Below are 72,089 nucleotides of genomic sequence, written 5' to 3'. Positions count from 1 at the left end.
TTGTCTGTCTGACATCAATATTATAATTTGGGCTTCATACTACTTTTATTGAATGCTAAGGGGCCAACATATCCCAACTTACAACTTGCGCTGAGGTGTCTAATGTATGTCATCTTATTCGTTAATCAATTAAAATATCTCAACGTTGAAAAGATTGAAGAATTTTATGTTTCTTCTCATCGTCACGGATCATATAATGAATCTCATTATGTCTTTTATTCAGCGTCCAACGAAATTAAAGGGTCTACAGACCAGCAAAATAGCTACAACTGATACATAACATTAAAAATGTGAACATAAATCAGCACCATATATAATGAAAAGCTTAATTCAAGGATTACTAGTAGTCAAACCCATATTTAATTACAGGCACAAGAGTAAGGTCGCCATCATCTGTAACGTGCAGATATTTGTTTTCTCCGTTTTGAGATATTGTTGAATAGCGCCTTCTATAGAACTGTTCTACTAGTTTTCTTTCCTCCAGAAAACGACCTAAAATAATTGAAAAAATATGTTTACCATTCCGATTTCAAGTAATATATATATAAACATGATTTAAAATGAATGGTGGTTTAGTTCTATTTTATTTAAGTTTCGTCAATTTGAATTCTTTACAGTTGGTGCAGATTTTAAATTTCGAGCGTTTTAGGGCAAAACCATTGACATTTGATATAATTACAAAGACAAAGGAGAGACAATGCTATTAGGGTACTAAGTAAAAAACCATAACTCAAAAGAAAAACAGACAACACCATGACAAAAAGAAAACAAAAACGAAGAAAAAATAACAATAACAAGACACTAAACATTAAACTAAATACGTCACACTTCAACTCGAACGTCACCAAAAAAGATGGAAGTTAACAGAAGTGTTCCTTTCCTACTATTGGCGTTGTCACAATGAAAAGGACGAGATTTGTGTGAAGACAAGTTGAAAAATTCTTGTTGATATGTGACACAGATATTCCACAACGGCAAATCGAGTAATGAAATATTAAACCTCATATATTTTCGACTGACGATCGTGAACTGATATTTTCGTCAGATTTAAAAAAAGCGAATTTTTATTCTAAAATTATTACATTGTTGACATTCACTGCAAATATACGAATTGAATGCATACGCATAAAAGTAGACGAGGGTAATTTATTTATGAAAAGCAATCCAGCAATTCAAGTAAACAAAGGACATGTAGAGAACATCAATTGTAAATATGATATATCAAGCTCAAAATCGTCTCTAGTATACAAAAAATTGTAAATAAATTATACACAAAATATCAAAGTTCTGCTATGCTCACTAAAATGTCAAAATAACGAAAACAACGAGGTAACCACTGACAAGGTTCCTGACCTGGGGATAGGCATATTTATATATGACGGAGTTCAACAAGTTTTTACCATTTCAATCTTGACCAGAGACTAATTTAAGACCCATAAAAAAGTAAAATAACAAAAACTCGAAAATTCAAATTGGAAAGTCCCTAACAAATCAAACGCTCAAACAGATCAAACGAATTGAAAACACCTGATGACTTGGTATGTCCTTATGTAGAAAATGGTGGATCAAACCTGGTTTTATAGCTAGTTAAAAATTTCACTTGTATGACAATCGCGTAAAATTCCATTATATTGACAATAATGTGTGAGCAAAACATACAGAGTATTATAGGTAAAAATGTCAAAAATAGGGGTACAGCAGTCAACATTGTGTTATTATCTTAATCACTATAAAAACAAACAGCTATATCAACACAGAAAAGGACATGCAATAAATCAAGTGTAAAATGAGCCTTTACCTAAAAAATAACGATATAATACATTGATAAAATACAAGTTCATACAAAACAATATTTATCCATAACAAATATTACTACATTTAAAAGCAGTCAGGTTATTTAATAAATCGTTTTATTCGTCCTAGACAATATTAGTGTCTTTCATGCCGGAACGTTTTTATGCCACACATGTAGGCGTTCCTTTAGACCATATATGTATGCGTACAATTTCACCATATGTGTATACTTGTACAGTTAGTTAATACATATATAGCGCAAATGGTACAAACAACATGATTCAGTACAAAAATTACTACAGTTACTGGCGCAAACATTTGATATCTACATGGTTTTGTTTACCTACTGTTTAGAAATTTGCACGGCCCTTTGTTTGGTACCTCGGATTCGAGTTGTTTAAAAACGATTCTGTCACTCTGTTTTCCAAAGGCCTGCATAAATTTGTGTGTTAATTGTTTATTCAAAACAACCATGCGCTTCCAAATCTTAGTCGAATCTGGTTCCACAGAATTTGAAGAGTGATTATGTAAACGTACCACAAAAGTTCCTGAAATTGTATATAAAAAGAAAGATACATTTAACGAGTCTACATAAGCATCGCTCGATCTTATGGTTTACCCTTAATATATCCTCCTTTCCGTATGCTTCATTTTTAAATGCCTTATACAATTTAGGTATTGTATATCATTAACTAATTTTGCAAAAAGGAACTTTCTTTAAACAGTTTTGATATTTACGTGTACATAAGACATAGCTAGAAGTAATTGTCATCGAACATGTTGAATACGCTTGAGAACTGACATTTTGATAGTCAAAATTGACCGACAACATAAAACCAAAAAAAAGGTCTTTAAAAAACAACGTAAACCACCAGAATCGCCTAATCATGGGTCATGGGTATGCGAGAGAGATGCAACCACCGTATCAAACATGTACAATTAGGTAATTTAGTACCTGAAATTTTCCAGCACAGTTTATCATTCATATTTTGACGACACGGCACGTGTTTTCTCTTTTGCTTTGCACTTCAGTCGGTTGTTTTATGCAAAAAATGTTACTGAGTGTAAATTCACATGGCGGGGGATGCCTACATAGAAGGAAAAGCTAACCTATCTACACACCCGGTATCGCCAATGTCAGTTCATGCATGCAATTTCCTCATTTTTTATCTTCAAAATGAAGTTTTGAGATTTGAACGTCGGTAAACTACTGTTCACTCTGATTAATACATAAATGTCGCATTCGTGCATGAAACAAATTACGACGTTGTCAATATCTGTTGATGAAACATGTAGTAATTAAGCATTCAAATATTCAAAAAGTGAATAAGTACAAAAGTCAAATACAAACAAATAGTATATGCATTGGTATTGTTCATTTCTATTGATAATTTTAAATGAATGTCTATTTTCTGTTGAAACTTACCTTCAAATTTATATAAAGAAAACTTCACATCTGTAACAGAGTTCGACGAGGGTCTCATGTAAATCTAATTATAAATATATAAATGGTATTCAATAATATTAAAAGATGCAGATTTTATTCGAAGTATTACTCTTAAACAATAATGGCGATAAAGAATTTTGAGAATCCCAAACTTCAAACAGAGTTAGAAGGACAGCACAAGTGAAATGACACAAACGCATACTTATTTTTATTTATAATTGTTTTTGTATGATTTTCTATGTGTATTAGTATGCGAAGCGAGTCTTGTATATCGAGAAGATTATATATGCTTTTTAAATTTATTTATTTATATTGTTATTTCACATTTTAAATGTTTCGGGAAAGAACTAAGCATATTTACAACACAAGTACAAATAATTGTTTGAACGCTAACCATTATGATACCTCAAAACTCAAATATTCAATCCGTTACAGATTTATAACATACACACATATACAATTTTATGTAACGTGTATATAATAAGTAAAAAACAATAGACATACCAGCGTTGCATTTTCATTTAAAGGTATTTTTTCTAAGAGCCCCAATACTTCAGTATGAGACATCAATGTAACATCTTCATCGTTTATATCAAGAAGTTGATCAGAATTTCTGCAAAAGAAATCATTTATTTCGACGGTGAGTTTTCCAAGATAATTGTAACAGCTTCTACGAGCATCAGTTACGATAAGTGTTAAGGTCTACTAAACTTGTAATATGATGTGAACGTTTTAATTTTAAAACTCAAGTCTACTGCAATGTAATTACATTTAAAGACTCTAAATAGTCGCAGTATAAAGTATTCAAAACTTTTCTATATTGGTGGTGATTTAGATTTGATCTTGATTCAATTGACAAAGAATGAGGACTTAAAACGAGGATTTATAACAATGTTGACCTATTGTCTAATTCCCAGTAGTAACAAACACATTTTCCCATCAAATGGCAGTTTTGAGTATTTCCACTGATTTGTTTCGCGCTTGCATGTTTAGTAACAAAAAATCTGCTTCAGCAAGGTTATACAAAAGAGCGATTCAAACCGACATCACAAAAGTTTGCGGTCATTAACACGAATGTGTTGACTTAAAAGAGGGACGAAAGATACCAGAGGGACAGTCAAACTCATAGATCGAAAACAAACTGACAACGCCATGGCCAAAAATAAAAAGACAAACAGACAAATAATAGTACAGATGACACAACATAGAAAACTAAAGACTAAGCAACACGAACCCCACTAAAAACCGGGGGTGATCTCAGGTGCTCCGGAAGGGCAAGCAGATCCTGCTCCACATGTGGCACCCGTCGTGTTGCTTTTGTTATTACAAATCCGGTAAATAGTCTAATTCGGTAGGTCACATTCGTGAAAAGGGAAGGGTATTGTAGTTACGACATAAGGAACATATACGATATCATCTGTGGAACGGTTATTCCATAACGGTCAACCAACTCGTGATGGCGTCCGTAAAATTTACGAAGGGATGATTTCAACTTCACCATTTGGAACTCTTGGTTTAATAGCTTCCTTGTGAGCAGCAATCCTCTATCAAGGAAATCATAATAGGAAATACAAGCCCGGGAATATCGTATCAATTTGGAGATATAAACTCTGTACGCAGGCGCTGCTGGAATGTTGCTACATAGAAAAATGGAAAGTTTACAATTGGGAAGCTGAAATCATCTCTTTTGTCGTAAAGTTTTGTTTTCAACCGACTTTCATTGTCAATTTCTAGATGTAAGTCAAGATATGAGGCAGACTTAACTATATCTGTAGTATCCTTTATCTCTAGTTCGATGGGATAGATTCGTTCAACATAGTCACCAAATTTTGTATTATTGAGTGAGAGAACATCATTTATATAGCGGAACGTAAAGTTAAAGGATATTGCTAACTTCTTATCTTTTTTTCTAAGAAGTTCCTGTATGAAGTCAGCCTCATAATGATAAACGATGTGTCTCAGTATCTGATACATTGTACATTGCTTTCATGATCCGTAAATTTACTGTTTGAGTTTTTTTCCTATCATGATATTTTGTGAGTGATAATTCGCAGTGAACTAATGCATAGTTGATACGAAACTGGATCTACGTCCCTCCCAATCTTAAAAACAGAATGTGTGTTACCTGTGTTCCATGTCGGTATGTTTCTATTTTATTGTACACCTACCGTCTATTGTCGTTTGATTTGTCTTCTTCATTTACTGTAGTCGGAGCTTGTAGTTATGATAACGTTTTAATACCTTTGGCACGGAATATGTTAGCTGCTATTTTGTAAAAGATTGGTTGTTTGATTTACCTTTTGCAGAATTAACATGCCGTTTACCATAATTGAATTATATGTAGATAGAATACCTTAGTTTCAGTGTCGAGGAGGCTTTGTTTGATGAATCAGTTATGAATTTGTGTTGGAAGCCTTGATTTGCAATGTATCTTGTTTCTATGTTTCCCTGCAGCCATTGAACTGTCTTTACTTCGGATTTTTCTATTCCTGAACCTGAAATTTCTGGGTTGATTTCCTAAATGTATATTATACTAGTAAATATTTACTGATATCGACCTCATATATCTGTAAAAATGGGGCAGTTGTGAAGAGCCGCGCAAATTAACTACGAATTGAGATATATTGTATATTATCCAGTTATCCAATGAATGAGCTTTCGCAATTTCAACTCAAGAACAACAAGATCTGCTGGATATTTCCTGATACATTGTGAAATAATAAATAGTTGGCTTAACTAAGATCTGCACATCATTAATATAGAAGATCAAATAGCTAAACATAGGTGTCAAGGTGTAAGTATAATTCTCCTTGTCCTTATTTGGTTTTATAGTCCTCATTTGCGAAGGAATGGATTTTATTCTAAATGAAAATAGCACTTGATAAATATTGTGCTTCGAATGTGCATTTCTGGATTAACCTTTATTAGGAACTCTGAAACCCCAAATTAAAAAAAAAAACAGAGATGATAAATTCTTAAAGACGTCAGGACGTGTATGAACAAATGAGACCGACAAAAATAACCAAATTCGTATAAAAATCAACATGAGTTATATCTCATCCTAGGTAGCGATTGTTTGTTCAAATCAGGAGAAAATTTATCACTTACGGACGATAAAACAGAAAATAAAAAAATACGTCATGTTCACCGAGGTGAATTCGATAACTTACTACGGCATGTTCTTTGGGAAAGGGTAACGTCAAAGTTTATAATCAGACTATGTTTTGAACATATTAAATGTTCTTAGATTTTTAATCTAAATTTATATTTTCAAATCTAATTTACTATACATCAACGTCAGTAAACTACTGTTATCTCGTATGTGCCCCATGAATGAAAAGAGACTATGAACTGGTTATCTGTTGATATAAAAATAAACATATCTACATTCATCCATCGCTTAAACATTCTAAAATCATATTAGAATTTCTATCTTCAAACTCTGATATCCTTTCATAGATATAAGAACATGTGGTATGAGTTCCAATGAGACAACTCTCCATCCAAGTCACAATTTGTAAAAGTAAACCATTAGTCGACAAAAAGGTAAAAACGTCTTACCTAATATACGGATACAACTTGTATAAATAATAACTTTGTCATATAAATCAGTTGCAAGAGTGAACGTTTATTTTGTTTTAACTATGTTGGATTTCAAGTAATACCTTGAATGGACTTTGAGTTGTTTTGCTCTTTAAACTCGAAGTATGTTCTTCTTTATGATCAGTATCATGCATACAGTTTTTCCTTTCACTCTCTGTAGAACTAGATGTGCCCGTGTATTTACCTGAATTAAAAAGATACATATAAATACTATTATCTTTTTAACTTATTTACTTCACTGACCGAATGAACGTAATATTGTCGAGGTAAAGAGACAGTTGATCATTTACCGATCAAAACGAAGAAACAAATCGTTCGTGCAAAATGTTTCTGCTTTTACCATCACCAGGAATGTTTAGTCAACAAAATTACAATAGCCAAGGATGCATAATTCCTTGAATACGTATGGAGCTATTTGACTTGAAGAGGTTCAAAGAAAAGCAAATTTCATTATGATCATGAGCTAGTTGGAACCTTATTTTTGTATTAATTTATGATTTATCAATGAAAATTTAAGAAATGTCAGTTGTATATCAGTATGTCAGTACCTAAATACTGAGCTAATGGAAAATTTGAAAGCAAGGATGTATAACACTTATAAAATAAAGAGTCATTTTACCAAAAAGGACATCAAAATAGCCATATCCATCCAAGGTCAACTGTCTAAGATTTTCATTTCTAAGCAATTTTCATATTATATGCAGTTAGCATTTAAAGGTAAAGACAATTTTGTTGAAAGGTTTTTTAACTATATTTTTTATATATTTTATTGACTATAGATCCGTTTCCTGTGTTATCTAAGGTATCAAAGAAAGATAGCAATAAGAAGAAAGCTGATATGTTCAAGTTGTAAATCTAGTCAATATATAGACTTTTTGATGATTATTTGATTTGATCTGAGAAAGAAATGCTTTGAAGTCAAAGTGTAAATATTTTTACTTATCTAACTCTCCGTACTGTTGTTTTTAGATTTAATTACAAAATGGAATAACATTAAGGATACCAATTTTACTACACCAGATGCCCTTTTCGACAACCAATGTATCAAAAGTATGCTTGAATCCAAGCTTTTTGAAAATCCAAACCTAATTCAAACTTTGAAGAGCTTGTATTACTTTATATTACAAAAAGAAACAGCAAAAACACAGAGAAAATTCAGAGCCAAGCCAGAAGGAGATATAATATACGTGTACTTGAAATACTTTCTAAAATTTTATGCCAAAAAGTTTCAATAAAAGAATATTTGTTATACCGGTACTTGTGCACTTGCTACTGGACTGGTGATACCATAGAGAATAACAATTTACTAGCAGGAGTATCTGCCTAGTGGTAGTAATAACAATAACACTACCAAATTTACTGCACCAGATGCACTTTTTGACAGCCAATGTCTCTTTAATAATCCTAGAATATTTCACTAAAATTTAATACAAACGTTTAAGAGCTGATAAAACCAAACAATTACCCAAAGTATAACCAAACCAATACACGATGTCAAAGTATACAGTCCTTGGTTTGAAATGATTTCTAAGAATCGAGATGAGGGTTTCCCATGCTGCAATACTAAATACTATAATATAATATTTGATATTTTCATTTGTCATACGTTTTCAACCGTCCAATATAAGGCATTTTACCTTAGTTACACAGTCAAAGTATTCTGAACCACTCTGTTCCTTAGTAACAAAAAAGAAAGAAGCAGAATATACGAAGTGGACATTCACAAGCAATAAGTCGGAGAAAAACTGACAATGCCATGACAAAACACAAAAAGTCAACAAAACACCCCACAGAAAACTAATGACTGATCATTACGAGCTCCACCAAAAACTTTGGATAATCTAAGATACTCCGGTCCATAAGGATGAGTAGATATTGCACCATTAGTCACACCCATCAAGTTACTAATGTTAAGGCCAAATGAAGTGAGAAGTCTCATTCGGTGATGTCACGATCGAGGAAAACACGAAGTGTTTTTTGTTAAGACATTTAGATGATATCCGTGATCATCTTTGAAGCAGATATTCCATAACGGTCAACCACCTCAAGATGGCGTCAGTAAAATTTTCGAAGGGAAGTCTTCAACTTTACCACCTAGATCCCTCGGTTCAATAGCTTCTCTGTAAGCAGATACAATGTACCCTCTCTCAAGAGTTCCGACTAAATAGAGATTTTCTAACTTAAAAATTCAGTATTTAATGTCTTTTTATTATTGATTAATATATACAAATTGTACATGTTACTTTTCTAGAACTTTGATCAATTGAGCGGCATCGTCAAATTAGCTTACTCATTGACTTTATATAAAAAGAGCATTCTTTGGTGCATTTATTTTTAATTTTGATAATGTTTTAATTCTTCCAGTGGCCTCGGTTCTCATCTGCATTTTGACAATAGATTATTTCTTTCAATATTTGTCTATGTCGAAGAAAAGTTTACTGTTTAAGTGGGTTTTTTTAATTTACTGTCCAAAAATAAAGAATTAGTCAATTAAATTTAAGGTAAAAGAACTAAAAATTGGAAAACATTAAACACAATATAATGACTGTTTTGTTTGTCTGTTTTCTGATTTTTCGACATTTTAGTATTACCCTTTACGATGTTACTGTTCTTACCTCTTTCTAAAAAAGAATCCTTCTCTTCATCAATTTGATCGCCCATTTCTTAAAGTAATTCTTTTTTCTTCCTCAGTACAACCGTTTAAGGAAGTTATAATGTTAATAATGAACTTAAATCGTTTTTAAATAGAATAAAACAAGTCCTGTATCCTTATAATTCATATATGAACAAGTACTTGACATCTTTCATTAAAAGTATCCATGTTACGGGTAAGAATCAATGACGGAATACAATAGATATACAAAGAAGTATCACGTCCTCTCTCTATAATATTTACTTATCCTCTTGTACGTGCTTGTGATTCAAGCTTAAATTACACCCACTGCTCTTGGAAATTTAATTTCACTTGAAGTCATGACAAAGAACTTTCTTTAAAATATCATACGGTGATCTGGTGATTATTGTATAATTCCTGACAAAACAAAAGTCGTTGTTTGTTTATTCTTTTTTTTTCAATGAATACAAGTTAAAAATAGATGTTAGGATATCAGCTCGTGAACAGTCATCAAAATTTAAGCTTTTATTTTTCAACAATTAAATTCCCCCATTCCCATTATTGGTGTTAACATATCACTATTGTTATGTAAAGCACACGCATATTCACGTAATGCGAACTTTATTAAAAGGAATATGCTCATTGTGCTCTCGTCAAGCTTGGTTACGAGGAAGAACGACTGAAATCATAAGTTTTAAGGTCATCATCATTAATTAGTTCACTGAGACGACGTTTATGAGTTGCAACTCACAAGTGAGATGTTTCCGTTGTCTAAGATCTTTCTATACCAGGTCGACAAATCTTGACAAGGTCGTTTACACTAATAAAGCAAATCAATTTAAAAAAAAATAGTCTTATTTTGAAGGTTTAAAGTGTTCATACCAAGTCCAATTATATGGACCATGTGTTGTTCGTTTGCTTGTATATCTTCATTGGATTTTTCGTAGAAGTCGCTTGATTGTGCTGTTTGTTGAATTGTCCAAGAGTCTTCGTAAATACTGTTATTATTATTTTTCCTTATTTTCTGTGAATATACGAATCTACGAATCGATTGCATCGTTTTTTCCTTATTTTCTGTGAATATACGAATCTACGAACCGAATGTATCGTTTGTAAGTTTATCACACTCAAGTTATATTTAATTCATCAATTACATATTCCTTGTCACAATATGTCATCACCGGTCCTAAAGAGTTCTAAGAGCACAAGTCGGATAAACCGAAATATGTTGACGTTAATCAATGTATAGTGAGAACCTTATCATGTTTAGTATCTCTTCAATTTAATTCAGTAGTTGTTTAAGTGTGTCATCTATGATCCTTTTGCCAGTAGAAGCTGAAGGTATGAAAGATGTCGATTTTGAATATTTTGATATAGTACTAACGTCTTACAACGACAAATTTACTGCTGGCTATGTCAGCTAGTACATACACGGAACACTTACTGAGAGGTGATTTGATAACTATATTTTTGTTTCGGTTAATTTTGAATAATGCTTTAGTAGAACGAAATTTTTAAAACATTACTTTCGAAATTGATTTTTCAAATCATTTGTTTTTCATGGGTGATGGAGTTTGCTCGTTTAGCTTTCATGCATTTGATAAAGTTAGTTTTTTTTGTCGCCATTTTCGATAAACTAGTGTATTTTTACAAAATTTTGTTTATCAATGAAAATAATTTCATTTGCAGGCAATAGAAACTGAAAATAACTTTATATATTTCCAAACCTTCACATAAGATCATTATGTAATATCGGTAGAAATTAACGCCCTTTTAAGGTTTTGTTTTATTAGATTTTATATTTTTTTATTGCTATGTCATCTTGACAGAAGAATCCTAATAAATTAATTGTTTCACGACTTTCTCCGAAATTTATGGTATTCCGCATATTAAATACTAGGTTATTTTCATTTTGCATTCCGGAAACAATCCTGTCAATCGTCTTTTACATTTTACTTTATTGTGTGTACGGTTTTGCTTACAGATAGTTTTTATACTTTAAAATGTAGTCGTTATCATGCACTCTTTTAACAAATTCAATACAAATCATAGGTTACGGTTCTTGTTTTTATGCTACAATATGTGCAATATTCTCAAACCTCATTCAGATTATGTACATAAAACTAATTATATGAGGATAATGAAACCAACAGTAAGAGATTTAATCTACAGATAGCAACTTCCATGTTTTGTTTTTCCAAAATCGTTCGAATTATATGAACAGAAATAACTATGCACAATGCAATCAAATACCAAATACTCTCTGGAATATTCATTGAAATGCATTTACTGTTTTAGGAGATGTTACATTAAAAAGTAACCCCCCCCCCCAAAAAAAAAAGAAGAAAAAAACGGAAAGTTAGGACACAACAAGTTCTGTAGGTGAAGACGTAAATATTCCACGTTTTGAGATGCCATTTGTGAAAATACTAGTTCTACTTTATACTTTCGATATAGAAAGCCTAATTTTTGCACATTTTAATCCATATTTTAAGCTGTGCTTTTGAATCCCTCTTGAACGATCATATGAAATATGTTATTGTAAATGCTTAATTTCATAATCTATTTAAAATGTATGAATGAAACTTTCTCCACCTTTAATTTAAGTCAACGAGTTAAAAGTACTTGCCATAATTTTATTGTTTCCATCTTAATGCGACAGAGAGGCAGTTTCCGAATGTTGTTATAGGTTAAATAAGTATCAAAGTGCATTCGTTTTATGTGTTTGAGCTTTTGATTTTGCCATTTGCTAAAGGACTTTCCGTTATATAATAATGTAATAAAATTGAGAATGGAAATTGGGAATGTGTCAAAAAGACAGCAACTCGACCAAAGAGCAGAAAACAGCCGAAGGCCACCAATGGGTCTTCAACTAGGAGATAAAATCCCGCACTCAGAGGCGGGTTTCAGCTGGCCCCTTAACAAAAATGTGTACTAGTTCAATGAAAATGGACTCCAAAACATATAAATGAACTAAAATTAAAAAAACATACAAGACTAACAAAGGCCAGAGGCTAATTATCATTGACATAGTCATAGTCTTAAATCAACTGTTTATAAACTTTTTTTCGAAATACTAAGGATTTTCTACCCCAGGAGTAGATTACCTAAGCTGTATAAGCTTGCAAATGAAAATAAATGAGACATTTGGAATAAACGTCAATGAAACAATAACTCAACAATACAACTGAGCAAATAGACGATAAATGCACGAATTATACAATTGACTTTTCAAATATATTTAAATGTTCATAAAAATCTTTTTTTTATATATAAAAACAGTATGAATGTTCAAGTTTCAAATCCAAAATTTTCCTTTGCTGTCAATAAATATTTTGTCAGTACGTAGATAATTATGGTTTTGAAATTTAAATTCTTTAAAAAATAATGTTCAATTTATAACCGGAGTTAAAGGATTCACTTCTTGAAATTTTGTCTAGGGATGATAAAGTTCTACGTATGCCAGAAAGAAGTGCGATCAATCGAAACTTAAAATATCATGCTTAATACAGTTTTGAAGAGGAAAATTTATCAAATATGATAAGTTCTTTAATCAAGAGTGAAAATACAATTGCACTTCACAAATGTAATAGGACCGTGCATAACTGGCGGGCTGTGGTATAAATGCTTTAATCATAGAATAAATATACTACTTTATCTGCCAAAATCGGTACCAGTAGACTATACGAAACTCAACATTGTATTTTGTATAAAATTTTAAGTAGAATTTTAAACATCAGTTAACTCCTCAATGAGTGCCAATGTTATCCGAGATCAATGACTCTATGTAACCTATTTCGTCTTAAAAGAATATTTACTTCATCCACTATAACAATCACTCAATCAATATTGCATTACCTGGTGTTGGATTGAGGCTTACGTTATTTTGTTTCTTCGGCTAAAATCTTATTCAGTTCTACAAAGTGAAAAAGTCTTCAAAGGGACAATATAAGAATTAGAAAAAAGAACAAGAATAATCATATGATATAGATTTAGTTTCATTCATTGTATGATCATACACGCAATGTATTTTGGAACTTAAGCGTAATAGTATTCAAGTCACGCCTATAAGCTCCTTTTCGAAGAAAAATCATATATTTTTTTATGCTCCTTTCAAAACACTTCTGTTCCTTTCAAGCATGAACACTTTCAACCCTGTCTGTCTGTCTGTCTGTCTCATAAGCTGACCATCTATCGGTCGGTGTAATTCAATAGAAATAATGCTTATTCTGTGTAGTTAAGTTGAAATTCATGACAAATAATATTACCAAAAACAACTTGTACTTGTAGCATCTCATTAAATATAACTGATGTATTTAGATATATGAGGCTATCTTAGCGAGGAAGAAGGCGGACACAAAATTTAGCCCCTGCTTCGGAGAGCCGCATCGGCCTATGCAATTTTCTTAGCGAGGTAGAAGGCGGACAAAATTTTTTTTAGTTCGCATATAACAGTATGATGATAACATCTATGATTTTACTTTTAAATACAAAGTTAAATAATGACGCAATGTTAGACGAAAGTTTCGAATTATGTTTCCTTTTTACATTTAGTTATATCAAATTGAAAGGCATCAAGTATTTTGTCAATTTGATGATACTTTACATTCTCAAATTTACCAATGGATCCAACTAGTGCCATGCATCGATCTGGTGATATCTCGCTTAGAACGAACAATGCGTAGTATTTTGTTGGAAGCAATTTGAAATTTGATGCTTTTCTAAAGTCCTGAAAAAAGATATGTATATCTATATATGTTGTGTACAAGTTATCATTTTGTACAAACTATAATTAGTACAAAAAAATTGTACAAATTATAATTTGCATTTTGACTTTGTACAAATTGTGATTTGTCACAAAAAGTGCTTGTATAAATTACAATTTGTACAAAATTTGACAAAAAATCACTTACAACTTGTACACTGATTTATAGTATGGATTTTGTTATAAACAAGCATCGATACACACAATAGCATTTTTATTCAATGACCACACAATAAACCTTATTTACAAAATACAAAAATACCTAGATGAAGAAAGGAAATGTAATTGATACATGAATGCCAGTTAATTCTGATAGTACAATAGAAATTGGCCCCAGTGACAATTCTGATAGAATAATAGAAATAGGCCCCAGTGACAATTCTGATAGTATAATTTAGAGATAACTGTATTGTATTTGAAGCTTTGCGGACGTCCATCGGTAGTTTTACTGTCGCAAATTTAGTTTACCTGGCGACGCGTAGCGACAATGCAAAATAAACAAATTATTCAATTTTAGTCATTATTTCAGTGTAAAATTTTCATTAAAAGAAAATTCCACGAAATGATGTTATCTTCTATGGCGCCATAACTATGTGACGTCATAGGTATGCTTCCGGCATCAAACGTAAACACCGGGCGTTTTCTGGCTTCTTGTTTGCTTCAGAATGTAATAAAATTTGATAAAAAGAAGATTTCTAGGTGCAAAATGTGAGTTTTTTTGCTTATTATTGGAGAAATTACATGTCAATACATTCCAGAATTCAAAATGTCGGCGTCCTTAGTTATAGACAGGGAGATAGAAAATTCTACGCTTATTGTCATCCAATCAGAAACATTGATACAAAATAATTGCATTAGAATAGAAATTGGCCCCAGTGACATCAGGATGAAACTGACGTTGAAACACCATTCATAGCGTGCGCTGTCTGGCCTATTTGGCCATGGCGTTGTTTGTTTATTTTCGATTTATGAGGTTGAGTGTCCCTTTATTATTTTTCGCCTCTTTTTGCATAACATATTTTTACTGAAGACTGATTCTGTTAATCTAGAGTCCTTTCAGTGGTTTTATGACAAATTATTTTAATCACAATTACATATTTATACCATGACTGTCTTATTGAAATTAAACGTTAAAATCTTTCAAATCATAGAACAACGTCTTGATAATATTTAACAGCTCATATATATTGTCAATTGATATATATTCAAGTCGATTGAATTAACATGAGCTGTAATTAACTTAGCATGCCTTAACATGGGCCACTGTTAACCTAACATGGGACACTGTTAACCTTACAAGGGCCATTGTCAAATTTACATGGCCCATTGATAATTTAAGATGACTTCACATGAGTTCGCTGCTCAATTGTAAAATGTTTTATTGAATCGATGATGAATTAAATGACATTTCATAATGTAAATATATCAATATCATTAACAAATGTTCAAATTAAGGATCCATTAGAAAGGTTATGAACAGACCTATTAATTAGTGTTAGTTACCTAAGAATTTGTATAAAATAGGTTAATACATTTAGTGATTTTCATCAACAACTTACTGAAGTAGATTTTTTGTTAAAGTTCGACACTATTTGGGATGTAATCATAGTGAAAACAAGTCAGATGCGCCAAGGCAATATGATATAAATGGCAAAGGCTAAGATGTTGACGAAGGAAAAAGGAATTAATACGGTTTGGTTGAAAATCCAAGTTTTCGATTTGTCTACAGGTGTCAGTGTTAAGATACAGATATTGAGAAAACGCTTCTACTGTATCCTGAATTTTCAGCTCATAGCGATCATGTATATTACAAGTAAATAGCCACGAATGAAAGGTATATATGCGTCTATGAATGTGAATCGAAGGGTTTTTTGATAAATATTTCGTTTTGTCATTCTACAGATATTGAAACTGTCAGTTCACAATAAGGAAAAGTGGAGCAGATTATAGAAACAGAGGCTTTCACTTTAACCTAAATGCCAGTCATATAATGTACTTGCATAATGAGTGTGCCAACACAATTAAACAATATCGCTCACATTTTCAAAATGAAGAAGGCGGCAACTAACAACATCTCCGACTTGACTTTCCATGGTTGTCAGGAAAACATAAGTACCACTTCAGTTATTTTTTTTCTATTTTAAACTTGTTTTAGCGCAAGTGAATTATCAACATCTACGTAAACCACATTTTTCGAAACGAGAGGCGAACGATACCAAAGGTACATTCAATCTAATATGTCGAAAAAGAGAAAAAGACAAACAACAGTACACAAAACGCAAAGTAGAAACCTTAAGACTGAGCAACACGAACCCCACCAAAATCCGGGGGTGATTTCATGTGCTCCGGAAGGGAAAACAGAACCTGCTCCACATGTGGCACCCATCGTGTTGCTCATGTTTCGAAGATTATGGAACAATTTATATCATTTTTCATATTTTCAACATTTGTTCATACAATTCAATTTTCATGTCGGAATGATAAATATATATTAACCTATGTAATATAGCATATATAATTACGTTAACAAGATCTAAGTCGCCTTTACCAGTCACTTGAAGATATTTTTCTCCAAATGAAGAATACTGTCTGATGAAAAAAAACGAAGATCTCTTTTCTTATTTCAAATTATCTACCTTCTGTGTTCCGTAAAGAGACCTATACATTGATTAAAATGCAGTTTTCGTCATTCCGATTACTGAATAAAACAGGAAGACGACTACGAAAGTATGATGGTTTTATTTTCATTTCATATATCCGATAAATTAAAAGATGTCTACGATTAAAAAATAGACTTACCAATCGACTAAATTGTGTAATGATTTATAACATGTTTCCAGACATTTCAAAATTTGTAACTCGAAGGGAATCGCCATTATAGTAAGAATAGCTGTTGACCTGTTCAAAACATAACTGAGTTGGCCTATCAACTGTTTCGATTCGAACGCCATTTATGAATCTTATGTAGACTAAGCGCGCGTTCTGTGCACCTTATAACAAGACATCTAGTTTGAACGAGTTTGTTTAACCACAATTTAGTATGGGATTGTTTTGATCAATCTGAAGCTTTCCGTATAATATTTGCAAACTTGTTTTTATGTCTCGTTTTTCCTTTTATTCATTGTGTAATCATTTTTACTTGTGATTCTTACTACCCCTGATTCTCCCCCGTTTGTGAACAGTTTACAGGAGGTTTACGTTTAAAAGATTTCTTACTATCGTATTTAACAGTGATGTCGTTCGGTAAATCCCTGTACTATGTCAAGAATATGACAGCTATTTGCTATTCGTTCCGTTGGTGGATATAGTCGAGCATTAAAATTTTTGTCAGGTTTAAAGGAATTCTCATTTTTTAAGTTACCTTGGAGTTCGTATTTTTATTAATACTTTTGCAATTGTTGAAACATTTAGTATTTACCAAATATTTTCGTCAAAATAAATCAACAGTTTTTGTACTTCAGTTATAAAGTTCACATAAATTGTGAACAAAAAATTAAGATGAAGATAGCTTGATTATTTCAAGCCATATGACATGTTTATAGGTAAGTGACATATAACATTTACAATCAAGAAGCACTACACCACTTGCATATCAATCGATTGAAATCTACAAAGTTGGCTTTCAGTTCTAATAGAAAAAGGGACAGTTAACCATTGGCGCTATAGTTTATACATTTATCAAATATGAAAGTAAAGAGATTTGGTAAAATAAGACATCTATTCATCAGAGACTAAATGACGTGAATGTAAGCAAATATAGGTCATCGTAACCTTCAACAATGATCAATATCCATACTGGCTAGAAATCTACAAAAGGTCTTAACATGATAAAATATTTATCATTGAATTAAACGAGAAAACCACATGCCTGATTTTTGGTAAAACAAGCGAGAAACAGACATGACAGACATTAAGGGAATGGTCATTATTTATCAGCTGAGGGGGTCGGTTCAAATTTTTCACATTAAAAGGTTTTGTTGGCAAACCCCTCCCCCCCATTATTCTTATGAACCACATAATGACCCCCCTGAGAACATAGTTTCAAAAGTTTAACCCCCCCACGAAACAAAAGTCTCTATCGATTAACAGTTGGGAGAAGATGATGACTGCAAGCTACAATGTAAAAAGTTGCAGGTATTGACTTGAAAAATAGCTATGAGAAGTATGTGGACATTGACACTATCCGTAACAGAATACGGCATAAAGGGGTTTTCCTTGATTGCAGTACTCATTTTGTTTGACTTTGAACTGATATTTCATAATACATTCTACACTATAGTTCTGTTATTTTATATAACATGTATAAGTAGCTTGAACTAATTAATTTGATAAAGATAATTTACTTTGTCTGGTTAGCAGTCATTAGTAAGTGATATTCTGTAAATATTATATTGCCTTGATGTTTCATCATGACCTTCCATATTCTTTATTTTGAAGCTGATGCAACTGATTTTAGAAAACATTTTTCAGTTGTATTCTTCTTTGTGAAAACCCTGAGTATACAATCGAGTTTTTCTTCTTGTTTTTTTTCTTTCGAATATTAATAGCTGACCCATGCAAGAAGAAAAATGGACAAAATAAGCATTTAAATGAAAACAAATATATATTGCATTTTTACTTGAACCTTTAGGAACAGAATGAAGTCATACCTTAAAACAGATTGTCCCTGATTTTGAAACTGCTAATTCTTAAAAAGTTAAGCTTTTAAAGGCACAATTAGCCAAATTTGTTTATAAACATGAGCATGTGCTATGATAAATGAATAAAATGACGTAAAAAGAAAAAAAAACCCAGAAAATTCTTTGTTCCAATTTATTTGAATGCAACCTATAATTCTACAATATTATATATAACCTTTCAATAATGAACTTCTCTCTATTATGAATAAATGTAAATTTACTGTCTGACACAGAATTATTTGTGAATGAAAAAACATTAAAAAAAAAGAGAAAACATGGCTCAATTCTTTTAATGTCTTTATTGAAGTTTTGTAAATGTTTTTTGGATTTTAATTTTCTCATCATATAGTTTTTTTTTTTTTTTTCAATTCCACTCTTGGAAGTGCAACTGAAAATAACACATTACAAATATTACTAATTGTATGGTTCTAGTCCTTCTTAGATCAAATATGTTCACAAATGTACATGATTTATTTGAGATAAAGAAATATATATGTAGGTTAATAAGTATATGAACATTCAATATTTTATTTCAATGTAAAAATGTTTTACGAAATCCGATGTGTATTGTTTTGTGTGTGTGAATACCATGCTGCCCAACAAGGGCCCTTGATTTGAACATTTAACATTCTTTTTATTATTTGATATCTTTGAAATAATTTCATAAAATAATTATACATATTTACAAATGATTTTAGAACGTACACACCTTTTACAGTCTTATATCTATCCTAAGAAATCGTATCAAAATGATTTGAACACTTCAGAAAGTTCTAATACACATGTTCAGAAACTTTTAAAACTCATTATTTCCTGTGGTCAAAACTAGAGACAAATGTTTTATACAGTTGTTAATCTTGAGATAAGTCGGATTGTAAACTTTCACATCCTACTTGTCCTATGGATAATCATGGAACTATTATATTGAATATAATAGTTCCATGGGACAATGAACCATAATAGATGACTGTGATAAGGAGTGATCAGATTCACTATTCTTGAGAAATTAGGCATCCTTCTAGTGCTCACTGTACATGATCAAAGATTTGATAATGACAGAAATTATTAAAAAGATTGCACACTCACTTCAATATCGTCAACAATTTATATGCTTGTCAGAATTAAAAACTTTCATTGTGTGACCCCCCCCCCCCCAGTGAAATACAATGTTTGATGGCACCCCCCCCCCCAGCTGTGTGATATTTTTGGTTCCCCCCCCCCCCTAAAATGAACCGACCCCCTCAGCTGATAAATAATGACTGTTCCCTAACCATCGACAACAACAGGCTCCTGACTTCGGACAGGTAAAGAAATAATGTGTCGGGATTAACATATTTTTTTAGTGTTCAACACTCATCCTAACTTGGGACAGTAATGATACAGCACAAGTTAAAACTCAGTTGAAAAAGATTGGTATGAAGCATATAAATTATAATAAGACATATGAGACAAAGTACGGGTATCTAAGAATACTCACGTTTATTGAATGCTTGTTCAAAGCAACAAATTACCATTAATTAATAAACACTATGATTTTCTTAATCGAAGTTTCAACTTTTGAAACTTTGAATCTCTCTTATAAAAGTAAAAACCACCTACATTGTCCCTAATCTATGTTTGTGATCAATTAGATATTAATATATACAATTTATGAACAGAAATTATAACACACACAAAGGTTAGAAGCGAATGGTGATAGGTAAAACATTTGCAAAAGTAAGTCTACCATCATGTTTGGTTCAAGTAGAGGTAATGTATCTATAAGAATCCGTACCAAGTCAGGAATATGACAGTTTTTTCTATTTGTTTGCTGTGTTTGAGCTTTTGATTTTGCCATTTGATAAGGAACTTTCCATTTTCCTTTCTAGCTCTGTATTTATATTATTTTACTTTTTTGGTAAACACTTATATTTCTAACGAGTCTTCTCTCGAGATACAATCATATCATATCGATTCATTTGCATACATTATGTCTTTCGTTTGAAACTTAATCATGCCGACACAATTGTTCGTACATCACTCTAACCAAATATTTAAATGGAAGTAAACCTTCTGTGCCAAAATAAAATTGAGAATGGAGTTCATTTTGAAACTAGTGTGGGCGTTTGCATTACTATGAATATAAATTATATATGTAAAAGGTTTCGTTGTTCATGTTTTTATAACTTCTAATGGGGACAGTCTAATTTAATCTATAATTAAGTAACGATATATCGAATTATATGTCAAGTATTTCTTTTAAAGAGTGATGGAAGGTATAAGAATAGATTATTTCACATATAGCTTAACAGTAGTTTAAAATGGATTTCAACTTGAAGTTATGTGAAAAGGTCTAATGAACTAGTGAAATGAATTTCATTTAGCTATTTTTCCACTTTTCCACTTATTGCATATTGGTCTGTATATATGTGTGGGTTTTCTGTGCGAAACAGGATTATGTGACCACATTTGATACGAAAAGGAGTCCATGTTGTCTGTGTTCCATGTTCGGATGCTTTTCTTATTATCTGTAAACTTGTATTGCTTTTGAATAAATTTCTGATTGTCTGTAGCTTGTCTTGGTGGTTTTGAATGGTTTTGTTACCTCTACTCTAGATTCTCTGAGTTTCTACTTCCTTTCTACATACATGTGCTTGGTAAAATATCTCCTATAGTAATTTAAAAAAAAAGAGGTGGCGTTGGCAAATGGATTTCCGATTCACTTCATGTGACAGAATATCAACATGTGCAAGTACAGTTATACCTTATTTTTAGCGTTGAAAGGGTGCTCTTGAATATGTGTTGGAAGCCTTGATCATAGATGAACCATGTTTTAATGGTTCCTAAATTGCACTGACTTTCTGATTGCTTTTCTCTGGAACCATTTTTTTCTGTGTCACATTCCTACATTTATAATTTATAATGCATTAATTATCGAGTGCAAAACAAATCTATCTAAGCGTTGGATGGAAATAAAAACAAACTGAAAACATATCTTAAATTACATAGAGAATATGAAGATTATGAAATACGTCTATACTCTTAAGACAAAAATATAAAGAATGCAATTTATATACTCAAATAAAGAGAGGATCACATAATCATACACAATTATCTACAAACTTAAAGTTGCTGTAAATGAATTTATCATATACTTAGTAGTAAATACTTGCGAATTGTAGGTGTTATACGATCAATGGCAATCGTACTGTATCAGCCATCCGTGATGATATCGATTTCAGTCACAGTTACAAAGGCTTTATCACACCCTTAATCTGTATGACGTCATGTCATCGACATCAGTCATCGTTGCAAAAGCTTTATCAAACCCCTAATCTGTATGACGTCACGTCACATGAAAAACAAACATCTACTTGAGATTATAATAAAGTGTATGTGATATGGCTTTTTCAATATCACACACCGTATCAACCCTCGACGAATATAATCCCTCGAGCAGAGCTCTTGGGATTATATAGGTGTCTCGGGTTGATACGGTGTGTGATATTGAAAAAAATATTTTACCAAAGAGTAAAGAAGACTTGAAAAGCTGTGTTTTAGGCTCGTTGGTTTTTTCGTGTTCTAAAAAATCCTTTCTGTAAAACATTTATGAAAATATGAAATTGTTCTTAAAGTATCCTTCAGTACGGGCTAATATATCCTTCCAGGTAACGATAGTTCGTTCCAATGAAGAGACAAACAAATAGTTCACCAGTCATAACACCGAAACAAAGATAGAAGCTCAAATCGTACTTAAACATAAGCGAATGTGGCAGCTATTCCTGGTAAGTGTCTCATATATGAAATGATACAAATTACTCATTATGTTTAGACCAATGGATATATATTAAAACCTTAAGACATTATTGCTATTTAAATGTCTCATCGCATAATTTGAATTAATCATTTGAGCCGACAACAAAACGAGGAAGATATTAGTTGCATGCAAATGTGTTCTCCTTTGGCTATACAGTCCGGTAGTCATGGTAATGTAGAATAAGTATAGAGAGGAAAACCTATTGGCATTATTCAATTTGAATAATTTAATTCATAATTAGAGATTTGAGTTATTTTGAACTTTACCCTCTTTGCATACTATTTATGTTGATCGTTATCATCTGTAGTTTCTGGAGAAATGGAGATGCCGTCTTGTATCCCTACATTAAAAAGATACATTATACCGTCATACTTTCTTTATTCAGTGACTGACGGAATAAATGTAATAGTACCGAAAAAGTAGCCGTACATAAAAATAGAGGATTGCTGCTCACAAGGAAGCTATTTAACCAAGAGTTCCAAATGGTGAAGTTGAAATCATTCCTTCGTAAATTTTACGGACGCCATCACCAGTTAGTTGACCGTTATGGAATAACCGTTTCACAGATGATATCGGATATGTTCCTTATGTCGTAACTACAATACCCTTCCCTTTTCACGAATGTGACCTACCGAATTAGACTATTTACCTGATTTGTAATAACACAAGCAACACGACGGGTGCCACATGTGGAGCAGGATCTGCTTACCCTTCCGGGGCACCTGAGATCACCCCCAGTTTTTTGTGAGGGTCGTATTGTTTAGTCTTTAGTTTTCTATGTTGTGTCATCTGTACTATTATTTGTCTGTTTGTCTTTTTATTTTTGGCCATGGCGTTGTCAGTTTGTTTTTGATCTGTGAGTTTGACTGTCCCTCTGGTAACTTTCGTCCCTCTTTTAACAAATTTCGAAATGACTTTTATATTAAATTATTTACTTTGGTTATACGCCCATCGCTGGAACAATGAAGTGAAATTCTAGCTCCCAAATAGGTGGCAGTTTTTACATCAAATGTGTCAGGTATAATATATATCAAATTTGTGGTGGGGTTCGTGTTGCTCAGTCTTTAGTTTTCTCTGTTGTGTTTTGTGTACTGTTGTTTATATAAATAAGATGTGGTATGAGTGCCAATGAGACAACTCTCCATCCAAGTCACAATGTATAAAAAGTTAACAATGATAGGTCAACGCACGGCCTTCAACACGGAGCCTTGGCTCGCACCGAAATGCAAACTATGAAGGGCCCTAAATGACTAATGTAAAACAATTTAAACAGGAAAACCAACGGTCTAATCTATATAAAAAATAAACGAGGAACGAGAAACACCTATGAACCACACCAAAAAACGACAACCACTGAACAACAGGCTCCTAACTTAGGTAAGTTGCATACAAATGCAGCGGGTTTAAAGGTTTTAACAGGCGCCAACCTTCACCCTAACCTTAGACAGAAGTGTAACATTACAACATAAAAAGACACACTATAAAATATCAATTGAAATGGCTTAACTCGATCAAAAAGACATTTAAACAAAAACAAGTAAACATACACTGATTCAAAAAAATTTGATCTATGACACAATATAAATACAATACTTAAACGTAGATGCCTATATAACAAAGACGTTACAGGTAGTAATAAAGAAGATGTGTCAATATGACAACTCTTACCTGGGACAAAATGGCGTTAAATAAAACAACGTACACAGGTAAATTTCAATATAATATTTGTTGTTAGGAGTACAGAAGTAAACATGTTTTACAAAATTAATAAATTTGTGGTTCAGAGTACGAATACAGAAGTGAAAATTTATCGTCATGTTAAATACTTTTGAAAAGTGGTACATATTGTAAATAGTGCGACGAGATATAACACAAAATAAGTAAACATTGAATACAGAAATGTATTACAAATTGTGTCAACAGGTCAAATTAACACGAAAGTACGATTTGAGAGTATTCGCAGTTACTGAAAGCAAGTTAAAAGCCAAAAGCAATTAACAAAAAAAAAAATCATGCATCAGCGACTAAATTCAATTAAAACACATCCCAGGGATTTAGTTTTTAATGTAATGTAAAGAATCGTCAAAGAAGACATGACTAGTGCAATGCCAAAATGAAAGTATCGACAGGCAGTAGGATAGTTAGGTTTTAACCTTCTAATAAATATGTATCATGTTATATATAGATAAAGCAATCTCTAAATAGAAAATTAACGTGGACGTGTATTTATACATCCCAAAAACCATTCGAAAAGAATACAAATTTAGTTATGTTTTAATTTGTTGATGACAAAATCGATGTAAGTGCCAATGTAAACTTTTCAAAGATCTTATTACAACATTAATAAGATAACCTTTACTAATAAGTTTGTTTAAAGGGTCGATGAGTTTACACGGATCACATAGTGATTTCCTCGATTTTAGTACAATATTAACGTAAAATTTAGGAGGTGAAATACCGTTTTTAATAAGTTTTCTAAAGGTACCGCCAAATTTATTAAAATCAAATCTCTGTATCTATGAAAGAATTTAGTAAATGTTTTAAGTAATTTATGATTACAAAATCCTATGTTGTGTTTTGTGTACTGTTATATATAGATTCAAGGTTATGAATGTCATTAAGCTGCAAATTGACATGGTCCGATTTATTATACACTGTCAACTCACTCGGTTTCGCTTCTTTTGGAGTTCATGCAATTTCCTCAGTATGTGTTTGTAACCTTGATTTATCTTTTCTTTATAGATTTACATCGGTAAACTACTGTCGTCATTATGCACTACGCAATTTTCAATCATTTGCTTAATTAAGGCCCAGCCTATCATCGACAATAAATTATAGTTCATGTATATTTGGAACATAAGCAAAAAGTATATCTATCACATTTGTTAAAAATGTATGTATTCTAAGGTTTATTGTGAATTTGCCGCTGGCAAATCAGGTATGTTTGAGAGCTATATTTATTGTGTCTTCTTATAGACCGCCTACATTAACCTTTCCACAAGAAGTACTATGTGTATTTATACATGTTGCTTTGCACAAACAAGTCGGATAGGAAAGATCTATGCAGTCAATTCTTTTAAAAGAGTTGTATATCTTTATTCCTAGTTAGGAAATAAAATTAAAGTACGAGTCTTTAAATTAATGCTATATCTATCTAATTTTGACAATAGTTCTGGTTATGAGCAGTGTAAAAGTGTTATTGCAGGGCTTTGAGATCAGTTCAATACTCATCAATTATACAATAGTGTAAAAACAACTATAGTGGCCTACAAGAATAACATTTCTTTTGACCTCGGAATGAGAAAATATAAAATTGTTGAACCCTTTGCATTTATAGTAAACAGATTGGTGGCAGATTGGTACAGTCTTTGATTGCAGGATGTTTTATATTGCGATGTACACAAATACATTGTTTTATTTGACACGACATTGAACACTCGCAGTCAAGTTGACTGTGAAACCCAATAAAAAAGAAGATTCATATTCCAAACTAATTGTCCAACTCCTAGAGACAAAATGCGCATGTATACAAATGTTGATACAAACCTTGTGGAAAGTGTATACGTTGATTTTAGTTTGTTCGCAAGTTGTTATGAATTCTTATTGCGTGACCCCCTCTTTTACAATATTATTTGGTGTTATTAATGAACGAAATGTGCATCGGATGCAGTAAATTTGGTATCATTATAGTTAATACCAAAATTATGTACTGCACCTACAAAGTCGAAACTGTGTTAAATCAAAACGATAAATCATGCTAATTCCAAGTGCTTTGTACAGGCAGATATTTATATAGGTCATCTCCTTTTACCAAAGTAAATTTGGTAACTAAAAAATGGGCTGTTGTGTAATAGTGTATTATGAATTCTTGTTTACCTTTTTTGACGTAATTTATTGTGTCCTCGTAAGAACTATCTGTTTCTTTGAGTAACGTCATCATGTTTTCCTTCATTTCCTTCATTTCTTTTCTACATGCATCGTCTTTTTCTAACAATATTTGTTTTATTTCGTTCATATCTTTACGCTGTGCACTAAATTGATCTTTCATCGATTTCAAGTCTTCTTTCACTTTCTTCATTTTGTTTCCATCTTGAATTTCTTCAAAAATAAAATCCTCTCTAACTTGGAATATTATTAGTTCTACGGTGTATCCATATAATGCACCCAGCTACTGATAGTAGCAAAAATTACTTTATTATTCTCCATTACCGACATATTTTAAAACATATTATTTCTAAAATAGTAACATTCAAGGGTCACTGGTTTGAATTTTGTTTGCTCATGAAAGTTTACTTTCGATATATATACACAGCGGTATGAAAAAGAATGTAACACAATAAATAAGTTGCATTGCATTGTTAAACGTAGGATTCAAAAACCGGAGAATATTCTCAACAATTGAAATTCACTTTGTTTACTCCTTCGTAAATTTTGAAATCACCCTTTCGTAAACCTTTACGGTCGCCATCAAGTGTTGGTTAACTGTTGGTTTACTGTTGGTTTACCGTTACTGTTTCACAGACGACGACGAACATGTTCTAATTGTCGTAACTGCAATGCCGTCGCCTTTTCCCCGAATGTGACGTACCGAATTAGACTTATCATGGGGTTTGTACTAACATGAGCAACACTTCGTTTGTCACATGTGTGAAGGAGGATCTTCATACCTTTCTATAACACCTGTAGCACATCTTTTAATTTGGAATGGGAAATACTTGTGTAAGGTAGACAAGTCAAATGTTTTAATACCATTGCAAGAGAAAATATACTTAGATAATATGTATTCTAACAGATCTTTGGAATTCATAAGTATCCACATCTGATTCACCCCGCCCCTAGAGTAACAATAACTTTGAAACCCAGCTTTAATTGCTCATAAACTTGATGTTAGATACTTTAAGAAGAGGTTTCGTGGAACTCACGAAAGACCCAGCAATATAACTTTGTTTGTAAGGACACTTATGTAATTTAGGTATCCAATACAGTGAAGGAAGATCGAGTTCTTCAGTTTTGGTTGAAATTCTAAAACAACATAGAACAGACCTATGATCATTCAGGGAAGAATCGTGGGAGTATTGGTTGAGTTTCCAGTAATTTGTTAATAGCTAATTCCTTTATCAATCAGTTTATGTAATGTGATTTACATTTGTATCAACGACCTTACAGCTTAAACCCAAAGGAAGATTGAAGTTTAATTTTCGCCGTAATTTAAACAGTAGCAAGAAACGGCAGTGAAACAAACTGTTTATTTGGACATCCTTCAATATCCTTTAACTCTACGTTCCGCTATATAGATGATGTTCTCTCACTAAATAATACAAAATTTGGTGACTATGTTGAACAAATCTATCCCATCGAACTAGAGATAAAGGATACTACAGATACAGTTAAGTCTGCCTCATATCTTGACTTACATCTAGAAATTGACAATGAGGGTCGGTTGAAAACAAAACTTTACGACAAAAGAGATGATTTCAGCTTCCCAATTGTGAACTTTCCATTTCTATGTAGCAACATTCCAGCAGCGCCTGCATACGGAGTATATATCTCCCAATTGATACGATATTCCCGGGCTTGTGTTTCCTATCATGATTTTCTTGATAGAGGATTGCTGCTCACAAGGAAGCTATTAAACCAAGAGTTCCAAAAGGTGAAGTTGAAGTCATCCCTTCGTATATTTTATGGACGCCATCACGAGTTGGTTGACCGTTATGGAATAACCGTTTCACAGATGATATCGGATATGTTCCTTATGTCGTAACTACAATACCCTTCCCTTTTCACGAATGTGACTTACCGAATTAGACTATTTACCGGATTTGTAATAACATAAGCAACTCGACGGGTGCCACATGTGGAGCAGGATCTGCTTACCCTTCCGGAGCACCTGAGATCACCCCCAGTTTTTGGTGGGGTTCGTGTTGCTTAGTCTTTAGTTTTCTATGTTGTGTCATCTGTACTATTATTTGTCTGTTTGTCTTTTTATTTTTGGCCATGACGTTGTCAGTTTGTTTTCGATCTATGAGTTTGACTGTCCCTCTGGTATCTTTCGTCCCTCTTTTATATGGGAAGCATATTTTATACACATTTAATAAACTATTTTCAGATTTTAACATGTATACATTTGACTGTATTTGCTAACATGTACACATTTAAGAGTTAATGATCAACAGTCTTAAACAATATAGTTATAACAAATGTAAGAACGAATTCTTTACACAATGTCAAATAATCACACAATTGTTAGACGGACGTTTCGAATTACATTGTTTTCCACATGTAAATAGTTGAAATCTAAATTCATCCCCAATTTTGTCAATTGGTTTGATGTCTACATCCACAAATGTACCCTTGTGTCCTTCCAGCTTCATAAATCGATCTGTTGACATCTCATTCATAACAAGAAATGCATAATACCGAGCTGGAATCAATTCGAAATCTGATGATTTGTTAAACTCCTGAAAACAACCATATACATAAATACATTTTTTCAATAGATAAATGACGATCAATTTTTTTCAACTATTTAGAATATTTTGTTATTTTATGTTTTTAACATATTTAGGACTAAACTTGCTTTCGGTGGAGGTTTTAACAAGACCGTATGCTTAGTAGAGTATTTTTTCATTGTACAAGCAGTACAAGTTGAGTATTAGATAAAGTACAAAGGTAACAAAGAAACAGGCCGGTAACAACCGTTGCCGGATAGTTTTTCTGCACGAGTAGTCAGGTGAAGGTCCGAGGCGATAGCCGAGGACCTTGACCTGACTACGAGTGCAGAAAAACTATACGGCAGTTTGTTTCCGGCCTGTTTTTTTATACTTTTGTTTTGTATCTGACTTGTACGGCGTTTCAAGAAAGAAGTAGTACAAGTTGCATTTAGAAGAGGTAGCAAAATTAAACAGATTAGAAACTTAAATGGCCATATACCAGTTCGTGTAAGTTACAGTTTAAAAAAACTTTTTTTTCACTTCCCTTCAGCCGAGAGTTTTTTCTCAAGAAATTGAAGAATGTAATAATTTTATAAAAAGAATTATGCTTTGTAAAATGCAACTTCGCAAGTAAGTAATGTATGAAATAGATTTCAGAGGTAAGCAAGCTAATTGATTTTTATTTAGGGGAAAACGGAAAAGGGGTGGGGGGGGGGGGGGGGGTAAAATAAATTTAAAATAAACAGGCTTGATCCTTTTTTGTTGAATACATGCAGTGTGCCATTTCATTCCCCCATTCCCCCATAAAAAATAATAAAAAACGGACGTTTGCTCCAAAATATATGAATTCAATATATATATATATGAATTCAATAACAATGTAAATGTATAATAATAATGAATTTCCTCTTTCATTAGTGAATTGAATGTTATGAAAAAATGAATTGTCTTGTTATTAGATATATATATGCATATATTTTGGATTTTTTTTTTAAATCATGCTTATATGTTTTTATATGTCTCTAATAGTTTTGGTCAGGATTAAACACGTGTCACAATATGATCCATTCGCAGCTTACCGTACAAAATTGGTGACATAAGTTGAATGATTTTCTTCAAGATTTGCTGCCTATTTGAACATGTATTACACGGACACTTTTTATTTATAGGATCAATCGTGCATTGGTGAGTTGAAAGGGATTTTATCTTTTGATTAGATTTGATTATTTTTTTTATATGTTTCCTGTCTTTTTTATTGAAATATAAACGTCGGTACCAGCATTTCCTTACTTTCAGCATTGTCCAAGAATACTATCCATGTCCATATATTGAAGAAAAAATAAAATACATTTACGGACTGACCATTTAGCTTCAAAAGGGGGGAAAGTTTTTGCCTGAGTAAGAAAATGATCTAGTCTTTCAACGCTATCACCCAAATATTTTTTTCGAAATAAGCACTATTATATACGATATTCGGAAAATCAGGAATCAGATCATTATTTTGTCATCTGATTGACCACAATATATTTTTCTCATAATATTGGGGATCAGAATACTTTTTAAGGAAAAAACCGTAACTCCCCTTTTGAAATTAAATGGTCAACCACCTAGCATACTGATATGAATAGTAATTAATATACTGGAATTGTTTGAAAAAAATTGTTATTGGTGCCAACTTAAATATTTCAATAAAAGAGACAGGAAATATGTCGGTGAAACAAAAAGTTAAAATCTAATTAAAATTTAAAGTGCCTATGAACTCACTGGTCATGCACGAGTGATTCTATTCATAAAAAGTGTCCGTGTATTATCTAAAAAGTGTCCGTGTATTATCTAAAAAGTGTCCGTGTAACACCCGTTAATGTATTGTTTTTCTATAGCTCTGCTTGGGGCAAAGTCTTACAAAAAAAACCACACTGACATGTAATCGAAAACAGCCCAAATATCATGAACTTCAAAAGGGTAATGAAAAGTTATCGTATCATTGCCATCATCACAATTGTATCATAGGGTTTCCTGAAGAGTGGTATTCTGTTTAGCACTTAGATACATTCCTTTACTAGGGATTGGCGAATGATTTGACACAACGATCTCAAATTTGACCACGACCTAACCACGACAACAAGATGCTGTAGGTAAAATAGCAATTTTAAGTAAAATAAGCAATTTCTATGACATCATATTGATATCACAACTTAAATGTTTGCATTCAATCATATATTCATATCGTCTTATTTGTTAATCAATACAATTTAATCAATATTGAAAGGTTTGGCGGGTTTTGAATTTTTATTTGGCGTTCAATTTTTAAAGAATGCCTTCTATCATGGCTTATCCTTTACATGAATGGATAGAGACAGGTTAGACAAATGACGACAAAAGATGCGTAAAATAACTCAAAAGGAAAAGAACTTAGGATTTATAAAAAAGAATTCTAATATGAGGTCAAATTAAACTCATATACAATTACATCAACAAGATCAAGGGTGCCATCATCTGGTACGTGCAGATATTTCTTTTCTCCGTTTTTAAATATTGTCGAATAGCGCCTTATGTAAAAAGCAAACATTCCTTTACTTTCAATTCTTCTATCTTCCAGAAAACGACCTATAAAACAATTGAACGTTTGTTAAACAACAAATATTCATACACAATGAATCTTAACGGTGGTGTAGTTCTTTATTTCACTAGTTTCGTCCTTGGGAAATAGTTTTGGTATGTGCCTTATTTTAGATTTGATATGAATGTGTTAACCCGAATAATTCAGTCGTTATATTTCGCTGCTCTACGATGGCTACATTAACGCCTGAATGCCTGATCGGTTATAAATCAACCAAAAACATAAAATACATACGTATTAATTTTCATACATTGACATAACCGTGAACAACTGATCTTTTTTTTTCAGAATACTCTGTTATCATTGTTTTTTAAATTTTAAATTGAAAGTACTTTACTATGACGGCATGTACATAACAACATTACATTAATTAGATAAAATTCAAAAGTGTAGCAAGATGTATTTTTCATTTTGACAGTCTATGAAAAAGTTCTGAGGCCAAATTGTACAACGTGAGCATTGTCTTTAAAATTATTGATGTAAATTCAATTTTCATTGTCCTTTAAATTATCAATTTTTGGTTGGTGTGCACCATAGGGTGTCATTCAAAAAATTGTCTCCCTCTGAGACATTGGACAGAGTAAATTAACTACCTCGTATAGGCCGTGAAGTATAAAAATTAAAATGACAATTCATATTGTCCTGATTTTGGCCCGTCAGGCATATATTTATTAAGCGTGGAAAACAATTTTTTTAGATCCCCAATCTATCTCATCATTTTGATCCCGATCAGTGAACTTAAATAAGAAACATTGAAAGAACGAAACAAAAGAAAAAAGAAAAAAAAAGTGCATAAATAACGGCATTATTGATTAAACAGCTTAAATAACAGTATTAGACCGAATCATACTGAACGCTCGCAGTTACTGAAAAGTAGTAAAGAGTATAGATGTTCATAAACTGCTTAAGAGAAACCGTGCCGTTCTACACTCATATATTAAATGTTGCACATCATAGATAACTTAATACAAAGTGCATTAAGGTGGATAGGGGGTCTTAATTAAAATCCATAGAATCTTTTAATAATTTGTCAAAATGTAGTTTTTATCATGCTTTTTTCCAAAATAAAATAAAAAGTATGGGTCACCGGACTTTTTTTCACGCTAGCTACAGGTTGTGTAAAATTGTCAGATTTTGTATAAATTATGCATGGAAAATCCAATTTTGTGTGATAAAAAGAAAATTACACCATAGAATTTTAAGATAAAATTTGAGAAGATAGCTCTTATACCATGCTTTCAGATAAGAAAAAGAAAACATGGGGTCACCGGACTTCTTTTCTTGCTACATATTAAAATAGGTAAATTCACAACACTTTCTATTATAAAAATTACTTTATCTGAGTTATCTCCCCTACTATCTGAGTTATCTCCCCTTATGTGGCAATTACATACTACTCTCAAAATTTCACATTTCATTAAGATCTTGACCAATTGTCATCTGCTACTTCAAAATCCAAGATGGAGGAAGACACCCCAGCCACCTTAAATATGATCTTATGCAATGCCCATAATATAAAATTATGGCGAAATTCAGCACAAAAAAGCCCTAAAAAGGAACGTTAAGTTTGCTTCATATTTTTAAATTGTGAGTTGATTTTCAACCCAAAAATGCCATACGCAGTTAGTAAGCAGCTTAACCTTCATTAGCATATATAGCAGAACCGACAGTAGTAAAAGACATTTATTTCTTGTGAAGTTTATAAATAATATTACCGTAAAAAGTTGAACGCGTCAAAGAAAGTAAAACAAACTAAAGAAAACGAGGTCACCAAATTTATCTTTAATTTTGCTATGAAAATTACCATGTGACATTCTATTATTAAGATCAAACTAAATCCAGCTGACACTTAGAGGCAATAATGGAATACAAAATTTCGTTAGTATACTGTAAACCAACTTAATTTATTGCGCTATTTATTTAGAAAAGCGAATATGTAAAACGTAAATATTTTCTAATATCAGTACAGCAAAAATCGAGAATCGCAATCTAGAAAGGACTAAACACAAAACATGTATCCGCGAAATTATGTTGGTTTGCAGTATTTAGAAATATCTTGGTTGTCTACACGCTATTACGTGTTTACCTCTTATTGTTATGAAAATATTTATAACCTGTGTTCAGAAGTGGCAGGAATTTACAGATGTTCGAATCTCTTAAATCCAGATGCATCAAAAAGATGCAAATCAAGGTAAAAAAAAGAACAAACACATACTAGGGAATCGCAAAAGTTCCAAAAGTGACGAAACAATTTCGCTAAAAGACTCGCAATGCAAATACACACTCAGTTTAAGACACTCGAAAATAGGACAAAATCGGTAAAATATACAGATCAAACAATTAATCTGTATCTAAAGATCTCAAACCGCAAAAACCATATCCGTGGTGAGTTGAGACACATACACATCGTATAGGTTAAGTAATTCGTGGCCAACTTTCTTCATAACTCCTGTGAGCCGTTTTTTTGGCAGGAGCACATCCTGTTAGGGATGTATAAGTGTAAACATGCACGAGCATGTCATTTGAATTGAGATATGTATACGCCATACGAAGGGAAAAGGGTAGACTACTGCTAAGAAATTGGAAGTTAACAATTGGAAATGAGAAAATTTGAAATCATCACGTTTATCATATACTGTAGTCTGAAGTCGTCCATCTGTATCAATATCGAGGCGTTGGTCTTAATATGACACATGCCTTCCAGGTTCGGTAGAATTATTATTATCTTACCTCCTATACATTTCTAGGAATATGATTGGTTAAAAGCAACCGCGTGGAGACCGTGTATATTCCATATAAGTTAGTAGGCGGGGCTTATTTCAATATACGGTTAGTAGTGGTGTTACGTCCCTTTATAAAAACAACACTTTGTTGAGGAAAAATCTTAATGGTCTCAACAGAGGAAGAAATTGATGATGAACGATGGAAATAAATTTATCAAACACATTTAAAGCTTACAACTTGTTATTGTTGCCATTTGTTTTTGTATAGACCAATGGAAGTAGGTTGTTAAATCTAACGGTATTGAAATCTTGATCTCTTAGAAAGGCCACTAGTCTAAATACCAATGTTAAGATAGTCGGTAAGATACATTCGTTACATAGTGTGCTAGTGACCTAATACGATATATATGGGGTCAGTAAATTCCATATGAGGATTCGAGCTTCGCTCATATATATCGTATTAGGTCACTAGCACACTATTCAGTATATCAGTTTAAACACAAGTCGGCCTGTAGGGGTGCACAATAAGTAAAATAAAACATCTAAAATATAAGCCGAATAAGTAAACATTTATGATTTATTAGGAATATTGCTGAACGATATAAATAAGCTCATCATAGATATCAGGATTACAATTTTGGACACCAGACGCGCGTTTCGTCTGGAAAAGACCAATCAGTGACGCTCGAATAAAAACGTGGAAGTGCATTGAGAACCAAAAATTCCAAAAAGTTTTGCCAAATACAGCTAAAGTAATCTTTTTCAAGTTTCTCTTGAAATGAATTAAATAAACTGAACAAATATGTTGTCGATTAAAAAGTCATTTCTATGATATCTTCTTCTGTGTATTTGGACCAATGTGATCCTTAACAAAGTTTTTTTTTTTTGATGACCTAAAGCACATAATTTGTATCTACGATTGGTGTAGAAAAATGATTGTTTTACGAAAGAATGTAGTCGATCTTTCAATTGAGCATGGGAAAAGGGATGTAGAGTGTAGAAAAATCAAAGGTGTTGATATTATTGCAAACTGATACAGATTGTGATTAAATGTTTTATAGTAGATCTTTAGCATTGTTAAGAATCCACGTCCGATTGACACAACTGGTGACATAAACCTCATCACAATCATTTCTAAGGCTATAATATGATCATCATCGGTACAGATTATCTCGAAATATATATATATATATATATATATAGGCAGTCTGCAGGGTTTAAGAAAATCTGTTGTTCGACCTGCTAGTCAAATGGGTTTTGTTAAAATATACCTTTTCACTTTTTTGGTTCAATAGGGTTTAAGAACATTTGTTGTTCGACCTGTTAGTCAAATGCGTTTTGTTAAAATATACTTTTCCACTCTTTTGGTCTTTTGGAAAATGTTGTTTGTGCTGTATTTAGACCCCTCTAACAAGAAATTTGTTTTGCATGCACACGTATAAAAATTGCGGTTTTTATCCAACGCAATCATAGGTTTGAACGTTGTTTTCAATTTAGACGTTTATATATTTTTTCGTTTGGGCTTGTATTATATTTTCCTTCGGGTTTATATGATCCGTTCATCCTATTTCGACTCTTTAAAATTCAAGAGTATATCCTAAATTGAGGTAAAGTAGATGGCCTTCCAAACACCGTTTCGATCCCTAACATCACTGAAGAGACATCAATTGTCGAAATCCGGATATGGTGTACAAATTTTTGCATCTCATGTTTGTGGTATACTATCTTTTCCACAAGTTTATTGTTTTCTGTTTGGTATTAAATTGATATTAAGATCCATTTCGTTAGATCTGGTGATCAATTTATTTTGCAATCGCCAATGGCAGTCAGCAGAGTTTAAGAACATCAGTTGTTCGACCTGTTAGTCAAATGCGTTTTGTTAAAATAGACTTTTTCACTTTTTTGGTCTTTTGGAAATTGTTGTTTGTGCTGTATTTAGACCCCCGACCAAGAAATTTGGTTTACATACACACGTATAAAAATTGCGGTTTTTATCCAATGGAATCATAGGTTTGAACGTTGTTTTCAATTTAGACGTTTATATATTTTTTCGTTTGGGCTTGTATTTTATATTCCTTTGGGTTTGTATGATCCGTTCATCATATTTCGACTCTTTAAAATTCAAGAGTCTATCCTAAATTGAGGTAAGTTATATGGCCTTCCAAATACCGTTTCGATCCCTAACATCACTGAAGAGACATTAATTGTCGAAATCCGGATATGGTGTACAAATTTTTGCACCTCATGTTTGTGGTATACTATCTTTTCCACAAGTTTATTGTTTTCTGTTTGGTATTAAATTAATATTAAGATCCATTTTGTTAGACCTGGTGATCAATTTATTTGGCAATCGCCAATGGCAGTCAGCAGAGTTTAAGAACATCAGTTGTTCGACCTGTTAGTCAAATGCGTTTTGTTAAAATAGACTTTTTCACTTTTTTTGGTCTTTTGGAAATTGTTGTTTGTGCTGTATTTAGACCCTCTACAAAGAAATTTTTTTACATCCACACGTATAACAATTGCGGTTACGTTGTTTTCAATTTAGACGTTTATATATTTTTTCGCTTGGGCTTGTATTATATTTTCCTTCGGGTTTATATGATCCGTTCATCCTATTTCGACTCTTTAAAATTCAAGAGTATATCCTAAATTGAGGTAAAGTATATGGCCTTCCAAACACCGTTTCGATCCCTAACATCACTGAAGAGACATTCATTGTCGAAATCCGGATATGGTGTACAAATTTTTGCATCTCATGTTTGTGGTATACTATCTTTTCCACAAGTTTATTGTTTTCTGTTTGGTATTAAATTGATATTAAGATCCATTTCGTTAGATCTGGTGATCAATTTATTTTGCAATCGCCAATGGCAGTCAGCAGAGTTTAAGAACATCAGTTGTTCGACCTGTTAGTCAAATGCGTTTTGTTAAAATAGACTTTTTCACTTTTTTGGTCTTTTGGAAATTGTTGTTTGTGCTGTATTTAGACCCCCGACCAAGAAATTTGGTTTACATACACACGTATAAAAATTGCGGTTTTTATCCAATGGAATCATAGGTTTGAACGTTGTTTTCAATTTAGACGTTTATATATTTTTTCGTTTGGGCTTGTATTTTATATTCCTTTGGGTTTGTATGATCCGTTCATCATATTTCGACTCTTTAAAATTCAAGAGTCTATCCTAAATTGAGGTAAATTATATGGCCTTCCAAATACCGTTTCGATCCCTAACATCACTGAAGAGACATTAATTGTCAAAATCCGGATATGATGTACAAATTTTTGCACCTCATGTTTGTGGTATACTATCTTTTCCACAAGTTTATTGATTTCTGTTTGGTATTAAATTAATATTAAGATCCATTTTGTTAGACCTGGTGATCAATTTATTTAGCAATCGCCAATGGCAGTCAGCAGAGTTTAAGAACATCAGTTGTTCGACCTGTTAGTCAAATGCGTTTTGTTAAAATAGACTTTTTCACTTTTTTTGGTCTTTTGGAAATTGTTGTTTGTGCTGTATTTAGACCCTCTACAAAGATTATTTTTTTACATGCACACGTATAACAATTGCGGGTTTTATCCAACGCAATCATAGGTTTGAACGTTGTTTTCAATTTAGACGTTTATATATTTTTTCGTTTGGGCTTGTATTATATTTTCCTTCGGGTTTATATGATCCGTTCATCCTATTTCGACTCTTTAAAATTCAAGAGTATATCCTAAATTGAGGTAAATTATATGGCCTTCCAAATACCGTTTCGATCCCTAACATCACTGAAGAGACATTAATTGTCGAAATCCGGATATGGTGTACAAATTTTTGCACCTCATATTTGTGGTATACTATCTTTTCCACAAGTTTATTGTTTTCTGTTTGGTATTAAATTTAAATATTAAGATCCATTTTGTTAGATCTGGTGATCAATTTATTTTGCAATCACCAATGGCAGTCAGCAGAGTTTAAGAACATCAGTTGTTCGACCTGTTAGTCAAATGCGTTTTGTTAAAATAGACTTTTTCACTTTTTTTGGTCTTTTGGAAATTGTTGTTTGTGCTGTATTTAGACCATATATATATATATATATATATATATACATTAGTAAAACACTAATTGCTCAAATCATTTGTTTGCATGTGTAATTAATGTATTTTAAGAAATATAATACTGACAAATGAATTGTAACGACTGCAATAAAAATAAATACATCCACATTTATCGCAATACTATTGAAATAAGGCAGTTGGGTATGTATAAGTGTTAATGACTTTCCATAAACCAAAGGACAAAGATGCAAACAGTTACAGGTCATTTAACAATGAGCAAATCCCATATCGAAAGATGTTTTTTTTTAAATCACTCTGATAACTTAATACTATATAAATATATTGTAATGAGATTACAGGGAAGGGTAATCATCGTAACAGTAACCGAAGGTAAACAGACCATTCAAGGAACTTTGCTTTTCGAAGAAGTCCAAGAGTTATTTTACATTTCAGAAGTACCTCTATCAATATTTTGTTTAATGAAATAAATGCTTTTCACATAAAACCAAATGACTCTAATATTTCCCATCGAAAAGTTTCTAATTTTCAAATGGCTAAATACGAAAAAATGTATTAAGGTGTATCCTGTAATCAAACAGAATTTATATTCAACAGTTTTTTTCGAGGTGTTCTTTATTTTATAAGTACATTTATTAATCTAAGTACGTATGTATATTAATAGATAAATTGGACAAAAAGCAAACCATTAACTAAACGTACAAATATGTTTAGTTGGGATTTTGTGATTTATTTATATTTATGAACTATAATGGTTCTGTTCGTCAAACTATCTACGTGTGGTTTTCATGTTATTCGTATACTTTCTGTTAAGCAATATAAGTATGCGCATATAGTAAAATAGTACGACGCACATGCATTTGTACTATGTTTGTGTATAAAGTCTGAAATGTATATATAAATATATATATATTCATAAAATAAATACTAAAAATAGTAAACAAGTTAACAGAACTGGAACTGTTAACTTGTTTACTTATTTTACTATTTATTTTATGAATATATATATCTGCACATGTGAAAATTATCTTTTTACGCCTATATATATATATATATATATATATATATATACAACCAAGTCTAAATTGAAAACAACGTTCAAACCTATGATTGCGTTGGATAAAAACCGCAATTTTTATACGTGTGCATGCAAAACAAATTTCTTGTTAGAGGGGTCTAAATACAGCACAAACAACATTTTCCAAAAGACCAAAAAAGTGAAAAAGTATATTTTAACAAAACGCATTTGACTAACAGGTCGAACAACAAATGTTCTTAAACCCTGCTGACTGCCATTGACGATTGCCAAATAAACGGATCACCGATGTAATAAATGGATCTTAATTTTAAATTTAATACTAAACAGAAAACAATAAATTTGCGGAAAAGATGATATACCGCAAACAAAGGGTGCAAAGGTTTTTGTACACCATATCCGGATTTCGACAAATAATGTCTCTTCAGTGATGTTAGGAATCGAACCGGTATTTGGAAAGCCCAACAATTTACCTCAATTTAGGATAGACTCTTGAATTTTGAGGAGTCAAAATAGGATGAACTGATTATATAAACCCTGAGGCAAATATAATACAAGCCCAAACGAAAAAATATAAACAAGTCTAAATTGAAAACAACGTTCAAACCTATGATTGCGTTGGATAAAAACCGCAATTTTTATACGTGTGCATGCAAAACAAATTTCTTGTTAGAGGGGTCTTAATACAGCACAAACAACATTTTCCAAAAGACCAAAAACGTGAAAAAGTATATCTTAACAAAACGCATTTGACTAACAGGTCGAAAAACTAATGTTCTTAAACCCTGCTGACTGCCATTGGCGATTGCCAAATAAACGGATCACCGATGTAATAAATGGATCTTTATTTGAAATTTAATACTAAACAGAAAACAATAAACTTGCGGAAAAGATGATATACCGCAAACAAAAGGTGCAAAGGTTTATGTACACCATATCCGGATTTCGACAAATAATGTCTCTTCAGTGATGTTAGGAATCGAAACGGTATTTAGAAAGCCCAACAATTTACCTCATTTAAGGATAGACTCTTGAATTTTGAGGAGTCAAAATAGGATGAACGGATCATATAAACCCTAAGGCAAATATAATACAAGCCCAAACGAAAAAATATAAACAAGTCTAAATTGAAAACAACGTTCAAACCTATGATTGCGTTGGATAAAAACCGCAATTTTTATACGTGTGCATTCAAAACAAATTTCTTGTTAGAGGGGTCTAAATACAGCACAAACAACATTTTCCAAAAGACCAAAAAAGTGAAAAAGTATATTTTACAAAACGCATTTGACTAACAGGTCGAACAACAAATGTTCTTAAACCCTGCTGACTGCCATTGGCGATTGCCAAATAAACGGATCACCGATGTAATAAATGGATTTATATTTGAAATTTAATACTAAACAGAAAACAATAAACTTGCAGAAAAGATGATATACCACAAACAAAAGGTGCAAAGGTTTTTGTACACCATATCCGGATTTCGACAAATAATGTCTCTTCAGTGATGTTAGGAATCGAAACGGTATTTGGAAAGCCCAACAATTTACCTCAATTTAGGATAGACTCTTGAATTTTGAGGAGTCAAAATAGGATGAACTGATTATATAAACCCTAAGGCAAATATAATACAAGCCCAAACGAAAAAATATAAACAAGTCTAAATTGAAAACAACGTTCAAACCTATGATTGCGTTGGATAAAAATATGTTTTTTTTTAAATTTAAAATTAATTCATTTTAAAAAATAAAAGAAACATGAATATAGTTTCAAATTAATAATACACACACACATACACAAACAAGATAACTGCATAATTTTGTTATACTTACATTCAACAAAATCGCATGCCTTTTTACCCGGTTCAGGTGATGATAGTTCCTTAATAACAATTCTATTACTCTGAATTTCTAAGTGTTGCATAAACATATGTGTTCCTGTTTTATTGAAAACAACAACGCGGAACAAATTTCTGCTCCAATCTGGTCCCACTGGTATTGTAGACGCATCAATGAAACGTGCCCGAATTATTTCTGAAATTAGTGGAAACAAAAAAAAGCATTCAATAAATCTAGATAATCACTGCTGAATTATATGGTTTACAATTTATTATCATGTTTGATTTTGTGTTTGATTTTGTTTTCACACTGTTTCGATTTGAACGCCACTGATGAGTCTTATTGAGACATGGTTCCAGCATTGCGAATTAAATTATAAGCCAGGTATCTTTGATGAGTTTTGTTTAAACACTATTATTATTCTGTTTGATGTCATGTCATAGACTAACCGAGTCGTAGTAATCACAAGTCAGAGTCGAGTTATGTGCGCACAAAAAAGATGCGAAAGACACAAGAGGTACATTCAAATTTATCAGTCGAAAATAAACTGACAACGCCATGGCTAAAAAAGAAAATGACCAACAGACAAACAATAGTACACAAAACACAACATAGAAAACTAAAGACTGAGCAACACGAACCCCGTCAAAAACTGGGGGTGATCTCAGGTGCTCCAGAAGGGTGAGAAGATCCTGCTCCACATGTGGCACCCGTCGTGTTGCCCATGTTATTACAAACCCGGTAATAAGTCTTATTCGGTAGGTCATATTCGGGAAAAGGGGGACGGGATTGTGGTTACGACAATTGGAACATATCCGCTAACAACTGTGAAACGGATATTCCATTACGGTCAAACAACTCGTGATGGCGTCCGTAAAACTTACGAAGGGATGATTTAAACTTCACCACTGTGAACTCTTGGTTTAATAGCTTCCTCGTGAGCAGCAATCCTCTATCAAGGAAATCATGATTGGAAGTACAAGCCCTGGAATATCGTATCAACTGAGAGATATATACTCCGTATGCAGGCAATGCTGGAATGTTGCTACATAGAAATGGAAAGTTCACAAAGTAACGTGCTTCTGGAATTGTAGATTAATTTAGACCTTATCTGACTGTTTTATGCAACATTAACGTATGTATGCTCGAAATAAAAATTGACATTTCATATATGTCAATTATGCATTTAGTTCATCAATAATTAAGCATTAAGACAAAACGACAAAAGCAAAATAAATATTAATACTGCACATCCTATTTTTTTTATAATGATTTTTAAGGTAGTTGGGTTATTTTTTCGTTTGAATTATTTCACAATTTGTCCTGTTGTGGCCTTTTATCGTGTTTTAACTGATTGTACTGTTTGTGTATGTGTTTTAATCATTGTTGATTTAAACAGTGAGCTAAAGTTGTTTAGGTGTACGTTTTGTGGATTCATATACAAACATACCACATCACCTTATTTCATATTTGTAATTTTATTTCTTTTGATTATTTGTAAAGGATCGTTTGTTGATACTTACCTCCAGATAAATATAAGCAAAACTTTACAACTGTGACACAGTTTGTAGAGGGTCTCCAGTAAGTCTAACAATACATATATATATATAGTTATATTCATTAATATTCAGTTGTACTTTTTTGTTTTACAAAAACTGTTTTTCTTAAGAACAATCATGCTTTTCGGGGATTTCTTACTAAAGTACTAATAATACTAAGCAAAGGCAAACAAAAAGCGAAATGACGATCAGCGTAGGGCTATTTTGTTTGTTATACAAAGGTATGTTTGTGTATCAGTATTATAAAAGAATCGCCCTTGTTTTGAGTTCATTAATTTTTTTGTTATTTATTTTCATGGTTTTCTCATTTTAAAACGTAATAGAACTTTTAACACTGACAATAGTTACATAATATATATCATATACAAAGATGCTAAGTGAGAAGCGACACGTAAAATAATTGTAAAAATAAAAGTACCATTGTTGTATTGGTTTTTAAAGGTATTTTTTCTAAGAGTTCCACGACGTCTTTATTGGGCAGTACTGTAACATCGTCATCGTTTATAGCAAGAAGTTGATCCCCATTTCTGCAATAAAAACAAACTATTTAGAAAAAGAATATACAAACTATTTGTTTTCTACGAGTTTTGACATTAGACATAAAAATGAATTTTAAGCGTTGTCTTGCTAAGCATACCGGTATTTCATTCGGTAAACAAAGTATCGAAAGTGGGCGGTAGGTATGAGAGATGTCCGAAAAGTGCTTATCACTGTGAATGAGGTTCTATGTTTAGAAGCATTGGATCAAAATATCAAGTTCATCAAATTTATAGGTATTAGATGTCTTCCCGATTCGAAAAGTTCTTACAAGTTACAGCTCATCAAGATCAAGCTGCTGATCACATATATTTTCGTCATTAAGTGGGAACCTTAGCAAAGCAAAGTTTGAAGAACATATTTTTTTGACAAATATAAACACACGAGAGACAGATTATTCTGTCTATTGGTTTAAATGGCTCAGTAGTTTTGGGAAGAAGACACACGAAACTTATATCCAAAACACAATAGAAAAATTTAATAAAGGAGAAATCACACTTGCACAACTTATCGACCAACAAATGGCATATGATTCTATCTGGCAAGAGGGACTATTAGTGATATTATATCACTTAGGTATTGGAGGAAAAACATGGGCCTGGATTAAAGATTTCTTAAATAACAGAATAGCAAGGTGCATCTTTGAAAACTATGTAGGCGAAGAATTAGAAACAAGTATAGGGCTGACTCAAGGATCAGCCCTCATTATTCAACATCTTAATCAACGACTAACTGGGGGATATCCTAAGAGACTACACTAAATTCGCCGACGATGGAACATTCTGGCAAACTGCTAAACCAGATCAGATATCAGAATTTAAGGATAGAATGAAGAATGACATCACGCAGGCAGTAGAATGGGCACAAAAATGTAGACATCAACATGGACAAAACCGAAATAAGTATCTTTTAAAAAAGCATAAATTCTATACATAGAGATATACCTACAAAATGTGGCAGAAAAGCATTAGATGCCGGAGCAAAGCTGATAGACCTAAGGTTGAAACAAACAACCATAAAAGAGATAACAAAGATTAAATCCAAATCCAAACAAAACCAATCAAACAACAACTTCTGAGGTATAAAGAAATGCAATCTATGACAAACATCCCACACCAAGGGACAAAGCCTGAAGCCAAGCAGTAGACATGGACAAACAAACAGAGATTAACATAAAATAAAATGCATCGCTGAGTGCAGCTGGATACGACCGCAGAAGTCCAACCACGAACAGTTGGGGCAAAAATGGACACAATATTCGCGCTTGATACAGGTCTGAATTTTGATTGTAATTAAATATTTGACACATAATAGGTATCTGACACCGAATAACTGTAGTCAAAGAACTTAGAATTGGTTATATGATTTGAATTTATATTCAATTGTTTGCTTTTGTACAATACACTATGCTGTTGCGAATTGACCCCTCCCCCCCCCCCCCCTTTTTTTGGCTTTTGTGAAATACACTATGCTGTTGCGTATTGATCCCCCCGAAAAAAATGCTGTTGCGTATTGACCCCCCCCCCCCACCCCCCCAAAAAAAAAATTTTTTTTACCCCTTTTTGTGCAAAAAAAAATAATATTTGAAGAAATTTTCTTTTTAATTTCTGAAATCTGAAATGAAAAGAAAAAAAAATTGCCCTCCACAATTTCCAAAAAAAAATTCTTTCCCTCAAAATATGGTCATAATCTCAAGTCAAATTTCCACTGGAGTTTGCAACCATAATTACCAATTTAAATACATCATAAAAGTCTTAAAATAGAAAATGACATACATAATCATTGCTAAAATTAATATTCCTTTAATAGTAACTTCTAAGAATAAATTGACAGCTAATCATCTCAAGACAATACAAAATTTCTTTATACATAATTTAAAGCAGTGTAAGGGAGGTAATCCAAACATACACAACATTGTACTTCAAATGTGTTTGGATTACCTCCCTTACACTGCTTTTAAATTGTCCATTAACCAGGAAACCTTTGTTTCCCCGCTTTTTTGCACAGGCACTTGTCTCAGAAAAAAATTTCCTATATACCTTAATATAATACATAGGCACTTGTCTCAGAAAAAAAAATCCTATATACCTTAATATAAATAATTAAGGTATACAGGGGGAAAAAATTCTGAGACAAGTGCCTGTGCTTTTTTGCCCCTAATTCCTAAACGGTTTGAGCCATAACCCCCCCCCCCCCCCCAAAGTCAATCCTAACCATCCATTGTGGTATGGAAACTTGTGGTATAATTTCAGAGAGATTCATACACCGTTCCACAAGTTATAGTCTAGAAACTCGAAAAATGCTTATTTAGGCCCTTTTTTGGCCCCTTATTCCTAAACTGTTAGAACAATAACCCCCAACATCAATCCCAACCTTTTTTTGTGGTTATAAACCTTGTGTTTAAATTTCATAGATTTCTATTTACTTATACTAAAGTTATTGTCCGGAAACCAAATGTCTTCGGACGACCACGACGACAACGACGACGACGACGTGATACCAATATACGACCGCAAATTTTTTTGCGGTCGTATAAAAATCAACCCCATAGAACCTGAGTTTACATACAGACTAGACGAAATTCAAATGACCCAAACAATAGATATAAGAAGATGTGGTATGAGTGCCAATGAGACAACTCTCCATCCAAGTCACAATTTGTAAAAGTAAACCATTATAGGTCAGACTTTTATACTGGAGTGGATGAGACGACTCAAAAACAAAGACAAGAGAGTAACAAGAACTTGACAAGAAATTTTCAAGCAACTCATTGGAGATTGCACGCAAGAACGAGCAGTATCGTTCACAGATGGATCATGCTTACGGAATCCATGACCTTGTGGAGCATGAGTAGTTAACTACGCCGAGCACATTTAACTTTTGGTACGACAACATAGGCCTGTGGCACAAGAAGGTCCGTTCTACTGACAGAACTTGTAGCATTTCTCATGGTTTTTAAGTACTGCATTACTAAACACTTGTACAACGCCATACAGATTACCAAAATTTTCATTGACAGTCAAAGTGCTGTGGAACTTCTAACAATGAACTGGGCCCGAAATAGCTACACTGTCGTAAATAAGAAAAAGGTCTAGAAGTAAAAGTCTCGTGGACACCAGGACATGCCATTATAACCGGTAATAACGACGCTGACATCTTTGCAAAGATGGCAGCAAAAGAAGCAAAACAACTACGACCAGAGAATAACGTCATAACATTACAGGACGCCAAACAAGCAGCTTGTAAAAGAACAGCAAGAAAATGGCAGAGAAGATGGGAAATATACGAGAGAGGAAGGGACTTATACGAAAAGGTATGAACTATGAAACACTCAATTCTGTATGATTTCCCAACTTAGAGACATTTCAGCATATTCGCCGAGAACTGGCTACACTGAACTAAACTACTACAAGAAAAGAAAAGACCAAACCAACGCCGTCATGCAACTTTGGAGCACCCGAAACACCTCACCAATTTCTTTTGGAGTGTCCTTGCTATGAGAACGTACGAAAAAATATTATCCATCAAATATCCAAAGAGGTAGGGATTCGGAACCTGAACTAATCAACCATATTAACCAGACTAGAAGGCGAGAACATCGAAGAGACTAAAGCCAAACTACTAACAGTGGCAATTTATGTCGACAGAACTGAGAAATTTGATACTGTAGTTCCTCATCCCAATCTTAACCAGCGCATACCCTTTAAAATGAAAACAGAGATAATAATTGAACATAATGCACGAAGGAGTAAACCTGCACATTCGAGACAATTTGTGCTAATAGGCCTTAAGATTGAGGATTGACAACCTTCATAAGAAAGATTGTTGACCATTTTCTAGACGTTCTATATATATATAGTATTATATCTAGTTCACAAGATTATATATATCATTTCTAATAATTGAGCAGTTGTAAGGAGCCGCATAAATTTGCTTTGAACTAAATTCAGAACATAAATATATGTATACTCTTGTTGTTTGTAAAGCTGCCTTGGATGTTTTTACTTTTCTCGTTCATGTTCTGTTGTGGAGACTTTGGACTTTTTAACACATTTGCTTTCCCAAATAGCTCCTCGCGACATATCGATTCTGTGTTGATGCGACAGTAAATAATCAAACAATCAATTAATCATTTTATTATGGAACAAATTGGTAGTTTTTTAAAATCCGATGGAAAATTACCTTTTATATTTAAAATTGCATTATGTTTAGGTACACTACCTTATTTTCAGTGTTAAAGAAGCTGTCTTTGTCGAGTCAAACATAAATATGTGTTGAAATCCATGATTGTCAATGTACCGTGTTTCTATGTTTCCATGCAACCACTGAACTGTATTTACTTCTGTTTGTTCTACTCCAGAATCTGCAATTTCTGTATTACGTTCCTAAATATATGATATATACAATTTGTAACGTGACTTTATATCTTTTTAAAATAATTAAGCAGTTGTTAAGAACCGCCAAAATCTGTTTTTTGAATTTAATTCAGAACATACATTTATAATAAGGTTAATATTGTGATGAACTAAGTGTAATGAATGAAATAGATATTATCAAATAAATGGAAAATTAAAATAATGGAGTATAAGTTTCTACACAAAAATATTAATCCGCAGTAAACCGATGTAGTACCTTCAGTATGTACGTCATGGAATACCATAGTACATCCGGTTGATGTTTTTAAAATCTCCACGAGCAGTGGCATAGACCCAGCGGTTGTAATTAATTTCATCATAAATAGCAGTATTACAATTTTGTACATGATCTTGCAATTACCTAAAATATTTTGTTGCATGTTTTGTATATTCAAAGTGATTTACGAGAAATTTAAATATTAATAAACCACTCATATCTGTAATATGTCACACGCATAACAAACTAAAATTATTTATTATGCTTTTACAGAGAAATAAACAGTCACCAACATATTCAGTTTAAGATAAAACATTTAATAATTATTTCAAAGTCTTCATTCTGTAAATTTTGATTTTCCCTAATGTCGACAAAAACGAAACTGACTGAAGTGTATCTGTGGTATTATTTATATTTAGTTGATAGGAATAAATCGAGTCAACTTATTAACTTAGATGAAAAGGTAAGAAAAGTCTTACGTAACAGACGAATACGATATGTACAAGTAAGTTCATATCTATCCTGTCTTTGGTGAAATCAGAGACATATATATTATGTCTCTGGTGAAATTAACAAGCTGAAATAATATGTATGTTGACAGTTTTCATTTAAATGTTTACCTCAAATGGACTTTCAGTTGTTTTGTTCTTTAAACTCGATGCATGCTCCTCGTCTTGATCTTTATCTTCTCTTGAATTATATGTGCCGGTTTGTTTGTCTGAATTTTAAAAAAAAAGAAGCATATACTTCAATGTTGTTCTTTTTATATATATTCACAGTGACTGATGACCGAATGACAGCAAGCAAGTACATGTATAGTGTGTAGTAAATAGTCATATTTGAAGTTATCTATATATCATGTGAATTTGCGTCTAAAATAAAATAAACATAAACATAAAAAGGTAAAAAAAAATATTTTAAGAGTTATCTAAAGTGAATATTATTCCTATAAATGCATTAGATGAAAGATGCGAAATTAAAAACATATATTGGTTCTTATATATACATACTTAACACACCCACGACATCGCGGATCTGTGACTTAATTAAAGTACCTACGGCTTATGGGTAGCTTGGACTTTAATTCACTTGCACTAATAGGTGTTAATAGTATTCAATTACGGTTTTTACATTTCTGTATATTTTTAGGACAATAATATTTTATGATGAAATGTATATAGACAATAACTGTTTAGTGTCTTTAAATATCAGCTGTATTTGTACGAGGCTAAGAAAAACAGGTGTAATGCGAGCTTCAGCGAGCTATTACTCCTGTTTCGAGCCGAGTACAAATACAGCTGATATTTAAAGACACTAAACAGTTATTGTCTTTATCCTGCAATTAATTTTGTACATTTTTTTTCCATCCCAATTGTTGAATTTATTTTTGAAAGAAATCGACATGGCTTAACCCCAGACCGCAATGAGGACCCCAAATTGAACTGTGACGTAAACAGTAATTTGACATTACCTTTCGCTCGCAACAGAATCAAGATACCAGGAGACTATATACGTCTAGTATACGTATATCGCTTCGTGTTATCTGTACACCTGCATTAGTATAGTAGAAAGGTCGATTGCAGGATAAATACCTTTTTTGTTGTAGTATTTTAATTCTTTTTATTTTATTGTTGAATTAGCAGTATTATAATTAAGGGAACTTAATACCATGTGGCAGGGGTGCTCCGATAACGGAGGATTTTACAAAGGGAAGAAGAAGACCTAATCTATTGGTATTGGTATCGGATTCGACCCGGAACTTGTTACATTTTGGAAATATTAATTATGTGGAAAAGAAAAGGGCCTGAAATGGTGTAATTTTTAATCAACACCATTGTCCTATATTAGTTATATATAAAGTTGAATTCTTTGATTCGTTGTTTTTACGTCATGCCAGCTAACAAATTGGACCTCGTTATTTTAGTAGTATAGATTAATGAACCTCTGTTCTATCAACGAAATGGTTCGTTAGAATGGTTTGAATGTTTTCACTTCTTTACCTATTCTATTTCTAGTGTTTGTCTTTTTGTTGATTTTAAGCAATTGAAAATAAAATACTTCATATAGAACTAGACGTCTGGTTATTTTTAGAAGCACATGTATGTAGAATATTTAACGTTAATTTAAAAAAAGAGAAACTTCAGAGGAAATGAAATCATATGGGAAACATATTTTTTGAAAAAAATATATCATATGAAAAGTAAAATAACTAAAATACGGGCCAAACTCCAAGGAATATTCAAAACAGAAAGTCCCTTATCAAATGACAATATCAAAAGCTCAAACACATCAAACGAATAGAAAACAACTGTCATATTCCTGACTTGGTACAGGCAGTTCCTTATGTAGAAAATGGTGGATTAAACCTGGTTTTATAGCTAGCTAAATCTCACACTTGTATGAGAGTCGCATAGAATTCCATTATATTGATAACAATGTGTGAGCAAAAACAACCAGACATAAAAGGTAAAATTGTAAAAAATTGGGTACAGCAGTCAACATTGTGTGATAATCTAAATTACTATAAAAACATCTATATCAACGTCAGTACCGAGATTCTATACTTCAAGACCATCGTGTATTATTTGTGAAGTTGATACGGAATATTGATCAACAAGGTCTTGGTATCTTCAGATGAACTTTTTTTTAGAAAATTGACATGACCCTGGTTCATCAACTTTCTACTCAGACACTGGTGACGTTTTATAAAGTCTGAGTAGCAGCTACAAGCTATTGAATACAGAATTAGTTGGGAACTATATATTCACTATGAAGGTGAAATTGGTATATTGCTGTTAAGGTGGGGAGAACTTTATAATTTTATAATTAAAATCGTCTCGTTTGTCAGAGATTTTGGTACTGAGACGACCGCTTATGACAAATTCGAGGTATAAGTCTAAAAATGAGGCTGAGGAAGCTATGTCTATTATTTCTTTAATTCTAGTTCTGGAGGATATATTAATGGAAAACAATCAGAAAAGTTTGGATTTTGTATGGATAGAACATCATCAATATATCTGAATGTAAAATTAAATGATCTGGCTTCTTTAAATTCTTGTTTTTGACAAGTGTCTGAAGGAACACCGACTCACATGAAAATAAGAAGAGGGTATAAAGGGTTGAAAAATCAATGGTTTTGATAGAATTAGTTTTAGGGAAAGACCGAGATTTAGGATTACCAAGAAGTTCTTTACATTTTTTTTAGAATCCTCATATGGTTAATTCCACTACGCGAGTAAACAGTTTCACAGTATTTCTGAAGACCTTCTTTCACTGCGGACGGATTTTTTGTCAATCTAATGTTATATTCATTGAAGCCATGAAGGACTTATGATTCGCCAATATATCATCCGTGTCAAATATGTTTTTGTATTTGGGATTACCTGAGTGTTCATTTATTCCTAATTCTTTTACAAGACACTTGTAGTTGAACGATTTACAAACACAAACAATATCATTTGAAGCTTTGTCTTCAGGAACATATTTATCGTGAAGAGATGATAAACATTTCACAGATTCTTTTTCTTTGAATTCGGACTTTGGTCGATCATTTACACAGTTTTTCAATTTTCGGTTCGACGTTTTATCAGAGACCTGATTGCTTTAACCCATTCCGACAAAGTGTCCAGTTCAACTTCATCTCGTTTAGCCCATGTTCTGGCGTGGTCCCCAATGGAATCCATAATTGTTTTGAAGTTATGATTCTAATTGATGTGTTTGGGTTCTCTAAACTTAGAGTAATGAGATATCACCTTTCGGAGATGTTCATGTTAAATTATGTTTTGAATCACAGTAATAACAAGACCAGAGGGGCTGTAAATATAAGACGAGTTGGTGCAATGGTTTTGGTGTTACTGTAGGATACAATAGGAACAGACTGATTCTGAAAATAAAATGGAATTCTAGATGTTACCTCTTTATGATGAAGATCTTACTGGTTTAAAAAGACGGAAAAGAGCTACATCACAAATTATACTGACCAAGCTGTTTATTGGAGAAAATATATTTATATATCCCTTAAGCTTGCCAATGGCATAATCTGAAAGAGTTAAACGAATCAAGAGGAATTTGATGAGTGAAATGAAGCAATTAATTCCGATTTATTCAACAAAAAAAAACAACAACAACAACAACAACAAACGTCAACAATAAGACACTATAAAATTGCAGTAATCCCAGACATTTTCAAAGAGTTATGCAAAGGGTATACGTATAAGTAGACAGAACATACCATGGCGACAGTTTTAGTAAACCGACAACATAATGGCTAAAAATTAAAAAGAAAACATGAAATGACAGACAATTGTAACATATCATTACACAGAAAACTAGAGATTGAGTTACACCAACCCCACTACAAACTTTGAATGAACACATGTGGTTCGACAGGTATGTTGTAAAGGTTTCACATGTTAAACAGTTATGTTTGTTGATGTGGTTCATACGTGTTTCTCGTTTCTCGTTTTTTATATAGATTAGACCGTTGGTTTTTCTGTTTGAATGGTTTTACACTAGTCATTTTTGGGGCCCTTTATAGCTTGCTGTTCGGTGTGAGCCAAGGCTCCTTGTTGAAGGCCGTACTTTGACCTATGGAGAGTTGTCTCATTGGCACTCATACCACATCTTCTTTTATCTATGTAAGTCCGATTATACAAACATCTAATCATTCGGTAATTTCATACTCAAGAAAAAAAAAGGATTGGAGTTACGAGTTAAGTGAAACACATTCGTGGTCATCTGTGACAAAAATACTTCATAACAATCAACTAAATCATGATGGATGACTTAGATTTACCATTTGAAACTCTTGATTCAATATCTTTCATGTAAACAGTTACCCTCTATCAAGGCAGTCTTGTTATGAAACTGATTGATATATATATATATTCCACATGCACACCCTGGATGAATTTTGCTACATATAAAATGGAGAGTTCACAAATGAAAAATAAAAAACATGTCTTTTGTCGTTAAGTTTTGTTCTTAAAAGAGCCTCATTGTCAATTTTATATGTTGGTCAGAATTAAGGCTGATTTCACAGTATTATTCTGTGTTATCATTTATGTTCTTCAATAAGAATAGATGCAGTTTACTTAGTAACCAAGTAATGTTGAAGCAAAACTGTAATTACATCCCAGCTCCTTTGTTCTAACAGGGGTGATCTGAGTCGGATCACCCCTACGACTCAGATCACCCCTACCTGATCACCCTACCTTGAGTTTCTGTGTTCTGCATGCTTTCTTTTGTTCTGTAACATTTTGGCGGGAATGTCGAGCATACAGTAAAACTTAGAAATAATTAATCGAAATAAAGACTAATACAATTTTCAAAATTATGTAGTAAAAATCCACTAAATTTCCAGTTTCTAAGCGGGGATCGAACTAAAGACCTTTAGCATAAGAAACCACGATTCATACCCCTACACCGGGACGACTGGATACAAAATCACTGTTAATTTAACATATTTTAACGTTGTATCCGGGGCTCATAAAGGGTATATACTATATAGTTATATATAAAGTATATTATAATTATTGTACGGCATTCTGAACTAGATGTTATGAAGTGTATATGTTTTTTCATATAGTCTAGAAGAGCTGGGATGTAAAATAGTTATCTCACTCGGACTTGGTGTGTCAGTGTAAGATCCCCCTCCGGCCTCCGGCCGTCGGGGTTATCCTACACTTTCACACCGCGTCCTCATGGGATAACTATTACAGAATTGTACGACAAACAATGAGTTTAAAACTTTTCACTGCCATACTATTCATTCCTCGTTATTGTTTTCACAAACATCAAATGTATTGATCACCTACTTAACCGAATTGAGAACCATTATTAGAACATACTCACCCCTTCTCGTCCAATGAAAAGTCAGTTTTTTCCCTTCTAATTTTCATAGTACATGGCTTTCCATGCACTATAAAATGCTTTACATGAATGACTTTTCATTGTAGATTAATTAAGAAAGTGAACTCTTAATAACTACACTAACGAAGTGTACAATCCCCTGAGGCATTTTCCTTTGGAAAATAGCCTACTGATTAAAGATGAAAGAGAATAGAATTATAAAAAAAAACATTTTAAATTTTGCAAATGTTTATCATGGTACATATATAAATTAAAACAAAAAATGAAATGGGGGCAAAGATGAAGTTAAAATAATATTTTATTCAATTTTGATAGCAGTATAGAAAACAATGTCAGACTGCTGATATATAAAGCAAAGGATTTGTTTTCGAAAAAAAAACACAATACATGTACATTCATCATTAAAAGTAAGCATCTGATGTTGAATGGTAGTAATTCAAATATTTATAGAGTGAGTTTTTTAATTATCAAAAAATATACAAATTTCAAAAAGCTGATTTATATAATATTGTGTGCTTTTTAAAATCAAGAAATTTAAGGTATATAAGTATTACATTTTATCTGAAGCAGAAGAAAAACTCAATGTTTGAACAATTTATCCTTTTTGTCCTCACAAAACTTTGTCAGTGCTATTTCATTCCATCCATTGAAATGATCATTACCTATGTTATACATTCGTTTTGTTAGTATATGTAAGAGAATGATAATCCCTTTCTTCATGAATAAGTACGAGCGTTAGCGAGTACTTATCATGAAGTAAGGGATTATCATTGTCTTACAAACTTAGAATATTGTAACGTGCTCAAGGCTCAAATGATCTACTAGTATTCAAGAATTAGTTTCATTGTCAGTACAATGTTTATAATTGTTGCATGACTTCCTTTTTCGGCATGTCATTTATGGATAAGTTTTAGTGATGTGAGGACTTTCTTATCATTTGGGAAATATTTAAAAAAATAAATGCGTTAAAGATATAAGGTGACACAACAGTAGAAAGAAAAGGTAGGAATTGTATGTTTCCAGATTGTGAGTATGAATGTAAATCATGTAATATTTTAGTGAGGAATTATCCTTTTTTATTAACAGTTTAAATCAATTAATACATTTGAGTTACAACTAAATTTTATTTCACAGCCAATAAGATTTAGGTTATTTTTTATCTGAAAGAATTTTTTTTTTTGCATTGCTTTGGTATTGTTTAATTTTATAGTAATTTGAAGTTATTAATATTTTCATAATAAAATTCACGGTACCAATTTTACTGCACCAGTAAACTTCAACTTATTTTGAGATTTTTGTTTGTTTCACAATTCAACTTTTAGTCAGTTTCAATCACTGTGTGATAAATCCTTTCAATCTGATAAATGTGCTTCGGGGCAGTTGTAACTCATTTATAGAAACTCTTTGTTATGAACTGTAAATAGACATAAATGATAGGATAATCCCTTACTAAGAACATGATTTACATTCATTCTTCACAATTAAGAGGCATCCAATTCTACAATTTCATTGGTCAAGAGTACTTTCAAATTGCTATATTCTAAACCTAGTTAACACTTCATTACAAAAAGTGAATTCTTATTAAGGTTTGAATATTACAATGGGAAAGGATAATTTTGTAAGGTCACCCGAAAGTGTGAATATGTTCTAAATTGGTCAGACAATACTTGGTCATGTTTTATGAACATTTAAAACTCTCGGCTACGCCTTGGGCTTTAAATCTTCATAAAACATGACGAAGTATTGTCTAACCTTTACAGAATAAATTAAACTCTGATGACTTCATATTAACATATTATGTAAACAATTTACATTGTATATATTATATAACCACATGTCTATTGTTTTAGCCTTTATATTGTCCTTTAGATGTCTATATGTTTATTTCAATTCTTTGGTAGCAGTTTCAGGAACGTTTATCATATTGATTAGATATAGGGAGATGTGGTATGAGTTCCAATGAGGCAACTCTCCATCCAAGTTACAATTTATAAAAGTAAACCATTATAGGTCAAGGTACGGCCTTCAACACGGAGCATTGGCTCACACCGAACAGCAAGCTATAAAGGGCCCCAAAAAATTACTAGTGTAAAACCATTCAAACGGAAAAACCAACGGTCTAATCTATATAAAAACGAGAAACGAGAAGTATAGACAAACATCCCATGTGAAACGAGAAAATCATGTTTAATGACTTCTTTATTTTTATATACATGTATTAATAAGTGAATACAACATACAAGTATAACGTGTTACTGATGAGTAATGAAGCTATTAAAGTTCACAGATCATAAGGTTTTGTAATACAGTAATACACATAAGGAACCATTTCCCAAAATTTAGTTAGATATTTAGATAAGCTATGTACTTCAAGCAACAACAATGCATTAATTATTACCTAGCAAGCGAATATTAACAAATTAAACAACAATGCAGATAAAATGTGAGACGAATGACTTATTTTTCATTGTATATATAGCCCATATTCATACAGTACCAATATAATTCAAAAGTTTTGCTGTGGTCAACCTAAAAGATTTCTCTGAAAGATTCATTGAAAACCAGATAAATTTGATCAAATTTAAAAAAATTAGTTGTGGATATAATTTGTAGACGAGCGAGCAAACAAATGGACCAAACCACTTTCATGAAGCGGGGATGTTGACGTAAAATATGTATCGCCTCTTCTAAAAATACTGCTATTTGCTTTACTTACACTATTTCTTATATACTATATGTAGATTTCTTCATGCTTCTGGTGATTTAACTTTACTTACCGTTCTCGACGGAAAAATCCTCCTTTTCTTCAATTTTACTGTCCATTTTAAGAACTTTGTCTTTGGTTTTCTTCATTTCTACGAATATATGTAATTTTAAATGCTATATATCACTTATTCGTCTATATATAAAAACGTACATCCTGCCCCTCAAGTTAAACACACTAAATACTTGACATATTTAAATTTATCGTTCTTACGCGAAAAGTGACAGTTACTATGGCAAGCCATTCTCGTCAAAACTATGTTTAAACCATTTTTTCGAGAAAAATTACACACTGAGAATTAAAAAAATCCCACTGAGATGTAAGAACCTAAAATAACACACTGAGAAATCGAAATTACACACTGAGATTTAAAAAAAAAATGAAAATCACACACTGAGAATTTAAAATTACACACTGAGATTTTAAAAAAGACACATTGAGAAGAAAATAAATTGAAAAACACACACTGAGAATTGTTAATTACACAATGAGATTTCAAAAATACACACTGAGATTAATATGCAAATTACTAATGAATATTCACGAGATGAATAATTCAACAGATTAATATCTTGGTCTCCCGAACTCTTGTAATTATAATGAAATGCGGTTCCTACAACCAACATTCGTAATAAATTTCAAGACTTAACAACTTTTGTTTTGCTTGTTTGTTGCCTGTAATTCAGATTATTACTAACATCATATCGGGATTTATTGCTTAACACTGTTTAAGCATGGTCCCTTTTCAAAAGTCTTTTAACTGTTACCCTGATTTCGGTAATCTTTTATATTTTTGTTACGTTTATATGCTGTAATAGGCACTTGGGGGAAAAATCACTGCATTGTGTGTATTTTTGCAGATCGTTCCAATGTTTTCTTATAACTTTAATTAAATTTTTCACCATTTGGTTATATTTTGTAATGAGAGTAAGTGGGTATTTTTCTTGTTCTATAGGTCTTTAATAACAACGTAGTTTTTCTATACGTTGTATTTCTAATGTTTTTTTATAAAACATTTAGCGCCAAATTGAAGGACTAACGAGTTCTGTCCCCTAATTGTATTAAGCTTGTAATAGATTCAGATTAAGTATGCTAATTAGATATGTGCGCATAAAAAGTGCGCACAAATCTCAGTGTGTAATTTTAAATTCTCAGTGTGTAACTTCAAATTATCAGTGTGTGTTTTCAGTTTAATTCATCTCAGTGTGTCTTTTTGAAATCTTATTATGTAATTTTCAATTCTCAGTGTGTGTTTTTCATTTTTTGTAATCTCAGTGCGTTTTTATGAAATCTCAGTGTGTAATTTTTAATTCTCAGTGTGTGTTTTTAGGTTTTTTAATCTCAGTGTGTAAATTTTTTCGAAAAATGGTTTAAACAGTTTTGACGAGAACGACTTGCCATAAGTTACCAAATGTAATAGATACAATATATGTATTTAAGGAGATTTCCATTTTCTTGTCATGATAATTTATTCACATCCTTGAGTGTACAACAATAGTAAAAAAACTATCATATGTATCAAAACCACTTTTAATGTTAACTCGTGACAAGTTTTTCTGATATTGAATTATAACTTTGATGAATATCTTTTGTGGTGTTCAAATCCTTATTGCAAGTTATAAGCTAGGTTAATGTCATCATTGTATGCGTCTTTAATTCTGAGAATTGAAGAAGATATGTCCGGTTTATAAGTCAATGAGTCAGATATTTGACAAATCATTGTCAAAAGGAATGTTTTACTAAATTAAAGTTTAGATGGGTAAGGGTCGCAAAACCCGAACTTTGGGCCATCGTTGTAGGCCTTCCGTAACCATCTTGGAAATATAAAACAAAAACAATACTCTTCTTCTGATTTCTGTTCTCCAGTTCAAATCCAAAATTGTAAATAACACCAAAAAATAAATTCGGAATTTTACAATTTTGAAGTTAAAAGAGCTCTTTTAATGCAAACGAAGATATGTAAGTCGAATGTTCTGTTCTTGACGTTCCAAAATCGAGATGTTTTTAAAAGGCATTGCCGCATGTGGAATTTGATCTTTATGGTGGTTAAGTATGATCTATTTTGATAACTTCCTCATTATTATAAAGGCAAACAGTTTCAAATCAAAGAATATCAAAAAGGGAGAGGATTTACAAAAAAGACTGAAAAAGAGATGGCCGGCTGTCAAAAATATTATTGAATTATTAAAATTATATTGGCTTAAATTATATATTATATATTTATATCTAAATATACTAAATAAATAAATGAATTACGGAAATACGTTAAAGGTATCAAAAGTCATGAAATTTCCGAATGCATATACGTTAAATGAATAAAAGGTCATGACATAAAATTGAGAATGGAAATGGGGAATGTGTCAAAAAGACAACAACCCGACCAAAGAACAGAAAACAGCCCGAGGCCACCAATGGGTATTCAACACAGCGAGAAAATCCCGCACCCGGAGGCGGGTTTCAGCTAGCCCCAAAACAAAAATGTGTACTATATAGTTCAGTGAAAATGGACGCCAAACTAAACTCCGAAACATATAAATGAACTAAAATAAAAAAAAAACATACAAAACTAACAAAGGCCAGAGGCTCCTAACTTGGATAAGGCGCATAAATGCGGCTGGGTTTAAAATGTTTTGTGAGCTCTCAACCCTCCCCCTATACCTCTAGCCAATGTAGAATAAAGAACACACAGCAATACGCACAGTAAAACTCATTTCGAAAGAAGTCCGAGTCCGATGTCAGAAGAAACTAAGCAAAATGACAATAATACATAAATCAACAAAGGATTACTAGCAGTTACTGACATGCCAGTTCCAGACCTCAATTAAACTGATTGTGTCTTCATCATATGAAAAGCAAGCACAATCCCTCCCGTTAGAGGTATAGTATCATACCATCATAAAATATATGAGAAGAACATAACCCGTATCATGCCAACAACTTGTTTTAGAATAAATGCAGACACCCTATAAGTGAATCGATATCAATTCCAAAATATGCCATCTTTAATGACCTGACAACAGTATCGTAACTATATCCCTTCTGAACAAATTATAGATAATGCATATTTCAAGCTTTTTCTTGTTGTATAACACATTATGTGAAAAATATCGACATTTGATAAGTCTCATCTCATTATTAAACAGGGAAACTTGTCATACAGCTCATCTTTATTTGTCAACCTTGTCTCATACAACAAAGCTGAAAATAGCGCCCTACTGTAGCGGCTTATCCCTACCACTCTTTACGTAGGAAGTGAACCCCATTCCCACGGACACAAAAGTTGAAATGCATTCGCCTTATAATAATGTAAAATTGCCTTTTTGCATGTAATCAAGTATTCAAAACTATCAAATTGCTCTAAAATATTTGATAAGTCAAAGACGCATACAGTTAACAATTATGCCAGTTAAAATGACATTACCATGGAAAATTATGCGAGCGTAACCGTGTATATATTTTTTTAATCAACTACTTATTTTGGCCGTTTTATTCATTTTTACATATTGTCTTGCTGTCTGTTTATCCTATTTAAAGTTTTTTTTCCATCTACAATTGTCTAAGCAAAAGGCGCAAAAATGTGTAAAATATCGTCATTGAAGGCGACGGACAATTTCAGCCATGTGATTTATTTGAAGATCTAGCTGACCTTTTGGTGATGTTTAAAGGATTTAAATTATTTGACTTGTGTGTAGATCTTATTTTTACCTCAGAGAGTTATTCAAATGGTTCTCTAATGTGAAGAGAGCGATCTAATCTCGCTACACGAGGCATCGGATTTACGACATCTCCGTTTCGACCGGATGAGACTGCGTTTTATTCATCCGCAAAGCCAAACGGACGTCACTTTTCAGCAAGGGTTTACTGTCGGGTGGCAGAAGTCAAGATATGACAATATTTCTATACTCAAGTCACCCTTTGGGTTTGAATAAAAGGAGATAATGGTAAATATTAATGTAACAACAACCCAACGACACAGACAATCAAGACTTTTAGAGTCAACATGCAGTATTTCATAATAGAGAGATGCCTATACAAAATATCAAGCTAAAACCGCCCCATGCCTAAACAAAAGAAGGAGCTAATTATAATTTGATATTGTCTATCGTTGAAGATATCCCAACAGGCACAAAAATATTTTGTGTGGTTGAAACGTTTCACCATCCTTTTTTACATCGCGATGACCTTGAGGTCATCCCGATGTATTGCTATCGCCTAGATTTCCATTATGTAAATTAGTTTTGGGTTTGTAACCGATCTATAAACATGATAAATACGCGCACATAAACGAGTGCAAAATAACATTCCTTATCGTTTGATATAAATACATCTCTTCAATGAATACTGATAAAAATATTTTTGTTTACAACATAAATTAATAATATGAAAATGTTTTGTAGTTAGATATATATATATAAGTAAAAAATCATTGATAATATCAATGCACACGTACCGAAAAATGGTGTTAAAGCATGCGGAAGAATATCTCAAAGAACGTTTTGTGAAAATACCGCCAAGGACCGGTAACTCTGTAATTGATTTTGCGGGAAAATATGAATGCCTACTCGTATCCAATCTTAGAAAAATCGAATTTTTACAGAAAAGTGTCCACCATGCACTTGCATTGCACTATTTTTAGAATAGTAGAATAGAATGATATACAAATGGATTCAAATCATATATATATGTAACTGTTATTTTAATATAATATAAACAACAACTCAGTGTATACTGACTTGTATCACTACAATATAATAGTTATTACGGTGAAGTTGAATTTCCTGTCATTTATTCATCATCCACGCACGAACTTGTCTCAGAAAAAAATATATCTCTGTACATTAACCTCAGTTTTAGGTAAAGAGATATGTTGTTTTTTTCTGAGACAAGTGCTTTTGACCATCCTCAAGAACTTGTGGTCATCCGATGTTCAGTACTTCAGTACTTTGATTTTAATCTCAATCAGTGGAAATCAAAGGAGGTACAAGACAAATACTTCACTATATAGTAACGGCAGAGTAGATGATGATGGTGGATGGTTGTTTAACGTTCTACGAAAATTTAGTGCATGCATGTTCCGGACGAGAAGATGTAAATGTAATATATATATTGCACAAATTATACAAGGTAGGTCATAAACCGACCAACCGATAAAAGTGTCAATTCATTGTAGTTTCGGTGTACTCTATTACGCTAAAAAAAGTTTAATCCGTGCTCATTCACTTCTTTTATTTTATCTGTTTATTATTATTTTATTTATTTATTTTTTTTATTTTTCAAAAAGGAAAAATCGAGAGCTCAAGATGCATTTATATATTGGTCATAGCCAAAATTTCAAAAGAGAAGGAAATCGAATTTAAAGAAATAAAAAGAAATTCTAAAAGGAGTGATTATTGCTCTCGTATCATACATGTATTTGGTATTTAAACGAAACATAAGCTATAATGGCGTAATGTAGATTTAAACGCACACAAGCACACAGTCTGTATCAAAATGTTCCTAATTGTAATATTGTCCCTTTTTTTCTTTGCTTCACATTTTCAATATGAACATTGCATACAGTCTTTACAACCTATTATAAATAGTGTAAAATATTTTTCTCACCGTTATTTGTATATGTTCTGTATTGACAGTCCTATGTATTTTCTATTTGTTTGTTTTGTATCTCATGTTGCTGACACTGCTGACTTGCCGTTTGTACCATTTTATGAAACCTATCGACTATTACTTATTACAAGTTTTGTCTTTGACAATGGGTAATGATATATGTGCATATAGGTCATCGATAGGTCACTTCTATATACGAGCTTACTCATCAATTTTTAAAAAGTGTACAAAATATTTTCAATTTCATATCCTGGATTTAAAAAATATTTGTTTCTTTTTATCAAAAATATGTTATACGATTGCCAAAGTAATGAATGCATCTTTTACTTCTAATATTTTTTATACATGTTGCTGCTAGTCCTTGACAACGACGTCCATCCCAATCCTGGTCCTCACAAATTTGAACTATCTATTTTTCACCTCAACGCTAGAAATGTTCGAAATAAGATATCTTACATTGAAGATATAGCATCTGAATCATCTATAATTTGTATAACTGAAAGCCACTTAGACAATAATGTTTCAAATTCTGATATAGTTATCGACGGCTTTTCAAGTGACACCTTTAGGAAGGAGCGGAGCTGTTTTGGGGGTGGAGTTCTTGTATATGCATCTCAGGATATTTGTGTAAAACGAAGACAAGATCTAGAATTTGGATCAGGCGAACTAATATGGTTTGAAGTCTTAATTCCAAATTTTAAACTACTAATTTGTGCTGTATATAGACCAACCGGAAACGGAACCGACTTCTGGAATAACTTTGATTATTCAATAGAACAAGCCTTACATGTTACTAGCAACGTCGTGATTACTGGCGATCTTAACGTGGATCTACTTACTGAATGCAACCACAGACTTAATGAGATTATTCAGTTGTATAATATGACTAATGTTATAAAAGAGCCAACCAGATTTGGGGCACTTCTAGACCCAATTTTGATCTCTAATGCTAATATATCTGTAGATGCAGAAATAATTCAGGTAGATAGAGCTATCAGTGATCATGATGCAACACTAGTACACCTTAAAATACCGTTCCTTAACAAAAAGTCCTTTACTAGAAATGTATGGTTATATAAACATGCGGGTTTCATTTCATTAAACGAAGAAATTGATAATTACGATTGGGAAGTATTACTGAATTCAACTACAAATATAGATGATTTGTCTGAAAGATTTACACACAAATATCTTGAGATGATACAGAAACATATACCGTCCAAGGCAATTCTTGTCCGACCTAATGATAAACCTTGGTTTAATTCGGAAATCAGAAGGGAAATCAGAATTCGGAATCGTCTTCATTCTTTGCATAGGAAAACCAAAACCAACCATGCTCTTATAAAGTACAAATTTCAGCGAAACAAAGTTAATAATATGATAAAATACGCCCGCGAGCAGTTTTTCTTAAGTGCCAATGAACTTGTCGACTCTATATCGAAAACCGATTCAAAGGCTTATTGGTCTCTTATTAAAAAACTTTTAAAGAGAACAAATAGTAGTTATAATATTCCACCACTATTTGATAGTAATTTAAACGAAACGGTATACAATGATAAAGACAAAGCAGATCTTTTAAACGAATACTTTTGTTCAATTTCATCTGTTGACGATACCAACCATGATGCACCAATTATAATACCCAGAACCAATTTTTCTTTGTCTGATTTGGTAATAACTGAGCAAGATATTAAAGATATACTAAAAACATTGAAAATAGGCAAAGCATGTGGTAATGATTTAATTAGCCATGAAATGCTGAAAGGCACCGCGGAATCTGTTTATAAACCTCTACTGATTCTTTTCAATTATTCACTTCAAGCTGGTAAGTTCCCAACACACTGGAAACTTGCTAGAGTTATGGCTTCTTTTAAAAAAGAGGATAAATCAAATCCTTCAAATTATAGACCAATATCTTTATTGAGTTCTGTAGGAAAAGTAATGGAAAGAGTAGTGTATAAACATATTTATAATTATATATTAGAGCACTCATTATTATATGCATACCAGTCAGGGTTTCTAAAAGGCTATTCGACTATTTACCAACTCTTGGAAATCTATCATAGGGTTTGTCAAAACCTAGACAAAAAGTTATCTACCATTATAGTATTTTGTGATATATCAAAAGCCTTTGATAGAGTCTGGCATGTAGGCCTTATTCAAAAACTACTTTCATATGGAATATCTGGTAAACTATTAGACTGGGTTCAGGACTATATCAGCAACAGACAGCAAGTTGTTTTTTATAAACAATGAAACTTCAAATCAGGGCGAAATCAAGGCAGGAGTTCCGCAGGGATCTGTATTGGGTCCTCTACTATTTCTTTTATATATTAATGACAATACAGATAATCTCCATAACCTAGCCCGTTTATTGGCAGACGACACCTCTCTCTCATATTCTGGTAGCAACTTTCAAACAAATGAAAGTGATATTAATAAAGACCTTTTTAGTTTAAATGAATGGGCCAAAAATTGGTTGGTAGATTTTAATCCAAAGAAAACCAAAGCATTGATGATTACAAATGTTAAACCACCAGTAATGAATGGTGAAAACGTTGAAACTGTTAAATGTCACAAGCATTTAGGTGTCACACTTTCATCAGATGGAAACTGGACCAGCCATATAGATAACATTACAAAGTCTGCATTAAAACAAGTTAATGTACTAAGGAAACTAAAATTTACACTTTCCAAAAAAAGCTTATCCAATATCTATGTCACTTTTATAAGACCACTATTGGAATATGGATGCGAATTATGGGATGGGTGTTTTGAATATGAATCTAATAAACTAGAAAAAATACAATTGGAAGCTGCAAGGATAGTAACAGGGCTTACAAAATTTTCAAGTTTAGAATCCTTATATTTTGAAACGGGCTGGGAAACTTTAGCAGAAAGGCGTAGACAACGAAAATTAACAATTTTCTATCAAATGCATAATAAATTTTGTCCCCAATATTTAATCGACTGTCTACCTCCAGTTACATCTGATGTCAGTGGATACAACCTAAGAAATAATAATAATTATATACCCCCTAGATGTAGACTACGAACAACTGAAAAGTCATTCGTACCATCTACTGTCAGAATATGGAATAATTTAAATCCAACAATAAAAAACTCACCAACTATCCCACAATTTAAACGAAAAATAAAGGGTGAACTATTTAGACCTCCAACATATTATGGTGAAGGGCCTAGAAAATTTAATATACTGCATACAAGACTAAGGCACCAGTGCAGTTCATTAAATGCAGACTTAAATAAGATAAATGTACTGAATGATTCTAAATGCTCCTGCGGTTCTTCTGTTGAAGATGCCATCCATTACTTTCTAGAATGTCAATTATATTATAACCAAAGAATATCTCTGATTAATGATCTTATAAATATGAACATACATATTGATATACGTTACTGTTTGGAAAAGATGAATATAATTACGAAACTAACTCTAAATTTTTTGAAAAAGTTCATTATTTCATTTAACAGTCAAAAAGATTTTGACGTTCTAAGTCAGCAGCTTTCTTCTTTCTTTTTTTCTTTCTGTCCTATTTGCTTTTTTTTGTTGCCATGCCAATGTGTGACTCCATCCTTTATTTTCTATAACTGTTGCTATATTATGTATGTGTTTTCTGTCATCATATATGTGTATTGTATATGTAAGGAGAGGACTTAATATAAGTTGTTATAACTTGTGTCCAATCCTATTGCTTGATTAATGCAATAAAATATTATTAAATAAAAATAAATGAATATTGAACCCTGCTTTGTTCTAGACCGACACGATGAGACAGATTTTTAACATGCTAGTTCACAAGCTAGCAGTCCGCAGTAAGACATGTCACCCACCCGGGCCTACCAGTCTTTGTTTTTACTCATTAATGCCGCACGCTAAGCGGAGGAATATGTCATAGTGCCAATGTTACTCTCAATTTAGATTTTTGTGAAAAAAGGTCATTTTAAAATATTCTCATATAATTTACTTGAGAAAATACATTTTTAGCAGTTATTCATTTTGGAATTTGTCACTTAGAATTTTCTCTTTGTTAAGTATTATTTTTATCAATATATTGCATAATTAACGTATATTTTATAAGTGTGGACTTTTTTTTAGCTGCAAGCCAAGTTGACACGGTAGTACAAAACAAGACGAGACAAATACTTTATTAAAGACTTTGTGCATAGATATAAAACATAGACATATATAAAAGGTAAACAACAGCGTATACATTATACATATAAGACACTCTAAAAAGAGTTACGAAAGACTGATTAAACACACATATACATAAAAGAAATGTATATACAGCATTAAACCTATTTGTTACACATAGACATATATAAAAGGTAATCAACGGCTTACACATAAGCCACTCTAAAAAGAGTAATGAGAAAATGATTAACACATATTAACATGTGGTTGAGATCTCAAAAAACATGTTTAACCCCGCCGCATTTTTGGAAAAAATAAAAATAAATAAAAAATATTTAATATATTTACATAACAACTTAAATACAAAATAAATAAAACACAAATATAAAAAAAATAGAAAAATTGGCGTTACGGGCAACGTGCTTTAATTGATGTGTATTTAAAAAATGAATAAAATACATATCTCAATAAAGAAATTAAATTCACATTATTCGAGCATCTATCGCTGAAACTGCAATAGACGATAGAGTGTAGATGTATTACTGTGACTTCAAATAACTTAGACCATAAGGAGAAAGTTATGAGCCGCTTGAGTATACATCTAACAGAAACATAACTCGTAGAGTATTAAATGAAACCTCAAACAATGTGAACTTAATAGCAAATAGAGCCTTTAATAGAGAGTATTGACAAGAGCTTGAATCATAATTCGAAGAACACATGTTACTTCGAAATATTATACCTCTCTACGCATGACATGTTGAGCGCTGGCCCATTCCATGCCAAACATAGGCAACTCAAGTATATTTAATACCTACTCTAAAATCATATACCTGCATGTTGAGCGCTGGCCCAGCCCATGCTTAGAGGGTATGGGCTCACTTTGCAACCTGAGACGGATAACCTCGAGTGAAAAAACCATTTGCACACTAAAACATGTATCCAAAAGAACTGTCAAATGGACAAACAAATAATTCGTTCACCCGACGAGAGGGCTGCCTAGTTTCCCCGTTTTATTCAGGGCTGCCTGAGAACTCAGGTTATAATTTTGTGACAAGTAAAGAATGGGTAACATCCATTATTACATTGCCCTCATAGCATGTTACCAAAGCACAAACCATGCACAATCTCGGAGGTGTTAGGGTGGAGGCGGGTCAATAAATATAGAATAAAATTGTTACAAAAATAAACATGTATATCTATTTCCTTTACAAAATTTCAACTGCTACTTTAAATAAACTTTCTGACAAGTTGCTTTAAAAAAAAAAGACAATACGTGAACCTTAGAACTTTTTTATTTTAATTATTAATTCAACTGAATAAGAATTTAAATTATATATCAGTATTTGCATGGTCATGTGTGTGGAAGATAATATGTTCTTTTTATTGTAAATCATTACAATTTTGGCATGTTGAGAGAAGTGTTAAATATAAAGCAATGAGGGAAAAAAATATAGATTCCCAGACGTATAATTTCTTAATGAATAATAATGATTCAAAACATGGGGGACTAATGTACCTTCTTCCAAAAATTCATAAAATTAATCTAAAAATAAGTAATGAGGCATTGCGAACTGGTCAGCTAGCAGGACACATTAATGTTCGTTACCGACCAATCATCAATAAATGCAACTCTCCCGCGAGAGATACTTACTTGATCTAATTATAAAACCATTATTGAAGAGGCATAATTTTTACATTCAAAATAAAAAGATTCCATTAATAAAATAGAGTCACACGAGGTCAAAAAAGAATGCATTCTTATTGCCTATGATGTACTTCAAGGTACACAAATATGATCATTGATAATTTAGAAGAAACTGTTATCAATGCATTAGAATTAATTGACACACAGGAGAATATACTTTAAAGATTCTCAACAAAATAGATTTAACTGCATTTGTTAAATTAATTTTTAGAAACAATGAATTTGAGTTTAATGGACTGTTATACAAACGCATTATAGGAGCGCCCATGGGTGGTATATTTTCACCAACATGCACAGATTTGCATCTGTCTGTCCTATTCACTAAAATCTTAGATAAGTTCCAATGGAGAGAAAACATCAAATTACTCTGTCAATAGGGATGACGGTTTTATGGTCTTCACAGGCAAATTAGAGCAAGTTGAAGATTTCTTTAACCTAGCAAACGAAATTGACCATCTACTTTAGTTCTAATGTGAGGTGTCGACATCTAGTATGACCTATTTAGAGGGTGGTAAAGGGTTATTTTCGTGCAACGTTTTCGGCCTTTTTATTTCACGTGATTTCGTGTTTCGACGTTTTATTTTTTCGTTTTCTCGTGTTTGTTTCGACGTGCGTGCTTCGTGTTTTCCCTTAATTATTTTCCGTGTTTCGTGTCGGTACTCTTATTTTCTCGTGCTTGTCCCGCATTTGATTAAAAAGTAAACCGGAACTAATTCAAAGTCAGCCCAGATATTGTTTTAATTTATAAACTAATTAACTGGTCCCAAGATATTTATTAATAGCCTATTGTATTACTATGATAAATCGTATGCAACTAGAGGATGCTAAAAAGTGACCACATGCAAGGTCGCCATGTCAATTTATAATGACTGCATGATCTCCAAGAACGGCTGAGTAATAACTTTTGGTACTTTTTTCCTAAATATTTACGATTTCATTCCTTGGCTTCGTTTTTCAGAGTGTTTTTTTCCGTGCAACGTTTTTGCGATTTGTTATTTCACGTGTTTCCGTGTTCAGACCCCCCCCCCCTTTTTTTTTACCACCCTCTATTTAGATACCGAAGTGTACAAAGGTGATCGATTCCATAATAATGGAATTCTTGATGTTAAGTCACGTATATTGAAAACACAGAAACGTATCAATATTTACCAATTACTAGTGCACATCCAAAACACACATAAATTTAAGAGTATTAATTTACAGTGTGTGAATAATATAAGAAATAATAGTGACATCAATGAATTAAATAAACATTTAATTAGCTTACAAGATAACTTAATTGATAGAGAATACTGTAAAAAGGAAACAGTAAAAAATGTATATTATCGAATAGTCTTTTAATATTTTACGTGTTTTATTTTTAGTTGAAATAGATTTTTTTATCTGATTTGCCAAAATGACAAGTATGCATAATGATTTTATTGTTACAAATCAAATCCCAAAGCCCACTATAACTCATTATGTAGAAGCCACAGCACTATTTTGAAATATCTGTCTGTGAATATCTAGACACAGATGTTTGATAACATATGCATAGGTCTTTATAATTAAATCTTGACCATTTATCTTTCACTTGTTTATCAAAGGGTACAACTGTCAACTTTGCTCAAGTCAGAAAACCCTTGCAATGCATAAAATGTAGCTTTACAATAAATATACATGTTTGAAAAGGATATATAGATTGTTTATTATCATATATCATTTTATATATCTAATACCCCGCTTTTATCGTACAACATTCTTAGGAAAGAGGACAAGTTACAGCTAAGATTTAAATCTGTCGCCTCCACGTACAAATGTGTTTCACTCCGTCCCGTCGAGGGCTATGTTCCCAATAGACCTAGCCAGCTAGTAGTTACTAGACTGCGGGCTGATAACAAAACATGCAGTGCAAAGTTATATGTACAAATTATTCAATTAAAAAGGTGCAATATATCAAAGTTTTGTAAAATTTTGTATGTTATCACGAAAAGCCATTAAAAAGACTCATTTTATGATTGAGTCGTTGTTTAAAATTTTTTGGGACTATTAAATTTTAACCTGTGCAGATCACAACTTCGAAATAGACGAAAAATGGCAAAAACCTAAAAGGAGATGCAAGGCATACATCAATAAAACAGCTAGCCAACAACACAAAACTGAACGGTATGAAATTTGCTGTTTTTTTTTATTTTATAAGATTCTCAGTTAAAATATACACCACTTTTCACGTGCAAGGGATGGAGTTTCAAAAAGAGTCTTGACTATTGTTGATATGAAAAAAGAAATAATCAAGAAAGAAGGAGATTTTTTTATCTGTTTGGTCCTTTTCCTCATCGTTTAGTTTTTGCTTATTTGTATTTGTCTCCAGAAAATGAGTAAGACTTACGTAGAGCTGCGCTACTTTCCCAAAATTGTGTGTGCGTTAATTCCTTTGTTTTTCGCTTGACACCAAGAAGGTATATAATTCGGACCAGGTCACAGAGAACATGCAAGAAAGTAGTACATATGTTAAACAAAATAGTTCCTACGCTTAGCTGTAACTTTGTCCAAAAGTAAAAGAAAATTGGTAATTAATTGATATCAAATGAAAGGCTCTACGTCTTAGGATCACGATAGAACCCTTGATGGAAGTTTCCCATAAATAATAAAATAGATATATGAAATTATGATGGGGGACATGTTTGCCCTGTTGCCCAGATCGGAAGTACCTGTTTTTATACTATCCAACTTTCGGGAACCAGTGAGCTCTATTATGTAATATGTTGATTTTTTAAGCACAGTCAAGTCGGGATCAGATAAATTTGCTATGAAATAACTGCCGCTTTATTCTAACTTAAGACGAAATAGCTATAAATGCTTAAAATTGCATAGTGGTTTTATTCCTGAAAACAATTTTTGAAGCAAGTGCGTGTCAGCGTTTCTTTAGAATTCAATTTTTCTTCACTCAGAAAAATACAAAAAAAAAAGCAAATGTTTAAGTAGACTTGAGGTGAATTTCTGACACAATGGCTTTAATATGCATGGAATATTTGCCACTGGACGTTAAGTAGAAAACAATCAAATCAATCCACTTTACTTGATACAAAGAAAAACTGGCAGTGCTTGTTTTTGTCAGCCTTCGGTGCACTCGGAAAATTAAGTGCTGCATGAATAAAAAGAGATGTGAGGTAAACGTCATGCAATGAGACAGCAACCCAACTACAGAAATAACCAAAAGACATTTAGAGGGAGACGTGTAATCTTCAACAATAGACAGGTGTCGATATGTCTCGCTCTAAACTATCTCGATTCCATAAAAGATATACATAAATTCAACAGAAACTATCAAAGATATGCTATTCACACTCAATTCTCTAAATAAAGGGGGAGGGGGATTAACATTACGATATGATATACGACCGTTAACGACAACGTACTTTGACGTGGGACACACACACATTTAAGAATATGTAAATGGCCTATTATACTTAAGATTCATTTTATATATCTAACACCCCCCTTTTATCGTACAACCTTCCTAGGAAAGAAAAGAGGACAAGATACAGCTAAGATTTAAATCTGTCGCCTCCACGTACGTACGGGTTTCACTCCGTCCCGTCGAGGGCTGTGTTCCCAACAGACCTAGCCAGTAGTTACTAGACTGCGGGTTGACAACAAAACATGCAGTGCAAAGTTATATGTACAAATTATTCAATGAAAAAGGTGCAATATAACAAAATTTTGCAAAATTTGTGTTTGTTATCACGAAGAAGCCATGATAAAGACTCATTTTATGATTGAGTCGTTGTTTAAAATTTTTTGGGACTATTACATTTTAACCTGTGCAGATCACAACTTCGAAATAGACGAAAAATGGCAAAAACC

The 72,089-nt window shown here is 32.4% G+C and overlaps 2 protein-coding genes across 2 annotated transcripts in view; both read right to left on the bottom strand.

The window, feature by feature from the left end:
* LOC127738527 (uncharacterized) overlaps nt 1-9,596 on the bottom strand; it is an 11,361-nt gene extending 1,765 nt beyond the window's left edge. The window contains exons 1-7 of the mRNA XM_052249810.1: nt 9,460-9,596; nt 6,907-7,028; nt 5,595-5,758; nt 3,746-3,854; nt 3,221-3,284; nt 2,142-2,342; nt 368-492 (exon numbers count right to left, since the gene is read on the bottom strand). Of these exons, the coding sequence (XP_052105770.1) occupies nt 368-492; nt 2,142-2,342; nt 3,221-3,284; nt 3,746-3,854; nt 5,595-5,758; nt 6,907-7,028; nt 9,460-9,505 (831 nt within the window). The 5' untranslated portion in view covers nt 9,506-9,596. The remainder of the gene's footprint in view (nt 1-367; nt 493-2,141; nt 2,343-3,220; nt 3,285-3,745; nt 3,855-5,594; nt 5,759-6,906; nt 7,029-9,459) is intronic.
* A 19,175-nt stretch (nt 9,597-28,771) lies between these two features.
* On the bottom strand, nt 28,772-56,979 carry LOC127738526 (uncharacterized). The gene is made up of 8 exons (XM_052249809.1): nt 56,786-56,979; nt 48,758-48,855; nt 47,727-47,890; nt 43,387-43,495; nt 42,933-42,996; nt 41,404-41,604; nt 31,600-31,736; nt 28,772-29,156 (listed from the first exon to the last, which is right to left on the bottom strand). Exons 1-8 carry the CDS (start codon nt 56,859-56,861, stop codon nt 28,923-28,925), a joined length of 1,083 nt encoding a protein of 360 aa, XP_052105769.1. The 5' UTR covers nt 56,862-56,979; the 3' UTR covers nt 28,772-28,922.
* Nucleotides 56,980-72,089: the final 15,110 nt, after the last annotated feature.

This window comes from Mytilus californianus, unplaced genomic scaffold, assembly GCF_021869535.1.
Source record: "Mytilus californianus isolate M0D057914Y unplaced genomic scaffold, xbMytCali1.0.p SCAF_4, whole genome shotgun sequence".
Classification (NCBI taxonomy): domain Eukaryota; kingdom Metazoa; phylum Mollusca; class Bivalvia; order Mytilida; family Mytilidae; genus Mytilus; species Mytilus californianus.
Note: the sequence above shows the minus strand (reverse complement) of the source record. Positions and strands in the feature narration are given on the sequence as shown.

What these genes read in the sequence shown, in the direction of transcription:
- LOC127738526 (XM_052249809.1), bottom strand. Translation starts at nt 56,861, where the DNA reads ATGAAGAAAACCAAAGACAAAGTTCTTAAAATGGACAGTAAAATTGAA. An exon ending in TCTTTAACACTGAAAATAAG is followed by an intron (nt 43,496 to 47,726) that starts GTAGTGTACCTA and finishes TTTTTATTGCAG; the next exon opens with AAATGGGGATCAACTTCTTG. An exon ending in GCACCCTTGATCTTGTTGAT is followed by an intron (nt 29,157 to 31,599) that starts GTAATTGTATAT and finishes GGTTGTTTTCAG; the next exon opens with GAGTTTAACAAATCATCAGA.